General features: G+C 30.9%; 3 protein-coding genes and 2 long non-coding RNA genes across 5 annotated transcripts; 1 reads left to right on the forward strand and 4 right to left on the reverse strand.

The window, feature by feature from the left end:
• Nucleotides 1-6965: 6965 nt before the first annotated feature.
• LOC114167541 (uncharacterized) lies at nt 6966-8268 on the reverse strand. Its single transcript, XR_014985331.1, has 2 exons — nt 7942-8268; nt 6966-7194 (listed from the first exon to the last, which is right to left on the reverse strand). It is a non-coding gene; the product is annotated as an uncharacterized LOC114167541 (long non-coding RNA).
• Nucleotides 8269-22723: 14455 nt separating this feature from the next.
• LOC114167681 (uncharacterized) lies at nt 22724-29906 on the reverse strand. Its single transcript, XR_014984874.1, has 2 exons — nt 29613-29906; nt 22724-28380 (listed from the first exon to the last, which is right to left on the reverse strand). It is a non-coding gene; the product is annotated as an uncharacterized LOC114167681 (long non-coding RNA).
• A 5326-nt stretch (nt 29907-35232) lies between these two features.
• LOC114165465 (solute carrier family 40 member 2-like) lies at nt 35233-39229 on the reverse strand. Its single transcript, XM_028050083.2, has 8 exons — nt 39085-39229; nt 38679-38829; nt 38210-38406; nt 37539-38018; nt 36907-37078; nt 36570-36707; nt 36319-36429; nt 35233-35515 (listed from the first exon to the last, which is right to left on the reverse strand). Exons 1-8 carry the CDS (start codon nt 39195-39197, stop codon nt 35372-35374), a joined length of 1506 nt encoding a protein of 501 aa, XP_027905884.2. The 5' UTR covers nt 39198-39229; the 3' UTR covers nt 35233-35371.
• Nucleotides 39230-45431: 6202 nt separating this feature from the next.
• On the reverse strand, nt 45432-50288 carry LOC114166176 (solute carrier family 40 member 2-like). The gene is made up of 8 exons (XM_028050854.2): nt 50105-50288; nt 49461-49611; nt 48665-48861; nt 47894-48373; nt 47451-47622; nt 47119-47256; nt 46873-46983; nt 45432-45680 (listed from the first exon to the last, which is right to left on the reverse strand). The coding sequence occupies exons 1-8, from the start codon at nt 50218-50220 to the stop codon at nt 45558-45560; spliced, it is 1488 nt and encodes a 495-aa protein (XP_027906655.2). The 5' UTR covers nt 50221-50288; the 3' UTR covers nt 45432-45557.
• Nucleotides 50289-53364: 3076 nt separating this feature from the next.
• On the forward strand, nt 53365-57037 carry LOC146882565 (uncharacterized). The gene is made up of 2 exons (XM_085667455.1): nt 53365-53368; nt 54723-57037. The coding sequence occupies exons 1-2, from the start codon at nt 53365-53367 to the stop codon at nt 57035-57037; spliced, it is 2319 nt and encodes a 772-aa protein (XP_085523581.1).
• The last annotated feature ends 15052 nt before the right edge of the window (nt 57038-72089 follow it).

Consider the following 72089-nt stretch of genomic DNA (forward strand, 5'->3'; position numbering starts at 1 on the left):
TATTTATAGATACAATATGTAATCCATAAAGGAAACAAATCAACTTAGTTAATACAAATATTTACCATAAAGAGTAATGAATCATATGAGTAAATGTATCAAATTAATGGACAATCATTAATTCATAACACTCCCCCTTGAGTGTCCATTGATAAAGAATGTGCCTCGTTAAAACCTTACTAGAAAAAAAACCCTTTGGGATAAAAAACCTAGTGAAGGAAAAAGAGTACAACATTCTGTATTCTTTAATACAATATTGTTCATCACATATTCTATTTCTTCCCCTCATGTAAAACTTACATCATTAAGGTGACAGAGTCCGAATTTGTGAGTCATTTGCTCAAAAGTTTTTCTTGGCAAAAACTTTACAAATAGACTTGTCATATTTTCAGATGAACGAATTTTTGGATATCTATATCATCTTTTCAATTGAACAATACATTATTGTCTTCATATATGGTTGTTGATTCCATCTTTCTCGGGGATAATCACAAGTTTCTTGCACATGTTGAATTATAAACCTTAACAAAACATATTCACAACTTTCCTCGTAATTTTGTATGATTAGACGATGTTGCTACTATGGTTTGTTTCATATACCTTCATGAAACCATTGTGCTACCACATGTGAACAAACATCTTGTTTGTGATCAACCATTGTGACATTGTAAGAATATGTAAAATAACATGCATATCCATAACCCATTGGTCTGAATCTGAATCATTTGGATGGAATAAGCTCATATTCGTAGTACCATTAAAGTAACGAAGTATATGTTTTACTCCAAACCATTTTCTTCTTGTAGTTGAAGAACTATATCTTGCTTAACAAATTTATAGCAAATGCAATATTAGATCGAATATAATTCGCAAGATACATTAGTGTTTCTATGACACTAAGATATGGTGCTTCTAGACCAAGAAGATCTTCATCATTTTCTTGAGGTCTAAGAAGAGTCTTTATCAACATCTAACGACCTCACAACTATTGGAGTGCATAATGGACATGACTTGTCCATTTAAAACATTTTAAGCACCTTAATCATATAAACCTCTTGATGTATAAAAATACTTTTATTTAAATACTCAATTTCTAATTTCAAACAAGACTTTGCCCTTCAAAGATCATTCATCTCAAATTCTTTCAATTGCCTTGTGAGCTCATTAGTAGTTTCAACGATGTTTATGTCATCTACATAAACAATAATTATGAAAAATTGATTTTCTAATATTTTCATATAAATACAAGGACAAAAAGGATCATTTCCATATCCTTATTTTAATAAAAACTCAATAAGATGGTTATACCACACACATCCTTGCTTTAATCAATAAAAGAGCATGTTCAATTTTATTGAATAACCCTCTTTAGAATTTGTCTTGTTGGGCAAATAAAATCCTTCAGGGATTTTCATATAAATATGATTCTCAAAAGAACCGTACGAATAGGTTGTAACATCATCCATTAGATGTAAATGCAAACCTTGTTGTGCAACTAGGATAATCGAATATTGCAATGTTGTTGCATCAATACTAGTGAACATGTTTTTTCACTAATCAATACAAGGTTTTGTGAACAACCTTGAACAACCAATTATGCTTTGTATCTAACAATTTCATCATTTTTAATTTGATTTTTGCGCAAAAATTCATATATACCCAATGAGTTTCACAACTTCAGGAGTGCGAACTATACGTCCAAAAACCTTTTGTTTAGCAAACAAATATAATTATGCTTCTTTGCATATTTTCATTTTGGCCAATCTTTTCTTTGCCGACAATCTTCAATGATCATTGCTTATTGATCCTCATTGTCATTCATAGCATTCATCGCTATGTTATAAGTAAAAGTTTCGTCAATGTTAACTTCATTTTGGTTCCATATTATATGATTCATGACATAATTTATTGAGATCTCATCATTTTCAACCATTTCAGGTACCTGAGGTTCTTCTGGAACCGAACCATTAATTATGTCAAATGAATCTTTTGGGATTTCAACCTTTTCGATTAGGTTATTTTGCATATTAGCCCCCTTTCTCATTTAAGAGTTTTTATCTTTGGAACCAATAGGTCTACCACGCTTCAAACGTGTTCACATGAGTTTTTCAATCTTTTTTTTTTCGCATCATAATAAATGATCATGTCAAACAAGGCAATCATTTTGATTTGTAAACTTCTGGTTTACCATGACATGCATTTAAATTGTACTAATAAACTTGTAGTACAAACTATAAGAGAATGTTGATAATTTCTCCAATACACTTTCTTTTTCAACTCAATCATAGAGATATAAAGATATTTCATATCTTTTTCATTGTTTGTCTCAATATAATATCCATTTAGACAAATATCATTGAAACTTAATAAGTTTCTATTCAAATATATTAACATCGATGTCTCACAAATATAATATCTTCTAGAGTCTTCAAATATATTTGTTGTACTATAAATAATACTAACATCGATGTCTCACATCATCAAATAAGAGAAAAATTTATTACTCTTGAGAATTGTATAAGTTGTTGCACAATCAATAAGACACATATCTTTTGGTACTAGTGCAAAACATTCGTTTTTCATATAAACGTAAATATCAATATGAGATTTTTTTTTTCAACACTCTCATAATCAATTAGGTGATGAATGCTTTCATTTGCTTTAGCAAAGAAAATAACAATATCAACATGATTAGCATCCATATGGCCATAATCAGAATCACCATCTTCATAAGAAAAATGTGTTTCTATGTTCTTCTCATTATTTGTAAGATGCTTTGGTGTACAATAAGTACAACTCAAATGGCCTTTACCACCGTAATGATAATATATACTTTCATCTTTTTGTCAATATTTTCACATTTTCCTTTTTTTTTTCACATTATTATGCCACTTCTGGTGACAAAATGTGTCTTTGAAATTTTCTTTATAACCATGTCCAAAATCATGATCATGATCACGATCATAAAAATATAAATCAAATGTTGCTGCATTCACTTCTGGGAATGGAGCAGAACCAATTTGAACATGTTTCATGATTTTCTTGAGGTCAAAAGCTCATTGCTTTGTTCAGCCATACAAAGGCATGAAATAAATTCATAATATTTATTGCTACATTCACTTCTGGGAATGGAGCAGATTAGGCGGATCTCATGATTTTTCATCAAAAGCTTTATTGCTTTGTCCAGCCAGCCATACATAGGCATGAAATAAATTCATAATATTTGTGAAATCTCTTTTCACAATATTTTTGTCGCATGAGCAAATTAATTGCTTAGATGCTTTATTTCTTTATTTAATGGTATCCCAATATCCATTGCATCTAAATATATTTCAACATTTAAAATTCAATATTAGGAATTCTTCCTTGTAATATCAAAGGTCACAAATCCAAATTTTGCAACATTTCGCATGTTTAGAATTAACACATAAAATAATAATATTAATAATAATAATAATCATCATCAAAATAATCATAATAATCACCGTCATAATAAAAATAAAAATAATAAGACGGAGATGAAAATTGATAAAGTTAAACAATTCTTATCGCAAGAGGAAGAATATAAGTTAAAATTATAATTGGAGAAAGGATTAGAAAGAGCCTGGACTGAGACACGCAGAGCACTGTCATTATAGAGAAAAAGCTTCCACTAGTCCTCAATTGGTTGAAGCATCGTGCTGATAACGTGTTATGAAATAAAGCGAATAACATAGAGAATGACTGACATATAATAGAGAAGAGAAGAAACAAGAGAGAATAGAGAATGAGAGAATAGGGAGCAACTCATCTGTGTATTATTATTGATAGGAAGAGTCCTATTTATAGATACAATATGTAATCCATAAAGGAAACAAATCAACTTAGTTAATACAAATATTTACCATAAAGAGTAATGAATCATATGAGTAAATGTATCAAATTAATGGACAATCATTAATTCATAACATATACAAAATTATACATATTTATAGTAAGAAAGTTCGAAACAAAGTTTATACGTACGGTCTTTCATATATTGCTTTGCCAGGCCATGTACAAAATCACTATACAAAATCATTATGCAAATAACATACGAGAGTAAAATTATTGAAAATAAATTTCTAACACTAGAGAATGACATAAGAGAAACAAAATTAATTTGCAATCTATAATTATTTCAATTTCAATAATAAAAACATAGAAAAACTATATATATATATATATATATATATATATATATAAATAAAGATATTCAATAAATAAAATATAGATGTCTTCTGACAGACTCGTATACTACAAGAATGTTTTAAAATAGCTTCCATAAATTAGTGTTCATGAGATGACGGACTCGAGTAGCATCTCATTTGTGTCCAGTGATAAGAAGCAAACCTGGAAAAAAAATTAGAGTGGGATGAACCACTTTAAAACATTATTCAAAATTTAAAAAGAATACAAAAGAAAAATGTGGGCCTAAGTGGCTAGGTTAAACACACACACATCTATGATCAATTTTGGAATTAAAATCATATGCCATATGTCGTAGGTGAACTAAATCTTTTTAATTAATGTATTAATGTAAGTGTTGGGTATGGTAATTGTCAAGTGAATGAAGAGTTTTTTAAGTTTTTCATACTACATTTTACCAATTTCATTTTTTCACTTTTCTCTTTTCACTCTCATTCTCTCGCTCCCTACTATTGTAAATCTCTTCCCTCATTGGCATTTCTCATGCTGTCAACACTGCTCGAGAGAGGAATCACATCAGAGTTGTTATTATACGGTACCACATTGAGGTGTGAGCTTTGGGTAAGGAATCTATCCTCTTAAACTCTATTTTTTTTGGTTGGTATGGTCAGTGGTCGTTGACGAAGAGGGTGTTTATGTGCTTTTGTAGTCAAGATGAGTATTTGTTGGAGGTGAAAATTGTGAAGGAGATGATGTCTTAAAGTATTGGAGTATTTATTGTTGGAAGAAGTCTCAGTGTTGAAGAGGTAAAGATAACTGAAATGTTTGGTTGTGAGATACTGTTATTGTATGTTTCATTAGTGCTACTACTAGGACATGATTCATGGGGGAGGGGTAGTGGTGCTCTTAAACGTATAATTTCTTGAAACACTTGAAGCTATTTCTTGTTGTTGTTAGAAATAGAATACTTGAAGCTGTAAAGGGTGATTCAGTTCTAAGTAATAGCTAAATCTATGAACTCATTTACGAAGGTATGACTTGCAAAAAATATGCTTCAGTGGATTTGATCATATAATCATTTTTAACTTCAACAAACTTTAGATGAAATGATTTTTAAGATAATTATCGTTTAAGTCCAAAGAAAGGTACTTTACATAATTTTTTTATTGGATGACATTGTAAACTTGCCTTATAATCTAAGTGTATACTGTATTTTTTTTTTAAACATTACAATGTATCTAAAATGGCTTGTTTTAATTAACACAGCCACATTGGTGCCAACGGCATATGGAATCAAGAAGTTGCAAATCATGATGACTATTGTGGATGACCTTGTATATGTGGACACCCTTATCTATGAACACCTAACAGTACATAAAAAATAAATATAAATGGAAGGCATGACCGTTGCTATGAAATTGAAAGGAAGGGTTAACCCCACCCTACTATCAATATTTTAAAAAAAATAAATTATTAGTCAACTTATGTCAGACACAAGATAAAGCTACCATAAAATTAAAAGTCCCTTTATTGTGGGTTCAACAGTCTCTATTTTGCTTCCATACCTACAACGCACTCAAATGTTATAAAGCTTCCATACTCAAGGCATGGGATTGTAACAAACACATATGTGACGCAATAGCGTCCGTTCGTATTTGAATGGGTTTAATTAGGATGCTATTCCCTTAAATTCTTGTAGTGGTATCAATATAAAAAAAATACCTTATTAAAAATCATATTTAGTGACCAAAAGTTGTTAGTTGCTATAGTGATCAATTTAGATACCAATTTACAAAATAAAAATTATTAGTTATTAAAATAGTCACTATTATGAATAAAAAAATATAATTGGTCCCTAAATTGGTCACTAATTAATTAGAAACTAATTTAAAAATCAATTGCTTTGGTATAAAAAACCTTGGTAGCTAATGTTTTGTGACCAATTTCCTTTGGTAGCTAAATTTTAGAAATCAAATTAGAGACCAATTATAATTTTTTATTCATAATAGTGACTATTTTAGTAACCAATATTTTTTTCTCTTGTAAATTTGTATCTAAATTGATCACTATAGTGACTAATATCTTTTGGTCACTAAAATTGGTTGTTAATGAGACATTTTCTTGTAGTGTATTAAGTAAGTTCTACCACATATTAACATCTGATCCAATATACATGACATAGATTTATAAGCAAATCTAAGATAATAAACCATAATAAGTTCATTATAATCAAAGTCACACATCAACACATGTCACGTTGTGCAAGAACTCCCCTTTCAGCTTCTTACCACTTGATATCTTAGTGTATAAAATTTAAATCATTAATTCACTACAAAAAAACTTGTAAATCTTGACAGTTATTTTTGTATTTTACGTCATTTTTAACCGTCATTATTTACTTGAGCGACGGTTTTTAGAAATGTCGTAATTCTTACCGTCACAAAGTATAATATGACAGTTTAAGATGAACCGCCGCAACAACCGCCATTTTATACTATGTATATAGTGACGTTTTAAAGAAGTAAATAACGTTAGTTAAAACTGACGTAATATTTTTATTGAAAAACAAATTAAATGAAAAAAATGACGTTTATAACTGACATTTCTGTCATTATATTATGACATTTTTAATTTTCAATATTATAATTAATTCTCATATCTTATGTCATTATAAATTATTGTAATCTTAATATTTAATTATTTATTATTTTCCACTTGCACTTATACTTTTATAATTCAATAAAAAAATTATGATAATTTAAAATACACAAAAAAATCATAAGACAATAAAAAAGAAATTGAAAAACTAAATTGTTTCATTGATTGATCAATATAAAATTAATACACAAATGTACCACAATATTCAAGCATCCAGAAAAAAAAAAGACAACATAAAAAGGTAGCTATAAAGCTAAAGTTGTAATCTAATTCTAAGTTGTTTTGTTTCCTGAAGATGACATCTCTCCTGGTGAGCATATTTGAAGTCTTCCATCTTTAATGATCTGATGTCCCCAGTGCAACGCATTCCTGTCATTCAACAAACAAAATAAGTAACATGAGTTCCGTTTAAACATGTACACATATTTTGTAAGATATTATAATTCTTATTCATTGAAAACACGATTAACAACTTAATCAGGAATGTGCTCAACATTCAAGAATAGCTTTCAACTCTGTAACTTTAGTTCAACCACCATACTGCCACACAATAGCTTTCAAGTAAAAATGCATCACTTCAACATTCAACAAAGTATCTACATGTATGTACACATTACGTGTCAAAGTAAGTAGAATATCAATGCATATCACATAATATAAAGGATCCACTTTTATAGCAACTTTATACCTTTAACAAAAAAATCAGAGAAGAACAAATGAGTTCTTATTATCAAATGGTACACACAGATCATACTATTGTAACATAGCAACAAGTAATTATATTTCCTTGTTAAAATGTAGAAAAAGGACCAATGTTAATAAAGTTACTCATAACTATTTATAAGAGAATAAAATAAAAAGATAAATTAATCAAACTTCTATAAGAAGTTAAATTCAACTTGTGCATTTAAAATTTTTTAAAAATGACTACTCCAATAGTTGATGTACAAACTTGATTTTAACTTGTGGAAGATATTTTATTCACTCTAACTCTTATTTTTATTCTTCTATGTGAATCTATTGAGGAGTTTATCCAAATTAACCCTAAAATCATTTGTTTTCTACTTATCTGTAAGTTAGAAACTGTAACAATCAAAATGCCCCAAATATGCTCACCATAGTCTAGCCTGGGAACGATTTTCTAGAGCCTCATATGCTTTCCTCTTAAGAAGCATATTGCAGAAGATATCTGTAATAGCATAATAAAATGTATTCAGATAACCAAAACAAGGAAATAAACAACAGCATACTTTACCATTTTAAACAAGATATTCCAAATTTAAATATAGAATTCGATGTTTGGCAAACTAGGTTGTGAATTATGAAGTAGTCATTTAAAAAAAAGTCCTACAATCTATGACTGGTTGATAGTGTGAAACCTTTAAATGTACTATTTTTTGTAAGAAAAAAATAGAAAAGTTAGAAGTTAAAAATATAGAACTCACGTTGTCCAAGTACATGACATTGGAGTCCTTGGTTTCAGAAACATTTCCCTAGTCACCTACTTTAGCCTCACCTAGCATCGACAGGCACGGAACCCATTCCTTCAATTCCTCCTACAGTACCACCACAGAGTCATTTACAAACACCAATAAAAATTAACAAAATGGAAGAAAGATTGAGGACATTACGGCGGGGTCAGTGGGGTCGGCAATGAAGGCTGCGACTTTATCGGCGAAGAAGATGGCAGAGGAATAAAGGTGTTTGCTCACACAGTTGCACACCACAGCTCGGAGCAGGAATCAATGCCCAATTGATTTGAATCACAAGGTCTTGAGGGCTCTCATAGCTTACACGGAAAGGTTTAACCAAAATGGTGATTTTGGGGATTTAGGGTTTCATTTTCTTGGCTAAATGATGGGCGAATGAGGAGTAAATAGGAGAAAAAACCTGTGGGGAAAATGGAGAAAAATACGATTGGAAGGGGAAGCAAGGTGAATACATAACCTAAGATGAACGTGCATTATGTTCCCCTCATAGTGAGATTGGTGGGTCTGAGTCGAGGAAAGTGATGGAAGGATGCCGATTACCAAGGTGTTTTGAATGGAAGCCCACTACTTGGGTTTTTGAATTAGGGAAATGTTAGTGTTGAGTGGGAAAAATATAAAAGAGAGGGAACAATTTTTTTTAAAGGGGTACTTAGACAAAAATGGGAACTCAGAACAATTTCATAAAATTAAAAAAATAATGTATTAATAAAGTGGCATTTCAAAATGACACAATTTTAAGTAATAGTATGACAATATAAAAAATGACAGTTGTAAACGTCATATTATATATGTACATTATGGCAGTTATCAAATTGACGTATTATACTGTAAAAAGCGACGGTTTTCATTAACTATCATATTAAAAACGTCGTTACATACTTGATTTTTTGTAGTGATTAAGCAAAGAAATCTTTGTTACAACATAGTTGTTAATATTTAATATAAAAACCTAACAATAACTCATAAATCATCCTAGATATGTGGCCACAAATTCATACAAATATTATCATTTTCAATATTTTCATACAACATAATTCACTTAAATAAAATCACAAATTAATTAAATATAAATATTAACATCTAGGACATAGGCCGAGTAATGTCTAATGGCTCCTAGAGGCCTTATATGTTAGCTTTTAGTGCGACTTATTCATCATGGTTTTAGAAAGTGTTTTATAAGACACATTACTTATAGTTATGACTTAAAGCTAACGATGAGTCTTAAGAAGTGGATTTTAATTCTAACTCAATCCTAGAAAATTGATTTTTGAAATGAGGTTTACACTTACTTATCTACTATAACTTTGTGTTATCTCTAGCCAATGTGGAATCTCTAACATACCTTCCTCACCCTCATATATAAAAGAAATCACAGATATTTAAAGGATTGTTGAACTCATCAATAACTGAATCAGAACTAAAATTTGTAGTTATTTCTTTTTCAATGTAAATAACCATATTGTCTGCAAGAAATTCATCTTCCATTTTATTCTGCAATCCTATTTGATAATCTTCATTGAAAAAAATGATATTTTTGTTGTAGATGTAGAAACAAGAAAAGTTAAAATAAGACAAACTAAATGATCAATAAAGTAAAATTTCCTTGATTCCCTATTTTTGTCAAAGATTGACATAATTCAAGCATGATTGATAAATTCTTCAAATCTGGATATTCTAGCAAAGAAGGAAACATTTTAAACGTGAAATCTCCTTGAATGTTTCTCCTTAGAAAAAAAAAAGATAGTTTTGAAGTTATATTTGATAGGAAACCCATTTTAAATAATCTCTTATAATCTCTTTGTCTCATTGGATATTCCCATATTTGAGGATGCTTTCCTGGATCACATTATAAAGAATTAAAATAGAAATTGAGATATTATCAGGGTTATTTATTATTAATTAGGAGAGATTTTCTTATCCTATTTATGCACAAAAATATGAACATGATTTTATGGACATAATTATGGACAATTTGATTTATATGATTATGGACATTATTTGATGTATATATGAGTGACATATGAATAAAGGAGTAAGAAGTTTCCTTGCTCTACTTCTTCTAATTCTTAACATGGTATCAAGAGCTCAGGAAAATTATAGGGAGAACTATTTTATTTTTAGAACCGTAAGAGATTATGGTGAAAAACAATGGTTATTGTTCGTACCTTCTTGGCAACGATGATAATCAAGAAGTGGGAAGTTCACTAAATGGATGTCCATAATGCTTTTCTCCATGGTGATTTAGTTGAGGAGGTATACACGAAATTCCCTCCATGGTTTCAAAAATCTGAACCAAATTTGGTTTGTAGGTTGAAAAAGTTGTTGTATGGCTTAAAACAAGCTCCTCATTGTTGGTTTGCTAAGTTGGCTACGACATTGAAGCATATGGCTTTGTTCAATCATATTCAGATTACTCATTGTTTATATTGCATAGTGGACAAATACATCTTTATATGCTAACCTATATGGAAGACTTAATTAATGTAGGAAATAATATTATACCCATAAAATTTTTTAAAGCTTACTTAAGTTCTTGTTTTCATATGAAGGACCTATGAGTCTTAAAATACTTTTTAGGGTTGGAAGTAGTACATAATCTTGGGGATTTTATCTTTGTTAGAGAAAGTATGCATTGGAAATCATTGAAGACACATGTTTGTTAGGTGCTAAGCCATGGATTTTCCAATGGAACAACACTATAAGCTAGCATTAGCTTCTGGTACACCTCTTGAAGATTTAGAACCCTATCGAAGGCTGATTGGACGATTAATTTATTTATCTGTGACTAGACATGATCTTGATTACTCTACCCACGTTTTATCTCAATTTATGTAGAATCCTCGTAAAGATCATTGGGAATCAACTTTAAGGGTAGCAAGATATTTGAAGAAATATCCGGGACAAGGTATTGTATTACGGTCTAATAGTAAACTAGAACTATAAGGATGGTGTGATTCGGATTGGGCGGGTTGTCCACTTACAAAACATTATTTGATTGGTTCGATGGTGCTTCTTGGTTCGTCTCCAATATCTTGGAAAACTAAGATACAATCAATGGTTTCACGTTCTTCTACATGGGCAGAATATTGCTCTATGGCGGCAATCACATGTGAGTTAAAATGGCTTAAATAGTTACTTGGTGAGTTGGGAGTTAATGATTCTAAAGAGATGTGATTGTATTGTGATAGTCAATCAACATTACATATTGCTAAGAATCCAATTTTTCATGAAAGAACAAAACATATTGAAAAAGATTGTCACTTTATTCGCAATGAAGTAAGAGCTGGGACCATTTGTCCTTCATATATTCCTACCAAGGTACACTAGTAGACAATTTCACAAAGGCCCTCGAAAAAACACAATTTGAGTATTTTTTTTTTGTGCAAGTTAAACATAAAAGATCATGCTCCAACAACTTGAGGGGCATATTGAGATATTATCATGGTTATTTATTATTAATTAGGAGATTATTTTTATCCTACTTATGAAAATAATTATGGATAATATATATATAAATGCCAAAAATATAATTTAAAAATTAAAAAAAAAATTGGGGATCATGACCCACTAGCTCCTTCTATCTTAACTACTTATCATTTCGACAAACCTATTAGTGAGAGAAAAAAGTTTCATCCAAAATATTCAACAACACTAATTAGTTTTAATATTTTCATTTGATTGATTGCCATTATTGTATGATAGAAGGAGTATAGATCAATACATTGGATATGATTAAAAAATATATAAGATATTAATTAAATTTAAGTGTGTATGAATTATATAAGATAAATATTTAAAATGTATACATTATTATTCAATACAATCAATGGCGGATCTTCAACCAAAATTTTGGGATTGCTAAAATGTTGGTTGAATTACTTTTTTGGTTTATTTATTTTTTTAAAAATATCAAATTGGTCCTCTATTTTTTTAGGCTCAATTTGGTCTCGGTTTTCTAAAAATTGATGCAATTTGATCATTTCGTTAAATTTCTTAAAGTAAGGATTTTTCATTTATTATACCAACAAAACAAACCATCTTTAGTTTTAATGAAAAAATCTTGATCTGATTCAAAAAATTTGACGAAAAAAAATTAAATTGCATCATTTTTATAAAAAATCGTAACCAAATTCAGATAAAAAAAAAAAAAAACTCGAGGAATAACTTGATATTTTTTAACGAAAATATGAATTAAAAGAGTAATCCCAAAATTTTTATATAAACTAATAAAAAATTGTATTTAAAACTTTTATGATAATAAAAAATAATAAAATTATAATTATTGTTATTTTTATAATAATAAAATTAAATACAAATATTTTTTATAATTTTACTATAATTAATTTTCATCAAGATTAAATTTAAAAAAGTCAAACCCAATAAATAGTTAAATTGAACAAATCATCGTTTAAAAGGTAATGTTAATAAAATAATTATTTTTATTTTAAAAAATATTTAAAAGATGAGATTAAAAAATAAATATATACAATAAAAAAAGGAGTTTCTTTAAATATAGATATAAATATTTATAAAAAATTTTAAAATATTAAATTATATTAAAAATATTAAATTTTTTAAAAATATATTTAAAATTAAATAAGATATTAAAAAATTTGGGGGGCCATGGCCCCCTCTTTCCCATAAAAGTTGAATATAATAATATTTCAGAACATAAAAAATAATTTAATTAAAGAAAATTCAATAATATCAATGTGTTAAAAATTATTTAAAAAGCAGTTCCAAAAATATTTAATAAAGTTATTTGCACTTTGGTTGGAAAAACATGCATTAAATGGAGCCACACATGGTGACATACTAAAATTGAAGATTAAAAAAAAGTCAACATTAGCATGTTTGCAGGTATCTTTACGAGGATAATCTAAATTAAAGTGTGTTGAACTATGAACTATAAAATACTTTGTAGTGAGCTTCTAAGAACTTCTAAAAATCTGTGATATGACTTATTTAATAATAGGTCATACTTGGATTCATTCACTCAATATCATGTGGGACTTCTATACGAAAAAAAAAAAAACACAAGAAGGTTTTTTTTCTAATATTAAATCATTTTTGTAGATAATTTTTTCTTTTAGAAAAGATTACACAAGAGAGTTTTTTCCATTTTAGTTTTAGTTTCTAAAGAATTTAGTTTTAATATATATATATATATATATATATATATATATATATATATATATATATATATTCCAGAAAGTTTTTATTTCTAGTTCTATAGGTACACGCTACACAAACTTTTAATATAAGTTTTTATAGTTAACTAGTAACATTAAACTTCAAATTCAAAGAAACATAAATAGATACACCAAAGAAAGTGAAAGATAAATTTTCTTATCATTGATTTGGGTCAAAGATCGAGATGAATTGACTCACTTTAAAGTTAAGATAGGCCAGTCTAACTCAAAGGTCAAGATGGATTTACCTGAGTTAAAAGTTGTGACAGGTCCACCTAAACCAAGGGTCGAGATGAGCCAACCAAACCCTAAGGTGGAAAGGGACTCGATAAGGCCAAAGATAAACACAATGCGAATCAGATCTAAATGTTGAGACGGGTCAACCCATCTCAACCTTCAATCTAGGTCGGCTCGATCTAGGCCCAACTTCAAGACATGGTGACTCAGGCTAAAGGTCGAGACAGGTCGACTCGGGGCCAACGTTAAACTAGACCGAAAGTCGATATGGGTCAGACCAGGTCAAAGGTCGAGACAGTCGGCACGAGTCGATAGTCAAGATAAGTCGGCCTAGGCCAAAGGTCGAGTTGAGTCGACCTGGGACAAAGGTGGAGACAGGCTGGCCCGAGTTGAAGGTCAAGATGTGTCGACTTAAGTCGAAGGTAGGCCTTAGCCTTAGTCAAAATTCAGTCCATCTCCAACAAGATGGCCTTGATCAAATTTCGATCGAGTCGGCATTTGGCTGAATTCGGCCTGCCCAAAATTTGGCAGAATTCAATCAAGTTGTTATCGGTCAAAATTTGGAAGAATTCGTCAGAGTCATTCCTAGTCGAAGTTGAACCCAGTCGACACTAGTCAAACTTCGACCAAATTCGGTTGAATTTCACCCTGAACTGACTCGACCGAATTTAGGGTGAAATTCAACCGAATTCAGCCAAGTCTGCCCTTCTGTATTTCAGTCGAGTCGATCTTGATTGAAATTTGGCCTAGTCGCTCCTAGCCAATATTTGATCGAATTTGACCGAGATAGCCCTAGCCAAATTTTGGTCGAGACGACTAACCTAAACCAAAGGTCGAGACAAGCTAACTTAAGTCAAAGGGTGAGAAGATGAATGTTTATACATTATAGTTGATCCATAAATTACACTTGTTGAATATGGGTGTTAGTAGTTGGTAAAGCATGCCTAATACATGTGAGTCTTTTATAAGGCATTATGTCGCGATCACACTTCAAATTGGAGAGGCAACCGAGAGTTTCATCCTCTTTTGTGAGTGTTAGTATTCGGAATGTTGCGGGGAATTCCTTCATTTTGGTGACAATATACCAATGTAACTTTTGTTATATGTTAATGAACAAGTTGTTAAGTTACAATATGTACATGTGTGATATATGTATCATATGTTTGATGTTTTAAATTAAATTTCTCACCTTTGCATGCATGTTTGATTATTGATATGATCGTACCTAGTACGAGAGTAATTGACGTTGTAGGTCTCATTTATAATGGTTCTTATGATTTTGACTTTTATGCTTTGTCTCTCCATTTGCATTTACATCTTGTACACGACTTCATACTTTTTTTTTTTTACTTTCTGAGTATCATATATTCTCTTTAGATTTTGTGTATAGTGTGTTTAATCTTCATATGCTCTATTACTTTTGTAAACTTCACATGATCTTATATACTTTATTTCAGAGTGTGTCTAAACTTCATATGAATGCATTTTATACTTCTTGTACATTATGTTTAAGCTTCCTATGCATGCATTTGACGCTTCTTGTATATTGAACATGTGTTTCATATATATGCGCCTAACACTTTTTTGTAGACTACTTCTCTTTTCTTGAAGACTTCATCTAAGCTTCTTATAGACTTATATTACCTATTTCATACTAAGTAGCATTATTAGATACACCAAAGCATAAAATTATTTTTTATCATCAAAACCATAAGAGTATATAACAAGACTATTTAGAGTTTCGTCTAATTATGTAAAAACTTGTCTATGCCTTAACAATTCAAATGCAATATGTTATAGTACAAAAAATGGTAATTTTTTATTTAAAATTATCAAGATGGACAACATATACGTATATAAACCTATTGCACCACTATACTAAGACGATACAGAATATCACAAAAAAGAAAATGTTTGAAAAGATATAACCTCTGTTGTGATGAATTCTAGAAAGTTATGGAGATCAAGAAAGAGATTCTAACAAACTTTTCAAGAATTTTATTCAATTTTTCATCTCTAGTTCTAATAAAGTGCACAATGTTAAACTACTTAGGATATTTGAGCAATTTGGACAACTTAGAAAAAAAATGTCATAAGCCTTTTAAAAAACTTATTATTTGATTTTCAAAGAAAACATACATATAAACTTCCTAAAACAAAATTAATCGAGTGCTATAAGTGATAATTGACAATTTTGTTTTGATTGGATATGAAAGATCAATATAAAATAATATAATATATTATTTGCACATACAATCACATAACCGATTATATTTTAAAATAATAATTTATTTCACTTAATTAATTATAAATAAAGATAATCAATTATTTACAAGAAATATTTAATAATAGTTGAATTGATTTTAATTTTAACTTGTTTTATTTTTACCAGATTGAAAAAAAAAATATTTCAAAAATATTTTAAGAACTTTTGAGAAAAAGAGAAATATCTAATGTGATTATGAAACATTCATACATGAAAAGTTGAATATTAAAAATGATACAACTTTATCCATCACAAAAACTAAAAATTAGGGTTAGTTTAAGGATAAAGCAAGTCAAGTACTCCCTTTAAGCATCCAGAAGGCCCCAAAATGTTTTATGAAACACTATTAATATTTTAGTTATGGCCTAATTTGAGTTTTTGTATGACATGTTTTTATCATTTTATAATTTTTTTTTTCAGTTATCTAGATTAATAATTTTATGAAACACTATTAATATTTCAGTTATGGCCTAATTTGGGTTTTTATATATAATGAGAATGATACCAAAATCCGTTAATTAGATCAAAGCTAAAGGGATCATTGTCAATTTATATTTAAATAAATAACATGTAGACAAAACCAAATGATTCATAACAGTCCTTGAGTGAATGAAAATCATCAACAGAGCCTCACACACACACACACACCTATATATAGACAGAAGTAAAATCGTAAATGACATAGCATAGCACAGAAAATGTCGATCTCAATTCTCATTCGTGATACCAAGTATTGAAAAAGAACAGCAACGCATTTATTGGTCACTTAAAGCATTTGGTTTGTATCACAGTTGAGACTCTACAAGTTTGAAAAAAAAGGGAACAATGGAGTTCTTGTTAGCGATTCTTTCAATTTGTCGATCAATAAATCATAACAAATTAAATAACTGTTAATTATCAGTATTGCTTAAGGCAAATTTTCATTATGATCAATCTAAGTTCTTTGTCTTTATAATTTTAATTATGCGTGACTAAAGAATTATATTGTCATCTTTTCCAATATCATAATGTGATGGTATACGATATCAAAATAAAATAAATATTGTATATCATTACTGAAAATATACAAAGTAATAGTCGTATTTGAAAAGCCTATGTAATAACAAAAAATTCAAAGGGATGCTTTGCTTAAAAAAATCCTATCAAGAAAGCATATAAGAAAAATAAAATGCTTTCCTTAATTATATGAATTGAACATTTTTAATACGTAACTCTAGATTTCAATAAAGTGATACACTTTATTTATTTTTATTTTCTTTTTATTTTACAAAATAGTTGTTTATTTTTTATTAATTATGAGACTTTAATTTTTTATTTACATATTTTTTGTTTCATTTTTAGTAAATATAATTTTTAAAATAAAAAAAATGTATAAATGATGAAATTAATATCTATTTAAAATTAGAAGAAATATAAATATCATTTATATTTAGGTATATATATATATATAAATATTTTTAATCATTATTTTACATATAAAAATAAATTACGAATATATTATGTATATAAAGAGGTCAGTGTTGTATTTATAAGGACCAAACAACACAATAGAATTCAAAGAAGTAATATTATATATATTAATTGAGTAGCCCAAATATATATAATTTTATTATTTATATAAGTAATTAATCACAAAAACGAGAGAAGCAAACAACTATACATATGCAATTTTCTAAAAATAGCAGTAAAAACATTATATATAACCGTTATTTATTAAAAGAAAAGTTAATTAATTAATTATTTTAATATGATAGCTTCTATGTACCATCTAAAAGTTATAATATATATAGACAATTAAAAATATGTTAATCAAAAGGAATGGAAACTTAATTAAGTTTATTAAATAAAATATTAAATTAATTTCACATGTATTCAAACAAGTATAAATGCCTTTTCTTTCCTTCCTCCAGATGATTTTTTTATAAGGAAATAACTCTACTTTAATTAGAAATATATAAACATTATATATTTTTTCATATAAATAATTATTTTTGCTTAAAAAGAACGGTCTAAGTGAAGTAAGAAGAAATTAATAAGATAATCATTCCAATAAATGATAGAATCGAATGAATGAAAAGTATTTGAGTGAATGAAACTTATCTAGAGAGTTGGTATACCTATATATGTAGTCAGAAAGAAGCAGAATCGTAGATGATAGAGTACAGAAAATGTCGATCTCAAACTCAATTCGTGTTTTGTTTATGATTTTGTTTGTAGTTGTGTTTGAATTTGCAGAGTCTAGTGTCTGCAAATTCTGACTCAAACGGTTCGATTGATATAAATGTTATAGGAATATCCATTGAGAACGACTTGCCTCCAGGCTCAGCAAAATTGTTCTTTTATGATGATTTTGAGGGTCAAGATGTGGAAATTCGCCCTGGAAATGGGAATGCTTACGTAAAATTGCTGAACATGGAGAACCAAAGTGGTGGATTCAAATGGGATCGACAATGTGCAACATTCAGTTTGATACCAGGTAACGAAAAAGGACATCAACGTATTTTTTGGTCTGTTAGAGCAGACGGTGTGTATCATAGTTGGGACTCTAAAACATGGGATAAAAGGGAACATTGGGTTCCTTGTTAATATTTCTCTCATTCATTGATCAATAAATCATACCAAACCAAATACCTCTTAATTTTCTCCATTGCTTAATCCAAATTTTTATTATCATCATAATCTAACTTTTTCGTCTTTAATTTTAGTTCTCCTTCACTAAACAATTATGTTGTGGATTTTTCAAAGATTGAGTTTTTAATCTTATTGATTATTACTTGCATTAAAAGGACATGATGACAAAAACTATTTCTACGTAATAATAATAACAATAATATGAAAAGTTTGTTTATACGTGATTGTAAATGTTTAAAGTAATGGTCGTCACATATCATCATAAAAATTGTCAAAATGGTGGTCGGTGTTAAACAACTTTTTCCTGAAATAATATGCATTAACCAAGGCGTTATTTTTACGTATAGAATGGCAAGTCATTCAAGAACATTTGTGAATACGATGTCAAAATCAAAGAAATGTCGTATATCATTACTGACAAATGTTAAGAATTTGGATTTTCGGTTAGATTTTTTTTATATTGTTCCTTAAGTAATAGTCATACTTGCGAAACCTATATAATAACCAAAAATTTAAAGAGATACGTTACTAAAGAAAAACAAGCATATAAGAAAAATTAAATGATTTCCTTAATTATATGTATAAACATTTTTAATATTTAACTCTAGATTTTAATAAAGTGATACACCTTTTTTTATTTTATTATTTATAAAATAATTTTTTTTATAAATAAATATATATAGATATATAATTAATAAGGACAAATTTAGCTGGAGGTAACGTAATTTACCTTTAACTTTTTTCTTTTTTTTATTTATGCCAGAAGTTATGTCCTTTTTAAATATGTCAGAACACTACTTTCAGCTTGTTTTCTTGCCCGCCAGCCACCTTATTCACTTGCTTTAGACTGAGTTTGAATTAAGTTAAATTCAAATTAGTTAGACTTTAGATACAAATTTTCAAAATCAAACTCATGGATATCTTAATTAAATATTAAATAATAAAATTATTAAATATATTGTTAATTATAGGAATTGATGATTTATTTATATAAAAAATGACTTAATATTTAAGATCTATATAATTGAAACAAGTATTAAATTTATCAATTTGAAATAAAGATGTAAAATATGAAAAATTTAACTTAATCAATTAATTATTTTTTTAACGACTACCTTAATCCTTTTAAATATTCAGATTTATTTATTTAAAATAATACTAAAACCATATTTTAATTGAAATGTCAATATAGTTAGTATAGTTTCAAAATAATTGAAAATTAAAATCACAAAATATACAACACAATTATAATTTTAAAAAGGTTTAATTAATCGTAAGGTACCCAGTTTGGTACTAGAGTGTCAAATTGGTACCCGCTTTTAAAAAAGTGTCAATTGCATCCCAACTTTTGAAAATTGCTTCAATTAGATCCCTTTCAGACAGAGTTGACTAACGCCGTTAGTCAACGTGCCACGTGTCAATCTGTGGTTTTTTTGATTTTTTTTAAAAAAAAATTAATTTTTTTTAAATTTTTTTTAAAAAAAAAATAAAAATGCCACGTGTCAAGTCCCTGTGTGTGACACGTGGCATTGTCAGTGCCACGTGGCATTGTAATGCCATGTGTCAGTGTCACTATCAGATGCCATTGTGATGATTTCGATTTAGTCCCCATTTATGTTTTTTCGTTTCAATTTAGTACCTACTTATGTGTATTTGATTCAATTTTGACCTAATAATTTTTAATAATTAAAATATTTTTTAATAAAATTAAAAGTAATTAAGTATAAAAGTTTAAAAAAAATTAAGTATTTGATATTTATATTAAAATTTAGTGGTAAAAGTCATTTTAGTACTTATAAATAACATAACATTCATACAAATAATAAATTTGGTCTGAAATTGAGATAAACATTATAAATATTAGTACTTAATTTTGTAAAAATATTTATACTTAATTATTTTTAATCTTATAAAAAATGGATTACAAAAATATTTTAATTATTAAAAAAAAAAATTGGGACAAAATTGAATCAGATACACATACTTAGGTACTAAATTGAAACAAAAAGACATATGTGGGGACCAAATCGAAATCAACACAATGACATCTAATAGTGACACTGACACGTGGCATTACAATGCCACGTGGCACTGACAATGCCACGTGTCACACACAGGGACTTGACACGTGGCATTTTTATTTTATTTTTTTTAAAATTTAAAAAAAAAAATTTAAAATTAAAAAAAAAATTTAATTTTTTTAAAAAAAAAATCAAAAAAACCACAGATTGACACGTGGCACGTTGACTAACGACGTTAGTCAACTCTGTCTGAAAGGGACCTAATTGAAGCAATTTTTAAAAGATGGGATGCAATTGACACTTTTTTAAAAGCGGGTACCAATTTGACACTCTAGTACCAAACTGGGTACCTTACGATTAATTAAACCTTTTAAAAAAGTTAATACACTTCTAAAACCCATAATATATATTAGGTCCTTACAATACTAAAGCAATAAGTAAGAGCAAAGTAATTATCTTTCATTGGATTATGTGATTCTTACATTGTGTCCAAATTTATTAGGACAAATATTGATGTATTTTGAAATTGACTTAATGATTATAAGGTTTATCATTACAAGATTAACTTTATCAAATTGTTGGAGAGAATAAGTGTTTTTTTTTTTCATTCTTTTTAGTTGTACAAAATTGGAATCTATAGTTGAATATTTTATTTAACTATAAACTTTTACCATGAAGTCAAATACAATTTATCACATTGAATCTTAGAGATTTTCTTTGAATTATATATTGTTTAAACTATTTATTTTATTTTTTTATATATACGGTATACATTCACTTAATTTCGTATTTTGATTTTGAGAGTTTGGTGAACTTAACTGGGATGTTTACTTCTAGAATATTAGGGGTCCTATAATTATGGAATAATAAGAGTTATATAAGTATGGAGCATGAGAGATCATATAATCAACACTATATTTACTGAAAAAATAATTTACCTCATTGTGAAACATGAGGGCAATTAAGGAGACACGAAACATAAAAGTTAAGGACTTCATCTAAATGATTGTCAACGCATGAAGATTATTGTTTTGTTGGATCAATCCAAACCAATATCCATGCGAATTATTGATCAATAATACATAGTTGATGAGAAAGATATTTGAACCTTGATCTTAGAATTTTCCCTTTTCATATGTAGATTTAGGCGGGATGCGAACTTAATAGAGTATAGACTTAAGCGAGTATTGTAAAGCCATCTCAAATATCAAATCAAATATAATTTATTGTTACTTTTATCTTTTCTCCTATCTTACTAGGTCGCATACACACATTTGAATGACGTTTGTTGTTTGTATATTCTTTTCACCATTTTTAATCCTAATATTATTGTCGTTTTCTCTAATTTCATATACCAACACCTTTTTAATACTTCTTTTTCTTGTAATCCGTTTATAATCAACTTCTATTTATTTCGTAGAAGACCATATTACATAATATAATATGCATGCTGTAACACCCCTCCTCACGAGAGCGTGTCAGGTCAGCAGCCCAATGCACCCCAACCCCTCTCCCCTCAGGCCTAAAGCCACCAGGCAGGTTGTTGCCAGCGGGACTCGAACCCCAGCCCTGACCTTTAACACGCTCTCGTGAGGAGGGGTTGGGGTGCATTGGGCTGCTGACCTGACACGCTCTCGTGAGGAGGGGTGTTACAAAAAAGTGCAGCACAACTGGTGACACTTCTCCTTGTGGGAGAGTGTTAAAGGTCAGGGCTGGGGTTCGAGTCCCGCTGGCAACAACCTGCCTGGTGGCTTTAGGCCTGAGGGGAGAGGGGTTGGGGTGCATTGGGCTGCTGACCTGACACGCTCTCGTGAGGAGGGGTGTTACAAAAAAGTGCAGCACAACTGGTGACACTTCTCCTTGTGGGAGAGTGTTAAAGGTCAGGGCTGGGGTTCGAGTCCCGCTGGCAACAACCTGCCTGGTGGCTTTAGGCCTGAGGGGAGAGGGGTTGGGGTGCATTGGGCTGCTGACCTGACACGCTCTCGTGAGGAGGGGTGTTAAAATGTGACATCCCAATTTTAGTAGCTTAAAACTAATAAAATAGGATATTCCACCTTAGTATTCAAAACAAATAAACAAATGTATAAAGTATATTAATACAGTCTTACAAATGATCAGACTATATAAATATATCAATTATACATACCAAACCTTTACAACCCTAAACACAAGCTAACCACTTACAACAGCTTCTCATTGAGACCTCCTTCCGACCTAAAAGATGGTTCCTCAACCTCCAGAGGTGACTCTGAAACAGCATCCACCACTGCTCCCACCGAATAGGTGATCATCGCAAAAGGAAACATACAACACAAGACAAAAACACAGAAGAAGGGTAGGCTAATGACTTTTAAAGAATTTTCTTAAACCATATAATATTGATATATCTACAACTATAAACAAGCATATATTCACACACATATATTTATAAACTACGACTCAATTAATCCGGATACATGCATTGAGGTTGGATCCAGTCAGTTATGCACTTGTAATGGCATCTCATGCTCTGCAGAGCGACAGATTAAGAGTCAAAACTCTACCACATACAAGGTCAATCCGTTAACACCTATGGTCAAGGAAAAACCCCTAGGCTAGGACCTCCTGCTCCTCTCACCACATACCCCATTCCTCTCTACTTGAGAATTTGAATGGTTATTAGAGCGTCAGGATAACTGCCAAGACAATCCCTACCTCAATGCATACACTACCACAATCACTACTAATCCTCCTTGGGTTAGCATTAACCAATCTCAACTCAGTCTCATACGAGCAATCTCATATCATATACTCATCATTCATAATAATTACAAAGCTTCTATGATAACTAAAGTACCACCCAATTTAACTCAAAAATACAAGTTTCAGGTCCTGACTCACTCGCCCAGCTAGTACCACTCGCCCAGCCACTGGCCACGCTCGCCCAGCTAGTACCACTCGCCCAGCCACTGGCCACGCTCGCCCAGCTAGTACCACTCGCCCAGCCACTGGTCCAGGTCTGGAAGTTCCTGACTTGGAAATTAGCCCAGCGAGTATCACTAGCCCAGCCACTGGCCCATGCTAGCCCAGCGAGTAGCACTCGCCCAGCGAGTATGCGAATCTGCATAATTATGCAGATCAGTGTTCTGCATAATTCTGCAGATAAACTCATTCGCCCAGCGAGTAGGCTCGCCCAGCGAGTAAGCAAATCTGCATAATTCTACAGAAACTGATTTAAGCAAAATTATACCTATTCAACCAGTCCACACAACTTCAAAACCTCCACCAAAGACCATTCGAGTATCAAACATTAATTCTATGAAATTATTCACATCAATTGCATCCAATTGCACCCATAGCATACAATTATTCTCAAACAACATATAAAACATAAGCATTTATCGTTTTCAAACGTCACAACTCAATTCACCTATCAAACACATCAGTCAATTACAGAATAATCATATAATAACATTCTTAAAAGGTTTGTGAGACATAATAGACATTAGCTTCCCTTACCTGGTTTCCTGCTTAAACAACTCTATAAACGTCAAACGTCTCTAATTCCACAGGATGCTCTATCTACATATAGAAACATCACAAGAACGATCAGGACATATCATTATGATCTCTGATCAGCAGAGACTCATATTGATAAATAAAACAGCACATGCAAGTGGAGGAGGGCTTACATGCCACCGAAAACAGAAAAGACCCAAAAAGACAGCGAAAACTTAACTTACACGAACGGAGAAACTGATCGGTCCAAATTGAAGAGCTCGTCGAGAGGATCAATCCTATGGTCTCGGTTCTTCAATTAGACGACCGGAAAGACAGAACTTTTAGAGAGAAGTCAGAGAGCTTTAGAAAAGTGGTTTCTAGAGAGATGATGTGTTTTAAAATAATGAAACTCGTTTATAACAATTCTATTTATACTAAAACCTTTTTAATATTAAAATAATCGAGTCTCACTATTTTTAAACCACTGTCACTTCTAAAATACCATTTTCTGGGATTTTACATTCTCCCCAACAAGAAAAATTTTCGTCCTCGAAAATTCACTCATCAGGTAGACGAAAATTATGCTCTCTTCATTTTCTCTTATAACAACCACTTAGACTTGGCTGACGTAACACTTCAACACTTGAACTCACTGCAAACTTTGCCTCTATGCCAAGCGATATAGTGTTCAATAGTGCAGATTGATCTAGCCCTTTCTCTCACAACAACTTCTCAACTCCAAACCTCAAACCTGAAAGATCTTTTATGTCTTGAATAACCAATTAATGTATGATTTACCAACTCACCTTCCATAAGTTTCCTCATAAATCTTGTAGGTTCCTACCAAAATATAAAGATGGTCTCAGATCTTCAACTTAACATGTTAGTTATCACTTCACCTCACCTTATCCCTTTCTTGAAACATCACTCCACTAACTTGATCACACACGACTTCTGATCTACTGCCACACATTAATAACCTTAGTCACTCTTATTCATAAATACCCTTATAACATATTGCTTCCTTTATTGACTTTGACCAAAGATAACAAAGTTCACAACCAAGTTATTCCACTTCCAACTAAAACTTTTAACCGTTGCAACCACCAGATTTTCTCGGCACTCCATCTTCATCAATAAACCACTGACTTGTAACCATCCTTTAAAAGAAATCTTAGAACCACATATTTTCTTGACTTGAAATTTATAGTTTGATTGGTAGTAACTCTATGATACATCCCAAACTAGGATTGTCCACTTGGCTTTTTCTCAACCATTTTGAGAAACTTAATAGTTTTAGTTAAATAACTATACTAATGAAACCTTTTCATCACTCCACTTCTCACTCAGATTCCTATACTTCACCAACTCTTACTCTTACCTCATCAAACCAAAGCTTTGACCCATTTTCCTGGTTAAGCATCCACTCTTACTTTCTCGCTTCTAAGTTGACATCCAATCGTGAAACCATAACTTTGTTCATCTTCTACTTTTCTTGTCCGACTTCCTTTGTGCAACTTCACACTTCTGGCTTTGGATGATCACTGAATGCCTTTTACTAGTCCACATACTAATGACACCTTTTCTATTTTTAGAGAACTTGTTATCACATCAACCACCAGGTCATGAGTACAAAATTACTTCTCCTCATGTACTCCCACTATTGATAAGCATGTCCTATCATCATTCCGCTGCGCCACTCTGATCAACAAACATTCTCACATCTAGTTGTTTAGTCACTAAAGACCTCAAAGACTTGTACCAAGAATGATCAACTTTGAAACGCCAAATCTGCTCTTCTTCAACATCTTGACGAAATTCTTCATACATGGGAAACTTGCCACAAAACCTTGATAACAACAACAACCTACTCGAAAAACCTTACTTAGAGTCACTCTTAGAACTTCCTTTCCTTCCACATGTTTCCACTCCTTCTAATCATCCATCATAGAAGATTCACCTCTTTTTAACACACTTACGCTTGTATATCTTAACGTACCACCACTTCTCTTTCCAAATTGTTATGCTGTAATCCTTAAGGTGACACACTATAACTAAACCACTAACTACTCCACCTGTCGTCTCTACTCTACACTTTTAGAACAAACCCTCAAGTAAGGAACTATTGACATTGATTCTGCTTCAAACTCCAATGCAATAACAACCTCACTACTTCAAGGTTAGATCTAGCATCTGCTTCAAAACATAACCAAAAATGTTTCTCCAACACAAAGATCTTTCACGTCTGTTCTTCAATGACCTTTTCTAGATAAACACTCATAAATGTAACACTTTGTTTTCTCTTTTCAACATTATACCATACTTGATGCACATCCAGTTACTCACCTTCTTGAAACAAGGAACATGACTTCCTTTGACATCACAATCCTCAAGAATGAGCTTGGAAAGAAACCCAATTACCCTTGAGATTATACTCCAAACTTTGCTAAGGAAACAATTTATGTTGACTTTCAATTTGAATCCTTTGATCACCACAAGACAAACCACACACCCAAGAAAACTTCACTTATCTACAACTGTAACAAAACCACCAACTTAAAATCTAACTGCCCTCTTGTAGTTAACCATGACTCATTTACCATATCAGTGACACCAAAAGATATCCCAACCTAAGCGAAACTCAAACCTTTAGTCCAGCCATCACCTTTATACCTTGTATCCTTGAATCTGATCATTTGCGCTCACTGTTCCAGCAACAACTACAATGAACACCATCTCGACCACTCCTGACTTTTCTTCTCCTTGACTATGCTCTTTCTTTACTAGTTTCTGCCATTCTCACAAGATTAAACTCAACAATGCGCTTCATCTTTCAATACTTGAATTCCTCTTCCTCATACTAAGGTCATTTTTTTTTTCTTCCCATGTGAACTACTTTCTTTGCAACATTCCTACTATACTCGACTTTGACGCTGCTACCAACTGAAAAGATCTAATCATCTTTTTCTGATTTTTTTTTTTTTTTTTTTTTTAACCTAGCATAAAATTTTTATGCTACCTCAATATCATCCACAATTTGTTTCTCCATCTAGTTAGGAAACATTAGCCTACCTGATTGATCCTCAAACTCTACTTCATCTTAACCTCCCATAAGAGATTTGTCGTCTTTATACACATTCAGTGTCTCCTACTTTTCTTAGCTCCCTTTGTGCCACACAACCCCACTATCCTGCAACCTAGGATCTGCCATCTGCTTCTCTTTTACCAATCCAAGAAAATCAATGGATATGGTCATATGACTATATCAAATGACATTTCTCCTCGAACCTCTTGTATTTATATATCTCTGAACCTGAACACTACCCAAAGGTAAAACCAAGTTAATTTTCTCAAACATGGTTGCACTGGCACACACTGATATCTTCCCCCTATGCTAACCTCTAGACTTAACTCCTTTTCTAAAGCTTGTGGTATCTGATTCCAAGAACTTGTCTTAAACCTCTTTCATTCCACACGTTGTTGCTCAACTCCAACATCTTAGTCTACACACCAAAAACATAGCTTTCCTCGCTCACCGATAAGCATCATACAACAACTTCATATCTTTGAGACAAGAAGTTGTTTCAGAGATCCCTTCCAACCTTCATAAAGGTTAGTAGATCAAGTTGACCTTGAATATGCATCCCTTTATCACTATAAACACTAAACACAAGGCACAGAAGTGCAACAAAGACAAACCATAACATAAAAAAAAACAAAACTCTAACGTCTACTAATAGCCAAAACCTTTGGTCTATCACTCTTATATACCCAAACCTTTAGAATTAAGAAAGAAAAACTACCTCTGATCTAGTCATGAGTGTGCACCCTCACTACTATATCAAGATGTTTTCTGTTCTTAATACTTCTAGTTTCACAAATGAATTCTACTAAACCCGAGTACTTAAACCTACAAGACATGACGAACCCACAACCCTCAAGTCATCCTAAGGACGAACTGCTCTGATACCAAAATGTGACATCCCAATTTTAGCAGCTTAAAACTAATAAAATAGGATATTCCACCTTAGTATTCAAAACAAATAAACAAATGTATAAAGTATATTAATACAGTCTTACAAATGATCAGACTATATAAATATATCAATTATACATACCAAACCTTTACAACCCTAAACACAAGCTAACCACTTACAACAGCTTCTCATTGAGACCTCCTTCCGACCTAAAAGATGGTTCCTCAACCTCCAGAGGTGACTCTGAAACAGCATCCACCACTGCTCCCACCGAATAGGTGATCATCGCAAAAGGAAACATACAACACAAGACAAAAACACAGAAGAAGGGTAAGCTAATGACTTTTAAAGAATTTTCTTAAACCATATAATATTGATATATCTACAACTATAAACAAGCATATATTCACACACATATATTTATAAACTACGACTCAATTAATCCGGATACATGCATTGAGGTTGGATCCAGTCAGTTATGCACTTGTAATGGCATCTCATGCTCTGCAGAGCGACAGATTAAGAGTCAAAACTCTACCACATACAAGGTCAGTCCGTTAACACCTATGGTCAAGGAAAAACCCCTAGGCTAGGACCTCCTGCTCCTCTCACCACATACCCCATTCCTCTCTACTTGAGAATTTGAATGGTTATTAGAGCGTCAGGATAACTGCCAAGACAATCCCTACCTCAATGCATACACTACCACAATCACTACTAATCCTCCTTGGGTTAGCATTAACCAATCTCAACTCAGTCTCATACGAGCAATCTCATATCATATACTCATCATTCATAATAATTACAAAGCTTCTATGATAACTAAAGTACCACCCAATTTAACTCAAAAATACAAGTTTCAGGTCCTGACTCACTCGCCCAGCTAGTACCACTCGCCCAGCCACTGGCCACGCTCGCCCAGCTAGTACCACTCGCCCAGCCACTGGCCACGCTCGCCCAGCTAGTACCACTCGCCCAGCCACTGGTCCAGGTCTGGAAGTTCCTGACTTGGAAATTAGCCCAGCGAGTAGCACTAGCCCAGCCACTGGCCCATGCTAGCCCAGCGAGTAGCACTCGCCCAGCGAGTATGCGAATCTGCATAATTATGCAGATCAGTGTTCTGCATAATTCTGCAGATAAACTCATTCGCCCAGCGAGTAGGCTCGCCCAGCGAGTAAGCAAATCTGCATAATTCTACAGAAACTGATTTAAGCAAAATTATACCTATTCAACCAGTCCACACAACTTCAAAACCTCCACCAAAGACCATTCGAGTATCAAACATTAATTCTATGAAATTATTCACATCAATTGCATCCAATTGCACCCATAGCATACAATTATTCTCAAACAACATATAAAACATAAGCATTTATCGTTTTCAAACGTCACAACTCAATTCACCTATCAAACACATCAGTCAATTACAGAATAATCATATAATAACATTCTTAAAAGGTTTGTGAGACATAATAGACATTAGCTTCCCTTACCTGGTTTCCTGCTTAAACAACTCTATAAACGTCAAACGTCTCTAATTCCACAGGATGCTCTATCTACATATAGAAACATCACAAGAACGATCAGGACATATCATTATGATCTCTGATCAGCAGAGACTCATATTGATAAATAAAACAGCACATGCAAGTGGAGGAGGGCTTACATGCCACCGAAAACAGAAAAGACCCAAAAAGACAGCGAAAACTTAACTTACACGAACGGAGAAACTGATCGGTCCAAATTGAAGAGCTCGTCGAAAGGATCAATCCTATGGTCTCGGTTCTTCAATTAGACGACCGGAAAGACAGAACTTTTAGAGAGAAGTCAGAGAGCTTTAGAAAAGTGGTTTCTAGAGAGATGATGTGTTTTAAAATAATGAAACTCGTTTATAACAATTCTATTTATACTAAAACCTTTTTAATATTAAAATAATCGAGTCTCACTATTTTTAAACCACTGTCACTTCTAAAATACCATTTTCTGGGATTTTACACATGCATATGTATTTCATTTTAATATAATATATAACTTAAAAGTTTAATTATAAATTTTAATCCTATAGCAATATTGGTTTACTACACACCACTAACCAATTAGTATGAATTTTATAATTTAAAACAAACAAATTTATATTTAACCCTTATTTTTTTTAATGTTATCATTATTATTATTAGTATTGATATTATTATTATTATTAATATTAATATTATCATTATTAATATTAATAGTACTATTATTAATATAATCTATTATTATTAATATTAGTATTACTAGTAGAGCTGTCAAAAGTGGTCACCCGACCCAACCCGGTTCGGCCCGCGACGGGTTGGCCACTTAGTGGGTCAACCCAACCCGGCTCACTTATTAGCGAGCCAACAAAATTAGAACCCGACCCGACTCACCATGGGTTGGCGGGTTAAACGGGTTGGCTCACTGACTCACTTAATTAAAAAAAAAACACACACAATTGTTTTTCTTCAATCTCAAAAAAACTAAATTATAATTCCGATTAAAATCTAAATAAACTTCAATACAATCCAAATAAAATCCCAAATTATGTTAAACTCCAAATACAAACCAAAATCATAAAAATATAAATTACAATCTAACATCAAATCATTATTGTCACTATCAAACTATAGTATTAAAATCTTGAATGAATAAATCCACAACATTTTCATCTCTTGAAACATCTTCTTTATCCCCATCTACAATATATACATATATATATATATATACATATATAATATAATATATATATATATATATATATACATATAATATATATATATATATATATATATATATATATTAATTTAATATTTAAAATTTATTGGCGGGTTGGTGAGCCAACCTGACTCATCACGGGTTCAACTCGAATGAGCCGGGTTCTTAGTGGGTTGGGTTCATTTTTAACCCCTACTGAAATTTGTAAATTTTTTTCAACCCAACCTGACCCGAACCCATGATGAGCCGGGTTGGCTCGCGGGTTATAACCCATTTTGACGGCTCTAATTACTAGTTCTATTTTTTATAATCCGTTACTTTAATATAAAGAAACCAATATAAAAATAACATTATTTACTCTTAATTAATTCATTATAAGTAATAATAATGATTAATTACTTAAATTTTTATATTATTTGCATATTATATATATATATATATATATAATTAAATACTTAAATATAATTATGTAAATAAATGATTTATTATATATTTAAAAAAAATTATATTAATTTTTGTAATACAAAATTTTGACAACTTTTTCTTATAACCTTAGGGGATATCCTCTAATTGATTTTGGAACATAGAGAAATGAGAAAATGGAAAAATAGAAAACCTCTTAAAAGATGTCATATTAAGATGTAAGAGAAAATTGTCAAGATTTAGAGGTTAAAAACTCATTTTCCTACTAAAATATTAGTTGGCACTTACGAAATGATATTATATTGTAAAATATCTCTTGTATTTGACTCTAACAATGACAAAAATATACAATTCTTCCTAATATATTATATAACTACAAAATTTGATTATAAATTTTAATGATATAATAATTTTATTTTATTATGTATCATTAATCAATTATGTTAATGTTATATGTAAAATTAATGATATAGATTTTTCTAAGGATATACAATCTAGGCACTTTTCTTCATTAAATTATATTCAAAGGTTTAATTTTTTGCATCAAAAAAAAGTTTGAAAAATAAATTTAAAAAAAAAAGGTCTCATTTTTTTAATTTGTTTTAGGCCTTCCAAACACTTGAGTTGTCCCTGCTAAAAGCTTATGTTGTTATTCACGATCAAGGGATTATTCCTGCATGCTCAACCAGGGATGACTCAATGATTTGGGAGGCCTAAAACAAACTTAAAAAATGAGATCTTTTTTTTATTTAAAATTTATTTTTTAGCTTTTTTTTATGCAAAATTATTTATTAAACTGTCATAATTAATTTCATTTAACATTTATTTCTCAATAGATAATAGGACTACTCTGTTTAGTCTTTCTTTGTTGATCTTAAATAAGTTTGTATTATCTTTATATTTGAGAAACTTCTTTGGACCGAAACAACTTATACTATAATTATTAACATTATTCTATAAGTTATATATGCATTTGGAAACGAATTTATCCTTTTTATATAATTAAGAATGTCAATTAGTTTATCATTTTCCAAACAAATAATTTCTCTTAGGATATTTAATTCTGAAATTAAATCAAATCCATCAATATCCAACAAATTATCATGTTTTAAAGATTTTTTAAGTTTTAAGCATTTTTCTTTCAAAAATGAAATATCTACACACCGGAAATACATTTGCTATTTTTTGTTCATAGCTCCTTTTTGTTATGCAATTAAAGTCTCAATTCTTCTTTTCTTTTGAATTCTTGAATAGCCTAATTCAAATTTTCTAGTTGACATATCTATATATTTTTATATGAAATAAAAAAAATGATAATATACACTACTAAAGATAAATATATATAAAACGAATGAATTAAAACAATAAAATCTGGTTCTGGTTGTCAAGAAAATAAACTCGATAGTAGACTTGCAGTATCTTGATGTCTCAAGTCTCTTTTTCGTTCTTAAGTCTCAACTTTTTCACAAACTTTCAAAGTTATTTATTTTAAGATTAATCATTAATAAAAATAATTAAAAAATATTGTTCTTCTAAACTTAATAGTAAGTTTTTTTTTTCATAAACTTGAATTATTTTTCTACAGAAAACCCAACTTTGAATTATGCTCAAATTAATTTATTATCCACCAAAAGACTAAATCATAATCTAATTAATAGTTTTGTAAAAAACTTCAGTTTCTCCGTAAGATATTTGCAAAAAAAAAAAAAAAAAACTCTATAAATCTAAAAGTACCGAAAAACAAAACTAGGCATAAGAAACACATTTCTAATTCTAATACAAATCCAAAACAAAATAAAAATAACAACAACACAAATAGAAAAAAAAAACATATTAATCAGAAATGAGGATGAAAAGATTGATACACATAGGTAACATGAGATTCAAGAGATTTAAGGGATGTAATATGTTAATACCCTAGAAAAAAGACTATCAGAAGAAAATAAAGTAAAGAGAAGTAAGAGAAGTCACAAAGACTATAAGAAGAAAATAAAGGAGAGGTAAGAGAAGTCATAAAGAGACAAAAGAAGAAAATAGAATTAAGATTCATTATAAAAGAATAAAGATAGCTAATCATTCTCTTTTTCTTGTAAACAAAATTATAATTTACTAAAAATATATTTTAACTCATTAATTATCATTTTTACTACTAATAATAATAGAGATTATTAGTAATAAAATATTTTTTTGAGGCTTTTTTATCTTAAACATAATTCTATAATTAGTTTAATAGAAGTATATTAATTAGTATTAAAAAAGTTTTGAGGCCTTTTTTTTTCTTAAAGATAATTTAATAAAGAAATATTAGTAGTAAATTTTTTTTTTTTAAAAATCTTCTTATCCTTGAGGCCTAAAGCGAGTGTTTTACTCGCTTTACTCGGTCCTATGTTCCACCATAACTTTGTCTACTGGCCAAGTATGATAAACCATGTCAAAAAAAATACTCATGTTGTATGTTAATTAATACTTGTTTAGTCAATAAATAATCTCTACCAATAATAAAAACTTCATATTTTCCATGTAAATAAATACTACTACTATTATTATAAATAAAAACCTAACAAGCAAGCACCAACAATTTTTATGTAGTTGCAATTTAGTTGTGTAGTGGTTTCATCTCCCATAGTATTGCCTAACTCATAGTGCATTTGAAAAGAAAGTAAAGCACTTAAAAATTGGAGGCAATTGAATGATGTTTCTACTATCCACTAAGACAGTCTTAAAGATCTCAAGAAGTTCATTGTCAAGAATTTCTGTTAGTGGAGAAAACACTACCACTCCATCACCCTTCTTTCTACTACCACAGATAAAGATGTTTCCGTACAACGTTCTCCTAATCATTTATAAATTACAATTACCATTAATTTTAATTAGTCTTTACAATTATTAAACAATTAATTATTGACTGTTGATTATTCTAGTCTCTGCAAAATATTTTTAATTTGCTCCTTGATTTAAATTCATTGGTCCGTAATTTTATTATTTATTAGTCAGTTTAATCCCTTATTATGACAAGGACAGAATGAATTGACGACTGTCAAATACAAGAATTAAATTGATAATAATTGATTTGTAGCATTAGGAATCAAATTGACTGGTGGTGGTGTTAATTTCAGAATCTAAATTGACTGATAGTTAACAAACACCGGAATTAAACTTGTTTTTTTTTTTTTTTTTTTTATAGTTTTTTGAAAAGAACATATTAACGAGTAGTTACAATTTGGGAGTAATATGATGTGTTAGCTAAACAGATGTTGTAGCTAGAATGGGTTAATAATTTTTATTTATAATAATTGGATATATATATATATATATATATATATATATATATATATATATAATAATTTTTACTTATAACAATTGAAAACAGATTAATAAATTTAAACTTCAAACTAAATAAATAATTTTTTTTGTTAAACTTGTTTAATCCAATAAAAGTATATTTTGGTTTAATTTAATTTGTAAGATAGGAAGCCAGACTCGTATTTAAGAGGAAGCGTACACTTTTGTTGAGTATTTTTCCTAGGAGATACAAGGAAGGTACAACATGAGATTACAAACGTATGAATTATAAACAAGTTAAATTGATAAGAAATTATGACACCATTTTTAATAAATAATATTAAAAATAACAGAATTTTAGTTTTTTTTTCTTCATATATTGTTCTTCATGTTTATTTTTATCTAATAAAAAAGATTTTAACTCACACTTATATGCATGAGTTAATTATTTATATTTTAAATCATCATTTTAAAATATTAGAATAATTTATCTCTTATCTTAAAGTTTTTTAACTTAATTGATCAGTAATAATTAAATGAGATTTCTATAAAAATAAATAGGAAATATGGCTTGTTAATTATCTATAAGGTCACATTATTGAGTTTAAATTGGAGAAAGTTTTTAAGATTAATCATAAAGAACATCATCGGTTCGATAATCTTTAAGTTTGGTTACGATCTATCAAAAGCTTTTTCTACGAAATACAATTACATTTTCAAATAAAAGCCTTAATATCTTCTGATTAAAAAAAAATCTTTCTATGTATGAAAAGTGAATAGAAAACTTTTTCCGAAGAGATTGATTGAACTTCACAACTTAAGATGCTATTACAAAACATTTAGCCCACAACATTCTGTCAAAGTGGAAGAGGTGCTTTCTTACACGGTATGCATGGATACAGTATAAGAAAGCAGCTAATGTCACTGCTTGAAAAGATATTACAGCCAATTTCCAGAAGTCCTGAACATACAGATAACAGTAAACAGGTTTAACACCATTTTCATTTCGTTTGGCATCACACTCAATGCAATATATAACTTTCTTTTGAGGGCAGATGAAAAATTTTCAAATAGCATGAAACTTAAAGCTACTCATAGGAAATAAACTCTAGAACAAAGTTGGTGTTGCACTATTGTTTGGAGATGATTTTTGTTTGATAGGTAAGGACTAATGAAAATTGCTAACCAAAATCAGTTATGCAAATGAACTAGAATATGTAAGTAGTTTTGTACGATGTTTTTGGCATGAGGGCAGTGTATGGGAAATCTTACATCGGTTACAAATAATACCAATTTGTGGTATATAAGTGAGATAAATCTTCAATTATTGGACTCATGTAATAAAATTTAGTTAGGTTTAAATTCAACTATCTATCTTAATAGGATATTAAAGCCGATCAGAGTCTAACTTAAATCGATAGTTGACCCTATTGTGTCACATGTTGTCTGGTTTCCATGTTTGATATTTTAAATCTGTTGTTATCTGGTTCTTCTTGATTCCCATGTTTGATATTTTAAATATGAGAAAATATGTTGAAAATCTCACGTCGATTAGACTAAGACCAAATTGTTGACAAATCTCCCTTTACTAAGTCAGTTTATTGAGATCAAAGTTAAGCTGAAATTCTAATACTTTTTTAATGGTAGTTGCCAAACCAAGACATGCCTTTATTTATGGAACAATGATCAGTTATTCAGTAAGAATTGAATGTTGTAAGGGGCACTCAAAATGTGATAAATGAATGCATTAGTTTTGAAACTAACCCGTGGATCAGATATTATGATTCCCATAACATAGGCCAACAATTCCATCAAAGACTGAAGAGAACTTTGAACACCTCCAACTATCAAACGATCGGATTCAGTGACAAGATCCTATTCAAAAAATTGCAAAGGGAAATCAAGCCAAGATAGTTGAAAAAGAAGAGAACTTCAGTGATTCATCAAAGACAATATATAAAAGCTAGACACAGAAAAAAGTTAAACAATTTCAAACAATAAGGGTTATTTATTGCCTGCATGTGTTGAAGTACTGACAAATCAAACATCCACAATCCAAGCCGAGAAGTGGCTACACTTCCCATCAGAATATATGATGATAGAAAGCCACTTTGGATCCATATTGCAGCTATACATGGAAGGAGGCAAGTCCACTGCATGCACAAAGGTAATAATGATCAATAGGAATAACAGTAACCCTTAAAAAAGAAACAAACTTTTATACTAAAAATATTATCAGCAGCACATATTTTGGATAATGGTTCAGAAAGAAAGGAAATTGAAGATTTTTATACTCAAATATGTTATTCACACAGAACACTTTAGATTTTTGATCCATTACTATGTTTATACCTGAGACCATATTGACCAAAGTCCAGTTCTAATGGTTGATATACGAGACTGTAGCACAGGGTATGCAACTGTTGCAGCTATTCCAATCACAGCATTTATTCCTCTTCCTAGTCCAATAACATATGCAGGTATTCCTTCCCATTCTAAAGTAGCTGTCATCAAAGTTCCAAAACTGAGGCAAGTAATTGGAATTCCATCAATGACTCTTCATACCCATTTGACAAGATATATGATACAACTTAAGCTGTGCTAAGAATTAATGCTTTTGAATGACTTTGTTCAATGGTGTTAGCTCGGACTATTTTTTATCAGAAATAAAACAGTAATTTCACAAAACATGGATGCACACCAGAAACAAATGCTCAGGTTACTACACAAGTAGTTACATTAAAGTTAAAAAGTACAAGAAGTAAGCAATTATAAATGTAGATTGGACTAAGAAGTATCTGAAATGTGTTTGACAAACATACATCTACAATTTTGAAGTGTTTCTAATTCCTTTGTTGAATCTGAACAATTCTTATCTCTTATACAATAGTATCAAACAGCTTCTGAAAAGTTAAAAATGTTAATATCAGGGAAAAACAAAGTTTGTGCAAAGTGATATGCTATGGTTGTTTGTAAGCTTTCACCTTAGTACTGTGAAAAATAGCAAGGCCAGAGCTAGTCCAGGAAGTGCAACTTCTTGTTGCAAGTAAACTCTCCATGCAGCAACATAAGGAATCTCTGAAATTTTGTCAGAAATTTTTTTGTTCCATTTTCTATCTGCAAATTCTGAGCTACATTCAGTAACAGGAAGCAAGCTATCTTCCTCAGAGCTAAGATTGTTCATTTCTTGATCACATTGTAAAAGTCTTGCCATCCTTTTCTGGCTACTTTGGCCCAAAGCTGGAATCCCTTCATATACAGAAGTGAAAAGCCAATACTCCAGCCAAACAGAGACAGTATTCCACAGTGCTAAAGTTATTGCAGATGCTTTTAGTGATACAAAGCTTATTATGAACCCTGTTATGACAGGAGCAAGAAGTTTGCAACATAGATCAATTCTTCTTGTGACTGAATTCATCGTGGTAAGCAATTCTGGGGGTTGACCTTCACATATAACCAACAACCTGTGCAATGGAAACTAAAGCATTTTTTACACAAAAATTATCTGACTTTCAAAACCTTGAGAAATTGCTAAGATATTATGTTGAAAACTGAGCTAAATCTTTAATCTTTAGCATCAATATTTGTTTCAACCAATAGACAGTTTATCATATATCTATATTTTTCTCACCAAAGACTGAAGGATATTAATTACCATTCTCTTTCAATCAGGATTGTACCGGCAAGAGTTGAAAGCACACCAGTGCCACCACAGACATTGATTAGCAACACAAGAAACATGAAAATTGAGAAGTGTGTAAACTTCAGAGATGAGTGGTTGAGTAAGGTAACTACAGAGGCCCCAGCAATAACAAAAGAGAGATTTTGTGTCACCAACCACAATTGTAAAACCTGACAATAAATTAGGCAGATAGAGTTATTTATCAAAAGGCACCATGATATTTTTTTGGTATATGCTATAGGTATCATTAACTAAAAGTAATCTTTTCCAACAAATTATAACCACTGTTGTGGACGATACAACTTTTCTTTTAAGAATTTAACAAGTTACATACTTAAGATCAAAACTTGACATGATAACTAATTGCAAAAGGAGAACATGGCCTCATCTGACAAAAAATTACAAAATTCACTGTTTTTGGATAGACAATACTTGTTCTCACCTTAAGAGAAGACAACTTATCAACCAATTTTCCAATTATGGGACCAAACACAGCAATGGAGGCAGATTCAACTGCACCATATATTGCTGCATACAGCAAGGACTCTGGCCAAATATTGATCATGTATAAACCAACAGAGAATTCCCACATTCTGCAAACGTAGATCCTCAACGAATTTGATTATTTGTTATGGAAAAAACAAAACACAAAATAGTGTAACACATTTACTGAAGCACCAACGATTTGGAATATCACAAGACAAATTAATCATATCTTGTGCAGTCTATATTTCACATCACACTGATAAATTTCTGATGTCACAGTCATTTCAACTGATAATAATGTTTAAACCCATTATCCAATTTTTGAGAGAATGAAATCAAAAGTTGAAGTCTAAAAGAAGAACCTGGTACCCCATCTTGCTAAGAAGTGTCCAATGTAGAGATAATTGATTAGAGCTAATGGCTGTTCTTGTTGTCCAGTGAGTGGAGGCACCCTCAGTTTCACGCTTTCTTCCATTTCAGATTCTTACCCTCACTCCTTTTCACCATTACCCATCCATCACAATTGTTATCTTAATCAAGTAAGTTACATGCAGATTGCAAAACTTCAAAAGTCTAATGTATTAAATGAGGTTACACCAAGTTATTCATTACTTTTTAAAACTCAATTAAGAATTCAATAAATGTTTAAAATAGTTGTTTATAATATATTTTTTTGGCTTAATAGCATTTTATTTGTAACTAAGTTAACATGATCGCTTATGGTTTAGAGATGATGAATTTAAAGACGGAAATATCACATTGAAATTTTAAAAAATAAAATAAAAATCACACTAAGTAAAAAATAGATAGAAAAAAATATTGAATTATTATTATAAATATAGAGACAAAAATGTTATTAAACTAATTTTTTTTATGCAATTATAACCATCCATTATAAGCAGTTTATACTTTTTTTAACCCCTTTTATTCACCAAAATCTTATATATACTAAGAGTAATTTCAACCATAAGAGTTTTAAAAAATAATCGACAAGATGAAAAATATCTTTACTAAAATTACTTAAAAATAACTTCATCTCTCTTATATTTTGTAATTTTCGTAATAATTATTTATTAATATTTCTTATTTATTTACTGTATATAGAAATTAATCCTAAAGATATATAAATTTTTTAATTAAATTTCAACTATTAAAAGAGATATTTTCAAGAACAAAGAAAATTATCAAATAAATTCAAAGTCAAATCTATACTATACATGGTAACAGTTTCACTGAGTTGCGGCTAGAATCTCAGCTAGTCTCAGCTAGAATTAGGCAACAAACAAGTCCACGTATTCGTATTGTATACAGTAGCAGCATGAAGTTTTTTAATTTTAATAATATGGCAATTTTTAATTTTTAATAAGCTTATAGATTGTTGATTAAATTACTCATTTGATTATTGTATTTGTCAAACTAATGTTAAATTGGTTATTTAATTTTTTGTTGTCTCAATTTAGTTTTTATTTTCTTAAAAGTGATTTAATTTAGTTCTTACCGTTAGTTTGACAAAATGGTGTTAAAGTTAACGTCACTTGTCAATTTCTAATTTTTTTTAAGTTTTTTAATTTTTGTTGGTAAGAATATCATCATAAGTTTTATACAAAAAGTAAATTAAGTGTCAATTTAAGGAGCAATAATATTGTTTCATTTTTCAAATATATGGACAAATATATGAACCAAATTGAATCATTTTGACACGTGACACAACAAGTGTACAAAATAAAAAAAAATTCAAAAAAATTCAAAAAATTCAGAAATTGACACGTGGCGTTGATTTTAACACAGTTTGGTAAAAATTAACAGCAAAGGCCAAATTGAATTATTTTTGCAAAACCAATAACCAAAATAACAAAAAATTGGAGGACCAATTTGACAATACTTAACAAATACAAAGACCAAAAGGTAATTTAACCTAAATTATTTTGTTTTTCAATTTTTTATTTTAAATTTACGTTTGTTTTTAAGCTGAGTTTCTTCGTCTAATAACCCTTTATTCACAACGATCTATTTAATTTGGGACAAAAAATATAAGTTCAAAGGCTTAATTAAAAAATGTTTTAGAAATCTAATTAAAGTTAAGTATTTCTTTGAACAATTCTTAAATTATTCTCAAGCTTTTGTAATAATCTTTTGTAATATTGTTTCATTTTTACAAAAATTGAGATTAAATTGAAATTAAAAACAAATATATGGACCAAATTGAATCATTTTGACACGTGACACAACACGTGTACAAAACAAAAAAAAATTCAAAAAAATTCAGAAATTGACACGTGGCATTGATTTTAACACAATTTGGTAAAAATTAACAGCAAAGACCAAATTGAATCATTTTTGCAAAACCAATAACCAAAATAACAAAAAATTGGAGGACCAATTTGACAATAAGGGAAATAATTTGGCAAAGTCGATCTAGAATGAAATTTGGTTGTATTTGGCCATATTCGGCTGTATTCAAAATATGGCCGTATTCGGCTGAATTTTGAAGAGTTGGTACCGAACGAAATTTCGCTGTATTTGGCCATATTCATTCGAGTTGACTGTGATAGAAATTTGGCCGAGTCTGTCGTATTTGAATCAAGTTAGGCTTGAACGAAATTCAGTCGTATTAGGTTGAGTCAGCCTCAGCATAATTTCGATCGAATTGGCCCCAACCAAAATTTGGTAGAGTCGATCCTAGTCCAAATATGGTTGTATTTGTCCGCATTAACCCTTGTCAAAGTTGGGTTGTATTCGAGCGAGTCAACCTCGACCAAATTTTGAACGTATTCAGCTAAGTTGGACCCGAATGAAATTCGTCCGAATTTGGCCGAGTCTACCCCAACTAAAATTTGGTCGAATTTGACCAAGTCTACCCCGATCAAAAGTCGTTCTAATTCGGCCAAGTTGGCCTGAAATTTGTCCGAGTTGGCTGGGCTGAAATTTCGACCAAGTTTGCCTTGATTGAATTAGGCTGCGTCGACCTATGCCGAAAGTCGACCGAGTTGGCCACAACCGAAATTCAGCCAAGTCGGTCTAGCTGAAATTCGGCTGAGTTGGCCTCGACTAAAATTTTGTCAAATTAGATAATGTCGACCTCGATGACACATTTTATAAAATTAGTTTAAATTTCTTTTATAAATAATAAATTCTGAATTTTGAACTTTATCAAATTATCTCAATATGGATTTAAATCTTGATCCAAATATTTGGATATGGATTTAAATCTTGATCTTTATATTTATATCTGAATTTAAGAAAAATAAAAATCCAAACATGCTTTGAAAAAAAAAACTGAATATTAAATTTAGTGCAATTATTTAGATCTAAAATAAATTTAGATCGGATATTTAAAATTTCAATTCATGATCGTCCTATAAGGCAATTTCTTCTTTTATATAGCTTTTATGTTATCTTTTTATGTAAAAAACTTGTTTTACAATTTTGGAAGTATTTTTACTTTCAGATTATTTGAAAATAAAAAGTACTTCTGAGTTTTATTTGAAAATTAAAAATATTTTTAAAATGTTAAGAAAAAAAATAAAACTTTTGGATTGTATAATATAAAAGTTAATGAACTTTTAAATTATATAATTTAGAAATTATTTTTAATTTTTGGATTATGTAATTTGTCAAAAAATTTAAGAAAAAAAATTTTAATTGTATAATGTAAAGTTATTTTTAATTTTCAAATCACATAATTCAAAATTTATTTTTCACCTTTATATTATATAATTTGAAAAAGAAAAATATTTTTTTTATGGGACGCATAAAGTGCAGGAATAATATATAAAAAAAACCTGTGCCGTCCTGTGAATGTTGTACAAGAGAAGGAAAAGAAATTTCAAATTGAATAAAATATGGGAGGATTATTGTTAGTTATTTTTGTAAGATCAAACATAAAGTTATTCAATTAAAAGTAGTCACCTAAATGAAATGTTTTCATCGTAATAAATATTTGAAAAAGGGCACTCAGTCCTTATTTATCTATTTAAAAATTGTTAAATTTGAATTATAAATTACTGTTTCAAAAATTACTCATTTATTTTATAATAATGGCTGTCAGGTTTTAAAATTAGCGGAAGGATAAAATAGTAGAAAAATATCGCGTATACTAAAAATTGCATATCTTTTTACTAAGAGCAGAGATATAAATTAAGTTTAATTATCTTTTAATTCTTATTATTTATTTATTTTAGTCTTTTTAGTAAAAATTTTAATCAAGTCTTTTAATTTTTTAGAACGTAACAATGTAATTACTTTCTATTCAACTAACAGTAAAAGCATTAATAATGAAATATTGATGGATGAAAATGGGATGAGAAAAATTGGTTAAATAAATTTGATCTGGCTAAAATATTCATAATCTAATGAGTACTTTGGTCATAGACTTAAATTTTAGGTCTAAGTTTACCTTTCTAAAACCCTCTTTGGTCTATTTAATGTTTTTAGGTTTAAAAATTGACTTAACCTATTTATAAACAAAGTAATATGCTAATAATAAGATAATATTAAATACATTATAAATAATAAAATTCAAAGCAATTGTTATTCAAGCGATAAAATTATGCAGACTAGGTTTTATAATAGTTAAATGTGCTTTATTTATTCATATGATATAAACATATTTTTAAGATCACTATAATCGTAATTTATTTAAAATTCCATTTAATAGAAGGACTTTAAAATAAGATAATAAGTGTATATTTCAATAATTTTTTAAAATTTGAATCTATATGTAGGTCAATTTGTTCAATTTTTTAGAGTTTCAAATTATTTTTAAATATATAAAAATTTTAGAGGTATCAAATATGTATAATATATTAAAATTAAAAAAAATACTTTTATTTATATATAAGTGAATTTCTTTTTTGGAGGACTAAGGCTCCTTAATTTCTAACCAAGTTCTATCACTTTTGCCTCCAACAAAATATACATGTGAAATATATATATATATAAAAAAAAAATTTAAAAAAAACTTACATTTACTTTGGAAAAAGATATGTAGATATATCAACAAATGCTCTTCATTTGAGAATGAATAAAAGTGAAACTTACAATCTTTCCTGATACAAAATGCACAAACTCTTCAACCTTTACAATTTTGTATGCTTCTCTTCTTTGTGATTCCCATGTCATGAATCTAACTTTTCGTGGTATTTATAGCACAATTTGGGTTCACAACTCACTCAGTTTTTGTAATTTGGCTGATGAAGTGAACAGAAGAGTGGTTTTTGCTAGCCTATGACAGTTGCCCTTGATTGTGGTGCAATAGAGAGCTACCACTCTTGATGGAGAAGCATAAACTATTTCATGGTCCCAGAATTGGAAATAAAAAATATACAGAGAACCAAAATGTTAAGTTTAGATGTAACTATTAGATTAATAATATCTCATTATTTTAAGGTATCCAACCACAACCACATCATTGTACTTCTTAATACAACCAGAATGGTCCTGTTCTGCACACAATCAGAGTAGACAAGTGAAAAAGAAAGCCATGAAAAGAAAGATAAAAATGTTGTAGAATATAAAATAGTATGCAAGGAGGACAAATTTGATACAATGCTGACATGTGTCTATATTTGGACAGTTTTAATATAGTAGAGAATAATATGGTGCCACTCCAAACTTTTGAATTAAATAATTTAATTAGCCAACTTGACTGTAACTATATTTGGAATGGTTGTATACTTTTGTATGTGGATAGTTTGTTGTATTGTTTCAAATGTTTGTCTTAATTTTTTTTTTATAATTGTTTGGAGATAAATGACAATTCAATGTGATTAGGCTACATTTTTTTATTCAATTTTGATTATATATAAAAATTCATTAAAGCCATTAATACTTATTGTGTTATAAATGAAAGTAGTTTTTATTTAGTTAAACTAAAAAAAATGAGATAAGACAAAACAACCTACACAGCTTGGGAAATTTTCTATCAGCATTGCATGAAAGAACAAATTTGTTTATTTGTGTGCCAATCATGGCATGGTTTGTAAGGTTTTCATAATATTAAATACAGATGAAATAACTGCTCATATATATATATATATATAGATGAAATAACTGCTCATATATATATATATATATATATATATATATATATATATATATATATATATATATATATTTTAAAACACGATTACATTTTGAGAGAGAATATAGGAGAAGAAAAAATATTGTGTATAAGAAAAAAAAAGAGAATATAGGTTTGGTACAAGCATGGTGCAGAAGGCTTACCTATGAAGCCAACTCAGTCTTAGAATTTCAAGCATTTTTTTCAGCATCTTATACAAATGTTATCCTGAAAGTGTAAATTTCCAACCATATTAATCCAAAGTAAAAAAAGACACTTGATAAATATTTTTACCATATCTCCAGAGTTTCAAATTTTGTACATGCTTCCATATGAGCTGAATTGTACAGTGTTTGATTGTCACAAGAGTTGTGCTTCTAAACATGGTCACAATATCAAGCAGTCTCTATTGCATCACTCACGTAGCATTTGGCATGAGGTTTGCTTTAAAAGGGTAATCAACTGAAGTAATTGAGATGATGAAAATGATAATGATCTTACCTATTAGGTACAAATATGCTACAAACATTAGATACCAAAAGAGAATTTGTTCTTTAGGCTTAAAACCTTCATTTATGTAATCACATATATGGTCTCATCTATTGAGGGAAACTCTTATGCAAAATGAATTCTTTAAAAGCAGGATGATTGTGAATAATTCTACCCATTAGACAAAACACTGTCACTCCTTCACAAATGTATATATTTCTTCAAAGGGCACAGAACTTCATCCTAATCTTAAAACATTTGTTGCCTAAGATGCCTTTCCAAACCTTAATTCCACTTTAGACGATCAAAGTGAAAGAGGTGCTTCCGCACATGATATACATGGATGCAGTAGAGGAGTGCAGCTAATGTGACTGCTAGAAATGATAAAAATGTCAACTTCCAAAACTCCTGAAAAGTTAAACAGATAGAAAGAAGCATGATCAACATAATTGAGATTTTGATAAGCATTAGATTCAAAGCAATAGCCATCTTTTGATGATGAAAATGATAACAATAACAGCCCTATCCCACTAGTTGAAGTAGGTTACATGACCGCATGATGCTATTCAATATTGTTATAGATCAAATCTTCAAATGAAATCTTGAGGTTGGCTACAATAGAGGAATCATTGAAGAAGAAGAAGAAGAAGAAACAAGGTTGGTTTAGAGAAGCAAGATCTTTTTTACTGAAGCAAGGTTGGTATAAGTAAAGGAACAAGCTTAGTCTACTCAAGAGTAGTCGGAGGAGTAGAAGAGGAAGTATGATATCGTCATTAGAGAAGCATAATTTGTTTGAGACAAAGATAAGTTCTTCTGATATAAAATGTTTTCACTAAGGATTGAAATTAAATAGTTGATTGAGAAGTTAAAAGTTGAAAATGCGAAGATCCAATTATATCAAAGGGAAGCGATTGTATTTCAACAAGAGAAAACTATCTTGGAACAAAAGATCCAAATCATTCTAAGTCAGCAGGTCAAACTTTTAAGGGAGAAACTAAGAGTTTGCATCCTCAATGCAAGGAGTGTTGGAAACCTGCCTTAGATACTATCAAAGCAGTTTAAATTTTAATTTTGAAGAAGTCAATTATTAAATTGATAAGAGTATGTTATCTTGTTTTTAGTTGTTAGTGTGTTAGTTTCATATTTTATTATTCAGCTATCAGTACCAACTCCTAAAATCACAGAGCAAGATTTCTATTAAGTTATTTCAGTAAATACAAGCCAGATTCAATAAAAGCTTTAGGCCTTTTGCAATTCATAATATTTTATATTGTTTCCTGGCTCTGCTGTTTTTCTTCTAACCTTAAACGAAAACCAGAAGTTGTGGTGCATAAGAAAGCTTGGGAGTGTTCCAATAATGGAGATGCATCTGAAAAATTTGTTGTCTAAAAAGAAAGTTTTCAACTATAAAATTAGATTAACTAGAGGTATATTGTTAGATCTAATTTTACGTAACGAAATTAGAGAATTCTGTCAGAAGTTGAAAATTGATGAGATACTCAGAAAGTCTTTTATCAAAGACCTAAAGGAAAACCCATACGTAGCAAGTATATATAAAAAAAAAATATTTTGGGTAGGACATGGATGTTTAAAAGCTCACCCGAGGATCAGATATTATGATTCCCACAACATACGCCAATAAATCCATCAAAGACTGAAGTGAGTTCTGGACACCCCCAACAATCAAACGATCAGATTCAGGAACAAGATCCTATACGAAAAAAATTAATAAGAGAAGTGAGGCCAAGATGACTGTTAAGAAAGAACTTCAGTGATTGATCATAGACAGTTAAAATAAAATATTTAGGGAAATTTGAATAACATCAGGTAATACAGGTCAACTCGCCTGCATTTGTTGAAGCACAGACAAATCAAACATCCACAATCCAAGCCGAGAAATGGCTACACTGCCCATAAGAATATATGATGATAGAAATCCCCTATGGATCCACATTGCAGCTATACATGGAAGGAGGCAAGTCCACTGCAATTGAATGCACAACATACATAAACAAGGACAACACAGATCGGTAGGAATAACCCATTTAATTAAATAACCTATACACTATTGTTATATCAATAATACATTTTTTTTTTAGTTCACATAATTGAGTATTTGACTGGCACTCATATCATCTATACAGAATATTTTAGAGCCATTCATTACTTAATTTATACCTGAGACCATACAGACCAAAGTCCTGTTCTAATAGTTGTTATTTTTGACTGTAGCATAGGATATGCAACTGTTGCAACAATTCCAATCACAGCACTTATTCCTCTTGCTATTCCAATAACATATGCAGGTATGCCTTCCCATTCTAAGGTAGCTGTCATCAAAGTTCCGAAGCTGAGGAAAACATTGAAATTTTATCAATGACTCTCATTAGAACATAAAACAAAAAATATCTTTATCATGATTCTAATAACTCTTCATGCCCGACAAACAGCAAAAAAATGCAAGACATGTTTCTACCTACAAAGAAGAGTACAAAATTAATTAAAAGGACAAGCTTCATAAATAAACTGGATATTTTAAGCATTAGTGGAAAAGGCTAATTCTGGCTTGTCTTTTATTTTCATGTAATGTTTACTTGCTACACTTTTTTATGGGCTTTCACCTGAGTACAGTGAAATATAGCAAAGCCAGAGCTAGTCCAGGAATGGCAACTGGTTGCTTTAAATAAACTTTCCATGCAGCAACATAAGGAATTTCTGAAATCTTCTCACAGAGTTTTTTACTGTGTTTTCTATCGACCAATTCTGAGCTACCACCAGTAACAGAAAACAAGCTATCTTCCTCCAGAGTTGGATTGCTTCTTTGTTGATCACTTTGTGAAAGTCTTGCCATCCTCTTCTGGCTACTTTCGCCTAATGCTGGAATCCCATTATATACAGATGTAAAAAGCCAATACTCCACCCAAACGGACACAGTATTCCACAGTGCTAAAGTTATAGCAGATGCTTCTAGTGAAACAAAGCTTATTATAAACCCAGTAATAACTGGAGCAAGAAGTTTGCAGGTTAGATCAATGCGTCTTATAACTGAATTTATCTTTGTCAGAAATTCTGGGGGTTGACCTTCCGCTATAACTAACAACCTGTATAATAGAAACAAGAACATCACGTTCTTCACAGAAATATTTATTCTCCATTTACTTAAGTATCCCTAATAATTCAGTTACATTTAAGACATTAGATTATGTAGTATGAGCAAAGGCATTACATTCTGAAGTGACATAATAGAGGTGGTAACCATATTTGGACATACCATTTTTCCTTTACTGGGCACAATGAAACTACTTGCAAACCAGAAAAAAACTTTTTAGAAATAATTAATATTCTTCAGAGTTGTAAATTTGAGAGATAGTAAAGACAACAATTAAATTTACCATTCTCTTTCAATCAAGATTGTACCGGCAAGGGTAGAAAGCACACCAATGCCACCACAGATATTGATGGTCCATAAGAGTAATGTGAAAGCTGAAAAATTTGTAAACTTCAAAGATGAGTTTACAAGTAAAACAACTACAGTTGCCCCGGCAATAACAAAAGAGAGATTTTGTGTCACCAACCACAACTGCAAAACCTGCCAATAAAGTATGCTGTGAGAGTTATTTCACCAAAGACACCTTGATCTTCATTATCAAAGAATTAAGAACCAAATTTAAATAACTAAAGCTATTCTGTGTTAGATATTGCTATATACTTTTTCATCTTTGAATTATTCATCTCTTATTATTTAGATAATTCTTGAAAAGATTTTGGCATTTCACATGCATATGCTGTTAGAATCTAAGGTCTTAAAGAATGTGATGGATTTGGAAGTCCAGAAACAGAACGAACCAATGGTTTAAGCAAAGAATTATACGCCACATCTTGACCAAAATTTATGGCATCTGTTTATAAGCAGTTTCACTTATATAATCCTCTCTTTACCCATTTCTTTCCATTTTAGGGCTTCTTCATTCGTACACACATAATAGTAAAGGGGAAAAAAGATAGACCAAGCACAAAAGTAGCCTTTCAATACTGGACCCATACATTCTATTAAGACAAGTAGAATAAAAAAATCTTAACTTAGCGTTTAGCTTGTAGCAAAAGGACAGAAAGCTTTACAGGTCAGAAGCACTAGTAGTCCTTGAATAAAAAGCAGATAAGCTAATTAGTAATACTTTGGGCTCACACCTTCACATAAGACAACTTATCAACCCATCTTCCAATTATGGGGCCAAACAGTGCAATGGAGGCTGACTCAATGGCACCATATATTGCTGCATACAACAAAGAGTCTGGCCATATGTTGACCATATATAAACCAACAGAGAATTCCCACATCCTGAAAGCACAGATGCACGGTGAATTTAACTAGCAAAAACCAAACCAATAACAAATAGTGCAGCCCATTCCTGGGTAACAGTGATTTTGAAAAATTCAACTCCAAAGCTAAGACAGAATGATCCTAATTAACTGGCTATATCCCAGACACCTTACATGCATGTATATTATATCTCATCTAATGTGGTCCATTTCCCAGCTTGGTACAATTAAGGGTAATTGATACAGTTAAATCGCACATCCCACTAAAAAAATTTCTCATTTCATAGCACAAACAACCATTTCAAGTCATCCGCTTTGGTAACAGGGGGCAGAAACCCATTTTCCTAATCAGGGAGATTTTCAAAACTACAAAGAAGAAAAAGAAAATTTTCTTTGCATTCTTGTAAAAATGAAATCTATTAAGCACCGGAAACACTAGTGATCAGTGGCATATCTATCAATAATATTTGAGTTCAAATAATTAAATCAATGGTGAGAGGTGAAAGGAAAACCTGGCATCCCATCTAGCTAAGAAGTGACCAATATACAAATGATTGATCAGAGAAGATGAAGTTTGCTGTTCTTGAGCAAGAAAAGGCTCTCTTGTCAATGTGATGCTTTCTTCCATATCAGATTCTTTCTTCCCTTTCACTCACTCCCTTTGACCATCAAACTCTAGAGCAAGCAACAGCATGCAGTTTCAGTCAGTCATAAAAAAAATATAATAATATATAATAATAATAATAATAATAATAATTAATAATAATAATAATAGAATAATGTAGGTTCGTTGATAGCACATGGAAAATTAGAGTGACGCAATTCTTTTAAAGAGGTTTTATCTGTGTTGAAATTTTTAGTTTTGAAACTAAAATATTTGAATGAAATTAATTTTTTTATGATTTATAATAAGATTAGGTGAACACATACATTATATACTCTTATGAAGATAACGTTATAGGATGTCGTGTAAGTTTTATTTAAAGAAGGATAATACATAAGTAAAAGAAGTTTTTCTTTTATTATCATTTAAATGGATTCAACAACACACTTGAACGTTGTGAAAATTGCTTCAATCAATGATCTGATCGAGGTATTGACTAAGAGGTTAGATCATTAGATCCTCGAGTGACTTGATCAACTTTAAAAAAAAAAGTATAAATATATATGAGATCTTAACATATGATAAGTCCAACCTAGCACTATTTTTTTTTTATCATTATAAAGTTGAAGAAAATATGATTTGAAAGTTCACACTTTAAAATCATGTACCAAAGTTTTTTTCTTGCATCTCTATACGTTTCTTCCTTTATTTCTATATAATTTTTTTTTCTGGATTGCATAATTTGTAACTTTTTTAAAGAATGTATAATGGAAAAGTCAAAAATGATTTTTAAGAATTGTTTTAAAGCTAAAAATCACTTTCAGATTTATGTAACTCGAAAATAAAGAAAATTGACTTTTAGATATTGCATCGAAAAACTAAAAATACTTCTAAACTACATAATCCGAAAATAAATAATGTCTGGATCACATATTTTGAAAGTTATTATTGATTTTTAAATTATACGATCCATAAATTATTTTGTACTCCAAGATAGTATAATCTAAAAGCATTTTTTTAAAAAAAAAATCTGAATTATGTAATAAAAATAAACTTTACTTTCTTACGTAATTAATAAGTCATTTTTAATATTTGAATTGCATAATTAAAAGAAATAGAAAGTTTTTTTTTTTTCAATGGGATGTAAGAAGAAACTTATAAAGGCGCATGAAACAAACCACCAACATATACATACATTAATATATGCGGGGTCAACTAGGTCTTTGTATTTTTTATTGAATTGGTTAAATCAGTCGACGTCAACTTAGGTAGTATAAGGTCAAATGAATATTTAATTTGATAACTAACTTGTATCTGAGCAACAATTTGCTAATAAAAAATAATGTAACTAATTTTTACGTTATAAAGTCAATCCAATGGTTTTAAGTAGAAATAGTATTACAACATAACCTCCAATAAAAGAATTCTGTTTTCAATAATTTTTGTAATTGTGATAATAGTTAGATTGACCGGCGGTTCTTAGGCCAAAATTTTTTGGATCTTAAAATTTTAGTTGAATTATTTTTTAGTCTATTTTTTTGTTTCAAAATGTTAAGTTGCTCTTTTAATAGTTTTAATTTGATTTAATTTTTAAAAAAGCAATCTATTTTGATTTTTTTGTTAAATTTTTTAAGTGAAAGAAATATTTTTTTTTATCAAAATTGACACTATAATTATGTCAATTATAACAACAAATCAAATCATCTTTAAGCACAACTTCAATTTTGATGAAAAATCCGATTTAAAAAATTTAACGAAAATAAAAAATTGCATTTTTTTCAAAAATTGGGATCAAATTGAGACAAAAAATACTGAATGACTAACTTAATAAATTTGAATGAGAATAGGAACCAAATAAGTAATCTCAAAATTTTTACATAAACTAGTAAAAGCTTTATATTTACTTTTTCATGAAAATGAAAAATAATGAATTTATAATTATTGTTATTATTATAATTTTTAAATTAAATATAAATAAATTTTATAATTTTACTATAATTAATTTTCATTTATAACAATTAAGTTAAAAAAAATCAAATAAAAATAATAATTAAATTACATAAATAATCTTTTAAAAGAAAATATTAATAAAATAATTATTTTTATTTTAAAAATATTTAAAATATAAAATTGAAAAATAATCGAGGACAACAAAAAAAAAACTTTTCTTACAATAAATATAGATGTGTACAAATATATTAGAATATAAAATATATAAAATATATTACAAATATTAATTTTTTAAAAAATATATTTAAAATTATATATTAAAATACATAAATATAAAGAAAAAAAATTGGGGGGCATGCCCCCTTGGTCACTACTACTAGCAATAAGAGAGCGTGTGCATCTACTACATAAAAAAGTTCGGGGGTGCAAATGTTTCTAAGTAGAAAATTTATTATGAAATCATGTTCTCCTATAAAAGATTTATATTTTTAATGTTTTTGTAATTGTGATAAATCTCGTTATTTTTATTTAAAATGTACGGTAAATATGGGATGAAATGTGAAATATTACGTAGAGTATTTAATTCTTTCAATATATGAAAGTAGTGTACACATTTATATTAAAAGGTTAGTTCCAAATTTGAAAAAACAAATAGGTCGTTTTATGATATATAACCTACTTTGACATAACTAATTTAAAAAAAAATTTATATGTAGAAAAATCAAACATATTTTGAAAAAAATAAAATTTAATATGTAACCAAATATAAATAAACATCATAAATGAAGAAATATAAAATACATTAATATTTTAAATGATCTAACATTCATACTATTAATCATGGTCTTCTATTAAAACAATGCAAAATGTAATTTATTTGTCATGGGCGGTAGGATATAAGTAGTAACTTCCTCGTACCTTATTTGCTAGATAATTATCCCCCATATCTGTGTGGATATCCTTATGTGGGTTACTCACATACTTTTTTAATATCCACGGGTATTCGCGAATATTTATAAAAAAAAATATTTAACAACATATTTTAACTATAAATTCAAATAAAATATAGTACATAATATTCATAAATCTCAAACAAAGTCCAAATAACTCAATTAAATAATGTTGAATGATAGTTTACAACGAAAGAGATATTATATTTTAAAACCAATTGATAAAATGAACCCATTCAAAATCAATTTTTTTGATATCCCTAGTATTATGGGTACAGGGGGCCTTGACCCCCCCAAAAATTTTGAAATTTTTTTTAGAATAGATATTTTGATTATTTTTATGGGTTAAATATGTTTTTGGTCTCTTAACTTTAAGTGAATTTTGAAATTAGTCTATTTCGAAACTTTTGACCAATTTAGTCCTTCATCTTTCAAAATACGTGGATTTAGTCCTTTTAATCAAATTTTGTTAGGTTTATTTAATGTTTCGTACACATTTCAAGATTGAATTTGAGTTGTATATATTGTTTGACACATTTTTGCTTTAATGTTAAGTCAAATACTATTATGAAACACGTTTGAAATGTCAAATAAACTTAACAAAATTTGATTTAAAGGACTAAATCCACGAATTTCAAAAGATGAATGATTAAATTAGTCAAAAGTTTCAAAATGGACTAATTCCAAAGTTCACTGAAAGTTAAGGGACCAAAAACATATTTAAACCTTTTTTTATTATAGATATTAGGTATTTTGATTTTATTTTGTTATAAATATTAAATCAAATATTTTATTTCTTTTATAAATATAATAATTAATACTAATAAATAATAAAATATAAAATCAAATATAATAAAAAATAAAGATTAAAAAGATTTATCAAGATATTTTTTATTATTTGTTTTCATTATAAATTGTTCTCATATTTTATTCTCATATGTTTTCTTTTGTTTCTGAAAAGAAAAAGATCTATTATTTTTTCTCTTATTTCTCCTTTATTCTCTTCCATCCTCGAGGAAGAAAAGAAGAAGGTAATTCTTTCGTCTCACTTGATAGTGAAGTATTAATTCAATAATTTATTTAATGAGCCTCTTTTATATGTTTATGCCTTGAATTTCTTTCAAATTGTTCTCATCTTCCATTCTTACCTATTTTCTTTTATTTCTGAAGAGAAAAAAGATCAATTATTTTTGCTTTCATCTCTCAATTGTTCTCTTCCATCCTCGAAGAAATAAAGAAGAAGGTAATTCTCTTTTGTCTCACTTGATAGTGAAATATTAGTTTAATAATTTATTTAATGAGCCTCTTTTATATTAATTTTTTATTTTATCAACATAGAAGAAAAAATGATTGTACTGTGTGTTTTTTATAATTGAATTTTAAGTGTGGTTTGATTATCATCGAATTTTCTTTTGGTATTTATGTCTCTCAATTTTTTATTAGATTATGATAAATCATTTTTTAGTATTATTTTTTTTTAAATAGGTATATTGATGAAGAATAAAAGAATAGATTCATTTTTTGAAAGTGATAAAAGGGAAGCTACCAGTGAAGATGAAAACATGACAAATTCAACTCTTCTAGATATTCTGAAGCATGATGCTAATGTTCCAATTGTTCAATAAGAGGAGCCCCCTTTTAAGCTTCAAAATATTATAGGTGAGGAGTTTCAAATTAATTCTTTGGAACGTGATCCAGAAAAACGTATTCAAATATGGGAATATCCAATGAGTCAAAGAGATGAGATTCGAAGAGCTTATTTAAAATGGGGTCCATATCAAATGCAACTTGAAAACTATCCTTATTCTAAGGAAAAACATCCAAGGAGATTTCAATCTAGTTGGTTTAAAATGTTTCTTTCTTGGCTAGAGTATTCCCCAACTAATGATGGAGCTTATTGTTTGGCATGTTATCTATTTAGTTCAAAGCCAGATGGTTGTTTTGGATCAGATGTGTTTACTAAACAAGGTTTTAGATCATGGAGAAAGGTTAATGCAGGAAAAAGATATGCATTTCTCAACCACATTGGAGATAGTCCTTGCTCACCGCATAACAATGCAATGAAAGCTTGTGAAGACTTGTTGAATCAATCTATGCACATCAATAACATTATAAATATTCAAAGTTCAGAACAAGTATGCAAGAATCGTTTATGGCTCAAAACATCTATTGACACAATTCGTTGGCTAGCATTTCAAGCTTGTGCATTTAGAGGCCACGAGGAAACACCAAAGTCAAGTAATAGAGGTAACTTTCTTGAAATGATTAAACTTCTAGCATCATATAATGATAAAGTGGCACAAGTTGTGTTAGAAAATGCTCCGTATAATGCTAAGTATACTTCTCATCATATTCAGAAAGAAATCTTGCACATTTTCTCTAGAAAAGTAAGAAGTCACATTCGAGAAGAAATTGGAGATTCTAAATTTTGCATAATTGTTGATGAAGCACGTGATGAATTTAAAAAAGAGCAAATGGCTATTGTTTTGAGATTCGTAGATAAGGATGGTAATATAAAAGAACAATTTTTTGATATTATGCATGTTAAGGATACAACAACCGCCACTCTAAAAAAAGAATTTAGTGTCATTCTCTCTAGGCATATTCTTGATGTTTCCAATATCCGCGGTCAAGGGTATGATGGTGCTAGTAATATGAAGGGAGAATGGAATGGGTTGCAAGCATTATTTCTCAATGATAATCCTTATGCTTATTATGTGCATTGTTTTGCTCATAGACTACAACTTGCTTTGGTGGTTGCTTCAAGAGAGGTCATTCCAGTTCATCAATTTTTTTCAAATTTGGCTTATATTGTAAATGTTGTGTGTTCCTCTAGTAAACGTCATGATGAGCTACAAGATATTGAATTAAATGGAATAACTCAATTGTTAGAAATGGGTGAACTTGAAATTGGTAAAGGAAAAAATCAAATTGGCACTTTAAAACGAGTTGGTGATACTCGTTGGAGCTCGCATTTTTATTCCATTTGTAGTATGATGAAGTTATATAATGCATCTTGTCTGGTTCTTCAAAAAATTATTGTTGATGGATCAACTTATTCTCAAAGGGGTGATGCTGATGCTACATTGAATATGTTGTCTTCATTTGATTTCGTATTAATTTTACACATGATGAAAGAGATTATAGGAATTATTGACGGTCTTTGCCAAGCTTTGCAGAAACAATCTCAGGATATATTGAATGCTATGCAATTGGTTTGTTCTACTAAAATTTTGATTCAAAAGTTGAGGGAGGATGGTTGGCAAAATCTATTGAAAGGTGTGGTATTCTTTTGTGAACAACATGACATTGATATTCCTGATTTTAATTCTACTTATGTTGCACGTCATGGCCGTTCTCGACATCAAAAAGATCATGTCACTATGGAACATCATTTTAGGGTGAATATATTTCGTGTTACAGTGGACAAGCAGTTGCAAGAATTAAATGACAATTTTAGTGAGCAAACAATGGAACTTTTAACTCTAAGCAATGCTTTAGTTCCTAAGGATGCTTATAAAGCTTTTAACATTGAGGATATATGCACTCTTGTGAACAAATATTATCCTTTAGATTTTAGTGAACAAGAGAAGATTAGTTTAAAATTTCAACTTCAACATTTTATTATTGATGCTCATAACCATCCAAATTTGAAGAATTTATCATCCATGCTTGAATTATGTCAATCTTTGGCAAGAACAGGAAAGTCAAGGACATTCTACTTGATTGATCGTTTAATTCGTCTTATTTTAACTCTTCCTGTCTCTACAGCTACAACAGAAAGATCATTTTCTGCAATGAAGATTATCAAAACAAGATTGCGGAATAAAATGGAAGATAAATTTTTTACCGACAATATGATTATTTACATTGAAAAAGAAATAGCTGAAAATTTTAGTTCTGATTTAATTATTGATGAGTTCAGGGATCTGAAGGAATGAAGAACAATCTTTTAGATATTTGTGATTTCTTTTTTAGTTATCGTTATACTAAGTTATGTATTCATTTTTATTGTGTTAGTGACAATAATGAAATGTATAAATTTTGAATTTATTATTTGGGCTCCCCCAACAATGTTGGTCAAGATCCGCCACTGCCTAATCACAATATAAAGTTAAAATCAAAGAGAAAATCTCAAAGTGAAGAGGATGTTAAAGAGCTAGACACAATAGAACTAACTTTCATACCAATTTTTGTAAAGTGTGACATTATTTACTTCTTCATTTAGGAACAAAACATTTATCTAGAGCTTATTGTGATGTTTTGGGGCATGTCAAGATAGTTAAGTAGAGAGACATTTAGTTTTTAGTACTAGGAAAAACTATTCTTGTCAACCAAGTAGTCATCTTATACTATCCAATAAAGGTTCCCTAATTACTATTATCATGATCGAGATAAGTAAAATAAAAAGAATCATGAAGTTAACCATGTTTATATGGAGTGAATTTGTCTAAAAATATTATAGGAAAACCTATCTAATATTGATTATGACAATTGAGATAAAAATCTAACAAAAAGAATAGATGACTATCATGAACAAATGTAAGTCTATCATTTGATAAATGGTATTCCTTTCAATTTATCATATATCTCATACCTCATATTCCTCAAGTACATAAAAGGGAATGGAAAAAGATACCATTGAAGTCAATTGTCTTACTTTATTTACACATTTGATGTATATGAAAGGTATTATGGATAATCTATAAATCATTGAATGAAGAGAGTTCATAGCTTGCTAACATTCGTTCACCAACATTAACATGTCCATGATGCATTTAGACATAAGTTTGGAGCCTCTAAGGATGAAGGTTGAATGCAACATGAAAGTTTATGTTGACCATGTCAGAAACACCCTAATGCTCCCACTACAAGAATTTTTGAAATTACTAATAAAATTTTACCGATGAAAATAAGTTCATCTGTAAATTCGAATTATCAACATATTTTATTGACAAATTTTAGAATTTCAATTATCAACGGAAAATCCGTTGATAAAATCCATCATTTAATTAAAATTTTCATTATCGACAATTTTTTTTCGTTGGTAAAATTCTAAAAAATATCGGTAAAATAGGTGTCAAAGTTCCCACTCTAGACTTAACCATTTCGTGATAAAATTCTTTCATAATTTCATTAATAAACTAAAAAGTTCATTACCAACAAATTTATTTTTGTCGGTAAATTAAAATGCTCATTACTAACAATTTTTTTTCTATCAGTAAATTATAATTTTTGTAATTATATATTGGAGAGAAAAAGAAGAGAAGAATGAGAGGGAGAAAGAAGAGGAAGGAAAAATGGGAGTGACAACGATAATAGGTGAGAAAGGCAATTGCGATAATGACAACGAGGGCCATGGTTACACCGATAGCAATAGTAATGGTGGCAAGGACTAGTGGAGGAAGAGGAGCTAAATGCGATCATGCTGATGGTGATAACGGTGACGGTGATTGTGGTGACAAAGAAGGAGAAGGGGAGGAAAGGAGGAGGAGGAAGGATTTAGAGGAGAAGGAAATAGAAAAAAAAAAGAAAAAGGAAGGATTATATTGACATATATGTATGAATTACTGACAGATATGAAAAATTTGTTGGTAAAATTTACCAACAAGTATTTTACAAACGAATTTTTGATAGTTAATATCTGTCGAAAATTTTGATTTACCGACGAATTTTGGCCATTATTGACAGATTTTGGCTGCAAATAAATCTTTTTTTTTCTAGTGGATGCCCTAAGCTAATTGATGAGCAAAAAATGGGAATTAAAGAAGGAAGAATAAGAACATTCAACTACTAAATCCAATTAAAGGGCTAAACCTCTTTACTCCTAACAAGTTACAAGCTATAAAATCCACTAAATTGGTTATTCTTGATGTCCTAAGAACATGTAAACATTTTAAAGATGCTCCCAACAGGTCTAAAGTAATAGCTCAGAAAACACTTGAATATTCTCCAAAATGTTCAATAATAACATCTACAAAATTCCCTTGTTTGTTTAGTAAAGAATTTCAACATTAAGTTCTTGTTCCAGAGCCGTAACAAAAATAATAGACCCTCGAAGAATAAAAGAAGAAGCAAAAATGGCCTAACTTGAAGCTTAAGGGCAAGGTACCTCATTTAGTTGACCCAACGGATAGGCTGTAACACCCGTCAAAGATGCTACTAAAGCACTTAGGAATTTTTTGCACATTTTCTAAACAAATTTATTTCACCTTATTAAAATTATATAGATGATAAATCTTTCATTTATTTCATCAAATAAATTGATGGTCTTCCTCTAAGCTTGCTTGCATCAATGCTAAAAGATGATGGAGACATGATGAAGAGTGGTGCAGAAGTAAAGAGAATGAGCGAGAATGAGAGTGTCTTGGTTCGGTTTAAGCGAGGTTTCTTAGAGAGAGGTGAGGCCAACTTCTAGTAAAGGAAACTAGAGGATTTTACTCTAAGGTGAGCTCAAACAAGATGCATGTGCTGACATTGGGCAACATTTTATTACTCAAATTCAAGCTAAATTTTACAATGGTAGAGGCCTTTATTTATAGGCCAAGAAACCCTAGACTATTCTCCAAAAAGGAGAGCCAAACTTTCAACTCTAGAATTTGACATTTGGAGACAAGTGAGACTTGTTTGAGGTGTGACTTGCCACCTAAGCACTCACACTCTTTTTGCCTTTGTGCACTTAAGTAGGAAACTTACAAGGTAAGTTAAAAACCCTAATTTCATGTGCACACTCCTTGGCCCAAAGCTAGGTCTATCTCCTTTCTAACTCAAACTAGACTACTACGCCCAAGCTCAAATTATGGCTCAAATACAAGGCCTAAATAAAATCCTATGACACTAGGCCCATAATTCAAAGCTCAAAACTATTATTAATCTAATATTTACAAAAGAATTCTAGATTAGGTATTCACATCTTCCTCAGTTTAGATGAACATTAACTTTGGTTTGCTCAGCTTAGGAGAAGCCCAATCTTCTTGGATCCTTCTTATCATTACTCTAATGGTTGGTCCCTTGGCTAGGGGTTTCCACTTCCTCTCCCTCTTGAAAAGAATTTGACCTAAAATCTAGACGTCAACCTCATCATGTGTTCTACCTACAAAAGGAATTAAATCACAAACATTAAAAAAATCATTGACTTTGTATTTACTTGGCAGATCTAGCATATATGCATTGTTATTGACTCTTTTGACTACTTGAAAGGGATCATTGTAAGACCCGTGGAAATTAATTAATTAATTAAAACATTAATTAATTTATAAATGTGGGTGGTGGGAACTTTGATGACATTAAATGTTAAATAATATGACGTAGAAAAGTACTAGCTCAAGTGATCAAGAGTACTTGATTGTGTGAAAGGACTTGGGCTCAAGTCTTATGTATGCCATTTGTGTGTGTGTTTGAATTATTATTTTTTTTTTATACTAGGGACTGTTGAGTGATAGTATAATCATAGGATTATAATAATTATCACTAAATATGAGTTAGTTGAATGGTGATGTATTGAATTGACATTAGTATGCTCACAAGTTCAAACCTTGATAGGCATGAATTAAACCTTATTTTTTTGGTGGAATCAGCTTTAGCTTGAATGTGAAAGAGCAGAAGGGGCAGCCAAGAGGGGCTGAAAACCACTAAATAATGGTCCTTGAATAGAAATTAAACCCACCATTAAGCCTATTTTTCGTTTTAGCACTTAAACCCATAATTAAGACGCTTATAAAATACCACTTTGAGGTGAGGAGAAGGGTTTTCCTTTTGTGTATGAATCAAATGTGTTGTAATTTTTCGTCATTGCTATTCTCAATTGATATCCATTTGCTGTGAATTTCGTGTTTTGTGTTCTGAGATTGAGAATTGGTTGTTTGATGTTGTGGGCAAAGCCTTTTATGCCTTATATGATTAGGAAGAGGGTTTTGGCAGTGGATGGGTATTGTTGATTAAATTTTGAGTTTTTGTATTCAATTGGATATAAAACATGTTCATGTGGGTTTTTTGTTGATATGGAATGCTTGGAAGCGTTTAAGTCGTGTTTTGGTATGATTTTGGTGAAATTCGAGTGTGAACAGGGGAGAACCTCTACAAGTTTCGCCCAAGCGAGTCACTCTTGCCTAAGCGAAAATTGCAGAAACCCATTTCTGGTTTTGGGTCGAGCGTCTCGCTCAGGCAACCAATTTTTATGTTGGACGACACGTTCTCTCGCTCAAGCGAGAATGGCTCGCCCATGCGAGGTCGCGATGAGACATATTGCGTGTTACATTGAATCCTTGTCTAGGCGAGGGGCTGTGTGTTTGAGCGAACGAGGGTCTTGCTCAGGCGAGAAGGTCTCGCCTAAGCGGGATATCGTGGTAAGCCACTATTTCACACTTGCTCAGGCGAAGAGGTCTAGCTTGAGCGAGACAAATACACTCGCTTAGGCGAAGGCTCCTAGCCTAAGTGAGAACAATGAGGATTTATGTTTTCGTGCGCTGATTGGATTGGTTGATTGATATTTCCTAAGTTAAGGGAAATCTATGCATATGTGTGTGATGTTTGGGCTAGAAGGACTTAGTCCATAGGATCTGGGATTTGCTTGGCTTGAGTCGCGAGCTGGGAGTTCGTGATGGGTGGACCACATGCGGAACGTGAACGGTTTAGTTCACCAGAGGTACTCTTGTTGGGATGAGTGAGCAAGGGACTTTATCTCATGCTCAACTTGAGAATTCTATGAGCGAGGGAGTTCATAGTAGAAAAGGCGAGTATGCGGATCTGGGTCCGAGCGAGGAGTTCAGATGACAGGCGAGGGAGTCTGTGAAGCAGGACTACGAGCGAGATAGGCTTGTAGGTTGGACCACGAGCGAGGAGGGTCGTGGAAGCATAGGAAGTCCCATGATTTAGAGTACATGCATGAACTCATAATGATTATGAGTGTGGGAAAATGAATGTTTTGTGGAATAATAAATATTTATGATATATCGGGTGGGTGTATTTCATCTTTATTTATACCTATGTGCATAAGTCACCCTATCTGTGTTTGTGTGGCGATGATCGGGTAACTTGTTATCCGGTAGTAGATGATGTTTCAGGTGAGCCAGGAGAAGCTTAGTGGCGGAGAGTGGGAGCAGAGTACAGGGAATTTGTTTATAAAGACTTTTATTTAATTTCCATGTAATTTAATTATAGTTTTCATTACTTTGGATTTATAAATTGTAAAAGTGAATTGTGAGTAATATGATTATTTATAGCGATTATTCAACTTTAAAGTTTTAAAATTTCTCGTGTTTTGGGAAATGGATTGATAATAAATAAGGTAGTATTTATATAAATTATTTTTTTTAATTGTTTTAAGTAATATCCTACTGGGATGTTACAACCATCCCCATGGGTGTGGAGTTTGTTGGACTTCCTTTATTTTGGAAATCTATCTTTGCTCAAATGGAGCGAAATTTAATCCCCTTTCTACAATATGACTTCCTTCTTCCCCTTATTATTTTGTTTCATGTATCTCTATATTTGTTGTTATATTTGGTGTTTTACCTTCTCATGCATTTTCTTTACAAATTCAAACTTAGATTCCTCATCCTAATAAATAAATTCTCTAGGAGTAGGTAGAGGTATTACATATAAAGGATTGAGAGGATTATATACAACCTCAAATGAAGAGACGTTGGTAATTTTATGAACTATCCTAATATATGCAAACTCTATGTGGGGAAGATACTTATCCTAAGATTTGTGGTTGCTCTTTACAATTGCCCTTAACATTTTGCCTAAGATTTATTGACTACCTCTATTTGCCCATCAGTTTGAGAATGACAAGAGGTTGAGAAATTAAGCTTAGTTCCTAATCTAAACCAAAGAGTTTTCGAAAAATGGCATAGGAACTTAAAATCTCTATCATACACTATTGTTCTAGGCAACCCATGAAGTTTGACCACATCTCTAAAGAAGAGCTTGGCTATAGTGCTTGCATCATCTACCTTGTGTCATGGTATGAAATGTGCCATTTTACTAAAACTATCCACTACCACAAAGATATAATCAAATTCCCTTTGGGTATTGGGTAGACCAAGGATAAAATTCAAGCTAATGTCCTCCGAAGGGGATGAAACAATAGGTAGATGTGTATATAAACCATGGGGTGTAACACCCCAATTTAGGATGCCACGGAAAGTTATAACATGAACATGTTTGGCGCAAAATGATTATCATTGAAAATGTACTAATGAAAATACTTATAATTTAATTTACATTACGTAGTTCAAAACGTCAATTTGTTTAAAAAACATTCCAAATAACAATTGCGAACAAAATAAAATTACTTAGTCTTCATTATTTGATTTAAAAAAACTAAATAAATTATAAGAAACTCCCGAGTTCACCCCAACCTCTCGCCAATCTACTTCATGCCAAAAGCATCTGTATTATCATTTGCTAATGTATAACACAAACGTTATATGATCATCGCACACAACAAACACACAAACAAACAAATAGGGATAAGCTAACCATAAACAATGATATATAAAAGAAATTCAAAAATAAAATATGACAAATAATACTCAACATCACATCCAAGTAAAACACTTAAGTATTACAATCACAACAAGCTTTGGTTTTAACACAACCCCCAAAATCCAAACAACCATACCAAACCAAACAGACTATCACATTCATATAGAATCCTTAAATATAGTAATCATAATCAAACTTTGGTTTTCTACTACCTTTTACCCCACCACAACATCTAGTTTCCTAAAATCAGATGGTCTGATATGTCTGGCTATCACAACTAGACTGTCTCCCTTATTCCTCAAGGACTTATGAGTAAAAATGTCGATGAATCGAACACAGAGCACTATACTCGCAACGAGCCGAAACAAGGAGAAACATCTTTCCTCTCCCTACTGCTTCGTACAGGCTAGAGAGTACAACACTCATACCAATCCTCTACCACTACTTCACATAAGCGAAGAAGACCCATTTTCATTGGTTCACACAGGCAAAAGAGTCATCACTAGTTCACTAGGTACAAAAAACCTCACACAACACTTAATTCCACCAAGAGTCTTCAAGCAAGGCAAAACACTTCCAACATGTACTACATGAGAATCACAGATTGCCAACAAAATACACACCACCACATCATACATGGGAAATAAAGTTCCATGGAAAACCTATCAACTTACAAAACAATACATTCAAACACTAAACTCAACGAGTGTTTTCCAAAGCAAAAGAAGCAACAAACCGTTAAAATCCACCATTTGAATTTTATAACCATGCAATTGGAATATTACATGTAACCAAGCAAAAGATATAGCATTAACATTGCAACTATGGCTATATAACCCACGTTCAACAAGATAACCATCACATGATATAAGGCACAAAGTAAAACCAAAGAACACACTCATGCCATCAAAGGCCACCAACACATTAAAACATAAGACAATTAGTAAAACCAAATGAAAAGCAGCAAATAAAAAGTATGAAAAGCTAGTGAAGGTAAAAGAAATTGCACCCAATAGTATAAGGACGGAAAACATGCTTTTAAGTGAACTTCACTTTAAACATGAATAGGAAAACCAATAAAACCACCAGCTAACCTAAACTATGCAAACACGTGTGAAAGGCTCTCAACAATACATAAAGAAAACCAAATGGCATGAGAAATAAACTACACATTTTGACGTCTCTGCACCACCCAAAAGTTACACTTAAAAGATAAGGAAAGCATTGCACCTAAACTACATGAAACATGGCCCACAAAGACTCTCTCACTTCCATGCTATGCCCCTCATGTCAATAAGAATATATATTAACATTAAATGGAAAATATGGCATATTAGACCTTACAAATTCTACCCTACACCAATGAAAATATTTCTATGCACCACAAGCCCTTGGCAGCACACTCACGTCCTACTATGATGCCCACGTGATACACACATGCACACACCACCCACAACCAAAACGTAACAATGTGAGAGTGAATAGTGGAATGACATTTTCTTTTCAACTATGACCATATGATGGAAAGGTAGAGACATATTCACAACCAAGACAACCTAAAGAGAAAATAAAGTCTATCCTACAAATTCACATTGAAGCAATGTGAGAGTGGTTTTAGGCTACCATATAGTATGACTTTTATTCACCTTGGGCTCCACGAGAATCTTGTGATTATGTGATTTTTCTTCTATTCTCTCACAAAGAAAGAAACCTAACACATGGTTACCAAAGGGGAGAAAGAAGAAAGAAACAAGGCTACATGTGACCCAATGGTCTCCTAGCAACCCCCAAAAATATGTAAGGTAGAAAGAGAAAAATATTGATGAATCCACCCCAAGGCCTTCTAGCTTGGGCCAACGCCTAGGCCCAATTTTCTTTATTTGTTTGGTTTTAAAAAGATTAATAAATGTTATAGGAATAGTGTTTTTGCATGGTATAATTAGCATTTTCACTGGGTTTGTATTTTAGGCCTAAATTTATTTTTTTGTTGTTTCATTATTTCTTTGTAAGTTGGTGGGTGCACATTCGGGCTTGCAGGCCACGTCTCAAACATCCAAGTGGTGACTTTGCTGCAACGTGTATTGGTGAGTGGTGTGGAACAGGCACATATAAACACATTGGGGTTGCAACCAGCAACCCAATTTCACACCAACAGCATGTTGAATCATGAATCAACGTCTTTGTTAACAACATTTATGCTTGTGTTGGCATGGGACTCGAAGCCCAATTAGAGCTACCAGTAGTGCTTGCTTCAATGTTCCAGCCTTATTCCCAAAAGCACGTGTTTGGGCCTAGAAGCCAGTTTGTAGCCCAAATGCATTTCAACCTTTTCAGCACCAACCTTTTCTTCTTTTTCAACGGTGCAACTAGGGTTCTTAACGCGTTTCAACCCTTAGATGCTAGGGTTTCCTTCTACTATCTTCATGCGTGCCACTCTTAGCAAAGGGTTCTTGTCCATTCCTTAGGCACCCAAACCCCTTAGCTGTTAGGACTTTGCTTGTTCACGTTTTCCTTTCCGTTTAAATCCATACTTCCTTCTTTGTCTATAAAGGCAGATCGTTCACTGTATTGATCATCTTTGATGAATATATGAGTGGATTTTTCCCTATTTTCAAAGCTCACCTTTTAAAGAGGTTTCTCACATCTTAGGGTTTCTCCACTCCTCAAATGCCTAGATAAAGAACAAGCCTAATACATGCTCAAGGAGATGCATCAAGGAATATGTGGCATGCATTCAGGAGCGTGGTGCATGGCTGCTTGGGTACTCAGAGCCGATGCTACTGGCCCACACTAAAGAAGGATGTCCACAACATCATAAAGTGCCATGAATGTTAGTAGTTTGGCCCAATACATTTGGTACCACTTGAGAAGTTGCATACCACTACCATTCATTGGTTGTTTGCAACATAGGAGATAGAGATACTTGACGCCTTTTGTAACACCCCAATTTTGGGATGTCACGGAACGTTAGAAAATTTTTGCATTTAGCGAAAAAGGAAATAAACATTTAAAATGTACTAATAAAAACTTTTAATTTAATTTAAATTACATAGCTCAATTGTCACTTTATCAAAAACTTCCAATAATATTTGCGATCAAAAGAAAATTACATATATTTTAGTATCTGATTTAAAATAATTAAACAAATTATAAAACTCCCGAGATCATCCCAGCCTCTCGTCAATATACTCGATGCCAAAATAATTTGCAATAACATCTGCTTCTGTATAGCACACACGTTATACGATCATCACACATACAACAAACACACAAACAAACAAATAGGGGTAAGCTAACCACAAACAATGATATATAAAATAAATTCATAAATAATACATGTCCAATAATACCCATCGTCGTATTCAAGTAACACTTAAGCATTATGATCAAAATCAATCCTTGGTTTGAACACACAAACTCCAAAATCCAAACAATCATACTAAACCAAACATAGCATCCCATTCATTTAAAATCTTCAAACATAGTGATCATAATCAAGCTTTGGTTTTTCCCGACCTCTCACCCCACAACAACATCTAGTTTTCTAGAACAGATGGTTCGATGTATCCCACTTAACGTAGCCAAACTGTCTCCCTTATTCCTCAAGTAATTATGAGTAAAAAGTCAATGCATCACACATTGAGTACTATACTCACAACGAGCCGAAATAAGGTGAAATATATATCCCCCTCCCCATTGCTTCACATAAGCGAAAGGGTACAACACTCGAACTAATCCTCTACCATTGCTTCACACAAGCGAAGAGGACCCCTTTCCACTACTTCACACAAGCGAAAGAGTCTTCATTGGGTTCCTAGGTACGAAAAACCTCAACAATTAATTCCCACAAGATTCTTCAAACAAGGCAAAACACTCCTAACACTCAACAAATGAGAATTACATATTGCCAACAAAGTACTCACCACCACATCATGCAAGGAAAATCAAGTTCCATCAAAACATCAATACACCAATCTCACTAGATATATCAACAAAACCATTCATGTGAATATATAAAATACAATACATACCATAGATCCCCCTAACACGTACAAACATTCAATGGTCAAAGGAACATAAAATCAAATTTATGAATGTTTTAAACCCCAAGATAAATAAGCCACTAACTAGTGCCCACACCCTTGCATGCCACTCCACGAACTACATGATTTTAACATTATTTGATTAACTATAAAAAAATAACATGCATGTGGCACTAAACAAAACAGACATAGACGACCCCACTTCTAAGATAATGAAACATGTGAATTTATAGGAAACAAAACTACCCCTAGACCATCTCAAACTCCAACACGTCATAAGTTTTGCTACCATCCATGGGCTCAAACAAAAAGAGGAGTGATTAGAGAAACCATGTAAGAAAACCAAAAACTTAAAAGAAAGTCAAATGTATTTGTAGTAAAAAGAAAATGTGAACTTAGTTTACGTAAATGAAATCATCTACTGCACCTTAACAAATTATGAAAACCCATGAAAAAGAATTGTATCTTTAAGCAACAAGTGGGACCTATGGCTAGAAAGAAAAAAAATATAGAAACTTTGCACTATGAATTGGTCTACCTTTACGTGTGGTTAAACTTAAGGAAAGAGAAATGTAATTGTACATGTTGACCCCATGCATTATGTGAGAAAATAGAAAGAGAGAAGAAAGAGAAAAGCAACCCCCATGCATCACTAAGACATGCACTAGACCACCATCATGAATGATGCAAAAACTTCTCTGACTAAGGAAACCAATGAACCCGAAAGTGTTGCCACCCGTGGCCCTCTCTCAATTACCTCCCCATGGTTTGACCATATTTGAAGCATGTGGTATGAAACAAAGTCAAATAATATGTATAAGAAGAAAAAGAAACTAATAGCACTGCACCATGCATTCACACACACACACACACACACACACACACACACACACACACACATATATATATATATATATATATATATATATGTATATATATATATATCCTTGCACATATTCTACCAAAACAAACGTGATATATGAGACCTATGCAACCAGCCAACACATACATCCCATTAAATTGAACCCTTTTGACTACCTGGTATCGTGAATGACCCTACTTTCGTGTACTCATTGGAATTTATACAAACCCACCACTCACTTAACAAGACCAAAAGGAATAAACTCCAAGCTTAGAGAAAAATTTAAAAAAAAACCCAACCTTGTGCAATCAACAAAATCCTCCCACGTTGCAACCAACATGAAAATGAACAACACCCTCAACTAAACATCAGGACTAAACCTGCACCCCACACCACAAATGTAAAACTACCCATACACCAAAGCATGGTTAGTGCAGTTCCCTATCGCATCCTAAGATGTTGTTGTAGTAATCCTTAGGAAACCAGGTTGCACAACCCAAAACCACACCCAAAAATCACAACCCTAAGAAGGACTGAAATTGGAACAACCACTGTACATCAAACAGAATAGTATTACAACCCACAATAAGAACATTTAGACCCGTATGCATTGTAATGTAAACAATAGAGAGGAAAAGAAACCACATAACCATACTCATTTTATGTACCAAAGCGAAAAATATAGCAGATCAATGAAAGCAAGGAACATATGGCATTCAAGCATTTATGATAAGCATCAAACAAAACAGAAGGAAACTTAGCTTCATTCATCAAACAACAAGAAAACAAGAGAAGAAAACAAGAAAAGAAAGCAAAGTTGGCTTTCCCTACCTAATGGTCTCTTTGCTACGTGTTTCTTTACTCTCGTAGCCTTCTCTGTCACTCTCCATGTTTCTCCCATCTCCCCAACTCTCTTTTTCTCTACTCTTGTTTCTTTCCCTCTCCCCTTTTTCCAAAACCCTAACTTTTAACCTATATACCCCTCTCACTCCAAATCTTTTATGTTAATATCCCCCATTTCAAAAGATAAAGAGGAAAAAAAATAAACAATAAAAATTATATAATGCAACACGTTAAAATTAAATATGGCAGCATTGAAAAATTAGAAAGTGCATGTTGCATGTTACAACACTCGTAAAAAGGAGAGAGAAATATGATTTGAAAAAGTTTCGTGGGCCCCACCAGAAAGAAGAGAGAGAGAGAAATAAAAAAACTAAATATTACACCTAATTTAGGCTTCGAACACACACTTTTGCGATCACCAACACAACAACCACCAAACTACAAGATTTCTCAATATATATAATGCACAAATAAATTATAAACGCATAAGGTCCACATGCTTGAATTGAATAATAAAATAATTAAAACCACTATATGACAACCAAGTTCGAACCCAAGTACCTGCACACATATATTCACTCTTCAATCAAGAAGCCAATTACTTTTCTGTTATAATACGCACCACTTAATTATATACACATATTTCAACATTACATGTAATATTAAAATTTAAAATAAATAAAATAATAACTTAAATCACCTAAATAATTATTATAAATACAACAATAACTTAAATCACTCAAATAATAATTATTTCATATTTCATATTTCATAATTTAATAACCTAATTAAATTAAATAAATCAACAATATTAATCAAGCCATTCATTTTCCTATGTGTTTTCCTTTTATTCTAATTTTTTTCTGGGTCTTACACCTTTTCACTAGTGAAGGGATAAGTCAAGTTCTTGATGGTAGCCATAAACCACTTCATTAAGTGGATAGAAGTAGAACCATTAGCCAATATATCGGCTTAACAAGTGTAGAAGTTCTATTGGAAGAACATTGTGCACCAACATGGCTACTACACTGGATTATTATCGACAATAGTGAATAGTACATTGACAAAGGGTTCAAGCATTTTCTGCAGCAGCTCAGCATCAAACACTAACTTTTTCCATATAACACTTTTAGGCCAACGGTCAAGCTGAGGCCACTAACTAGGTCATCCTCTTTGAGTTAAAGAAGAAGCTTGAATAGGCCAAGAGCCTCTGGATCAAAGAGATACCAACCGTACTTTAAGGATGCAACTATAACGTTGTCATCGGTGTAATCAAATTAATACTACTAAACTATAGAAACTTCGATATTGCTAAGATAGTAGCCAACAAAATAGAAAGGGTAAAGTAAACTCCAAGTCGTCTCCCAACGAACACAGAATTCATTCCTAACAAGTTAGTTCTTATAAAATATATACAAAAGGCTAGTCAAATAAAATAAAAATAAGGTTTAAATACTCTTTTGTGCCTTATTTTTGTCGTGTTTATTCAATTTGGTCACTTTTCTTTTTTGCACGTTTACTTAGGTCCCAGTATTCGTCAATTTTAGTTATTTTGGTTCTTTTTGCTAACTATATTTAAATAGTTAATGCCTATGAATAATGCATGCCACATGTCAGTTCATGGTTTTTAATTTTTGTAATTTTTTATTTTTTAAATTAAAAAAAATCATGTATCATGTCAGCATTGTATCATGTGTCAATATCAGTGTCACATATTAGTTCACAATTGTGTCAATTGATCAAAAGGGGTTACGAATGAGACAATAAAGAGTTATGAAGTTTTAAGGGATTTTAATTTAAGTATTCGTAACATGTGGAGAAGGTGGATCTTGTTAAGGAGGCCTCAAGTAGGAATATAGTCCAATTTTTTAATAGGGACGATCAAGGACTTAAGCTAATAGAGCGTCAAATTATTAACAAGCCAGGAACTTTGTAATGAAACCAAATAAGACTCTGACATTTAATGTGTGATTGACTATGGAAAATTTAGAAGTTAAAGAGAAAATGGTTTAGTATAAAATTGATAGGCCAACTTTGTTTGTATTAAACATGGTCAAATATATCAATACTTGGAAAGGTTCTTTGGATAAGTTTAGCATAAAAGGGTAGATGTTTAGTCTATATTTGTTTATCTAACTTTTTTAAAGGTCATAATGGAACATTAAAACTTGAGAAGATGTTAGGGCAATTGGACATGACTCTTGAATCCCATGAACAATGTTTGCTTGAACGTAATCAACGACAAGAGAATGATCGTGCATTGTAAGACAAAGTGAATTTCAAGAAAAAGGGTGAAAGGAAACACTTGAAGGACGAAGATAAATTTAAGAATCATCGTAAGCATGGAGGTAAGAAAAATGATTCTCAAAATTTCCATTTTGATAGTGATAAGGGTGTTGAAATTCATAAAAAGAAAGATGGAGGGAAAGAATGTGTGGACATCAAAGATTTAGTGTTATAATTGCGAAAATTGTGGACATTTTACTAATGAGTGCTAGTTTGTAAAAGAATTGAAAGGTAGTGAGGAAGTGCATATAGAAAAGGAAGAAGGGAGTTCTAGTTTTGAACATATCATGCTCATGGCAACAACAGAACCAAATTCAGAAGATAATCATTTGACTGGACACAAAGAGTGGGACACAAAGAGTGGGACACAAAGAGTGGTTAATTGATCTTGATTCCAATATCAAGAGTAAGGTCATTTTTGCAGATAACAATTTTGTTATGGCTTAGGGACTTGGTAAAGTGGTGATT

Source organism: Vigna unguiculata, chromosome 10 (assembly GCF_037176805.1).
Source record: "Vigna unguiculata cultivar grain cowpea cultivar isolate G323 ecotype 2 chromosome 10, ASM3717680v1, whole genome shotgun sequence".
Classification (NCBI taxonomy): Eukaryota; Viridiplantae; Streptophyta; class Magnoliopsida; order Fabales; family Fabaceae; genus Vigna; species Vigna unguiculata.

Excerpts from the sequence above, each read along its gene's own strand:
- LOC114165465 (XM_028050083.2), bottom strand. The coding sequence starts at position 39,197 with ATGGAAGAAAGCGTGAAACTGAGGGTGCCTCCACTCACTGGACAACAA. Across the intron at positions 38,407-38,678 it reads ATAAGTTGTCTTCTCTTAAG|GTTTTACAATTGTGGTTGGT; the intron begins GTGAGAACAAGT and ends ATTTATTGTCAG. Across the intron at positions 38,019-38,209 it reads ATCCTGATTGAAAGAGAATG|GTTGTTGGTTATATGTGAAG; the intron begins GTAATTAATATC and ends TCCATTGCACAG.
- LOC114166176 (XM_028050854.2), bottom strand. The coding sequence starts at position 50,220 with ATGGAAGAAAGCATCACATTGACAAGAGAGCCTTTTCTTGCTCAAGAA. Across the intron at positions 49,612-50,104 it reads TTAGCTAGATGGGATGCCAG|GATGTGGGAATTCTCTGTTG; the intron begins GTTTTCCTTTCA and ends CTGTGCTTTCAG. Across the intron at positions 48,374-48,664 it reads ATCTTGATTGAAAGAGAATG|GTTGTTAGTTATAGCGGAAG; the intron begins GTAAATTTAATT and ends TCTATTATACAG.